Source organism: Macrotis lagotis, chromosome 6, assembly GCF_037893015.1.
Source record: "Macrotis lagotis isolate mMagLag1 chromosome 6, bilby.v1.9.chrom.fasta, whole genome shotgun sequence".
NCBI lineage: Eukaryota > Metazoa > Chordata > Mammalia > Peramelemorphia > Peramelidae > Macrotis > Macrotis lagotis.
The window spans coordinates 27,986,994-28,059,082 of record NC_133663.1 but is presented as its reverse complement, the minus strand read 5'-3'; the positions used below and the strand labels follow the sequence as shown (position 1 = coordinate 28,059,082).

The 72,089-nt window shown below is 35.9% G+C and overlaps 1 protein-coding gene and 1 pseudogene across 1 annotated transcript; one reads left to right on the top strand and one right to left on the bottom strand.

The window, feature by feature from the left end:
* The first annotated feature begins 36,697 nt into the window (after positions 1–36,697).
* LOC141492100 (peptidyl-prolyl cis-trans isomerase-like 4 pseudogene) lies at positions 36,698–41,177 on the top strand (annotated as a pseudogene).
* Positions 41,178–50,791: 9,614 nt separating this feature from the next.
* Positions 50,792–65,668, bottom strand: LOC141492099 (acidic leucine-rich nuclear phosphoprotein 32 family member B-like). The gene is made up of 5 exons (XM_074192725.1): positions 65,605–65,668; positions 65,067–65,185; positions 64,340–64,461; positions 62,091–62,288; positions 50,792–51,031 (listed from the first exon to the last, which is right to left on the bottom strand). The coding sequence occupies exons 1-5, from the start codon at positions 65,666–65,668 to the stop codon at positions 50,920–50,922; spliced, it is 615 nt and encodes a 204-aa protein (XP_074048826.1). The 3' UTR covers positions 50,792–50,919.
* Positions 65,669–72,089: the final 6,421 nt, after the last annotated feature.

Below are 72,089 nucleotides of genomic sequence, written 5' to 3'. Positions count from 1 at the left end.
AACAAAGGATTTCATTTCAGAGAGGTCACAAAAATGCCTCTTTTTTCTTGAGAATTAGAACATATGCAGCTGCCATTTCATTTCTCTTGCTTAAAGAATCTGGTCCTTTGGCAAGTCAGCGTTACTTCCTGGTGATATTAACTTCTTATGCTACCCTCAGAATGTTTAAGCAGGATGAGGTCAGGACAGGTCAGAACTTATGTGAATGAGATATCTCCAGGAAATATGGCAATGTCACAAGGTGGCATGGTGGAGAATTTCATATAAGGTGGTTTTTTCCTTCCTACTTTTATAAAATGTAGTATTGACTAAACTGTGATCCTTATGAGAAGAATTCACCAAAAAACCTTGCAAAGTTTTAACAAAGGGATTTATATTTGACATAAATTTATCAATAAATCAATAAGAATTTATTAGGTATCATTTGGGTACAAGACACCATGTTAGATATTAAGGAGGCAAAGGAAAAAAAAGTACAATAATCCCTGATCTCAAGAAGGCAACATCTTGTGGGGAAAACCATATACTGATATAGAAGTAAATGCAAAAATAAATAATTCTATGATATGCATTTATATGGAGAGTATGTGTGCATATAACGAATTACAGCACATAAGAGCTAAGTTCCAAGTAAATTCAGAATGGAACTAATAACTGGAGGATTAATTTATTTAAAATTTAATTGATTTTTGTGTTACTCCTCTCTATTCACATAGCTACAACCTTAGTTCAGTTCCACTTGCCTAGATTATTAAAAACTCTTTTAACTGGTCTTCCTACCTTAATTCTCTCCCTTCTCTAATGTATCCTACACCCAGCTGCCCAAGAAATTTTGCTTAAGCACAATCTGATTGTATTACTCCCTTACTCAACTTTCCTGTTGCTTCTAGTAGAAAAAAGAAATGTTGAAAGCTTTTAAGGGCTTTCATAACCTGCCCCAAACTTGGAAATATCTTCAGTCTCATTGTACAATGAGACCCTAGCTATGGACTTTAATTCAGTCAAACTGACCATTTCCTTATTTTTCACACATAGAGATCTCATTTCCTACCTCCTTGCCTTTGAGTTGGCTGTCCTCATGCTTGCAACACATTCTATCTTTCTTCCTTCAAGATATAGCCCAAGTTGATATCATATTCTGCATTAGGACTTTTTTGAACTTCCCCAGCTGCTAGTGCCCTCCATCCCTGAGGTCAATATTTAATTATCTAGCATTTCTTTGTATTTATTTTCTGTATTTTTATTCTGAAAATGCTGACATGTAAATTGATTATCTCTCGTGTGAGAATATAAGCTCCCTGAGAGTAGGGACCTCTTTATTCTTTGTATTTGCATACCCAATCCAATCCCAGTGCCTGAAAGTAGGTAGATAATAATTGCTTATTGGTTCTTTGAAGTCTCTGGGGAATGACTTTTAAACTTACTGTGTGAACTTGGCTTCATCCAGATAGGATGGCTTCTTTTCTGGAAGTCTTCAAGCAAAGGCTGGACAACCATATGTTGGGTGTTATAATGAGGATGCTTTATGTGTAGAGATCGGGCTAGATGGGCTGCTAAAATTTTTTCTAGTTTTTAAATTTTATGATTCTCTGATTCTATTAACAACAGTGACAACAGTAGCGAAATTAGCATTTATATAATGCCTTTTGGTTTGCAAAGTATTTTTCATATATTGTCTCAGTCTTCACAAAAAAACTCCTGAATTGTAGATGATATTATCCCCATTTTATAGATTAAAAAAGACTAAGGAAGAAAGAAGTGACTTATCCAATGTCACAGCACCATCTAGTTGTCGATAAATAACAATATCTAAATAGTTGATATTCTAAGTAGAAAACTGCATGTATGAAGATAAGCAATTGTGAAATACATACAATAAGAAATTTATAACTGGAAGGTTCCTCAAAGGCCACAGATCTCAACCTTCTTCATTTGACAGGTGAGGAAATTTGGACAGAGAGGTTATTATTTACCCAGGATCACATAGCTAGTAAGTGGATGAGGCCAAAATTTGAACCTGTCACTTTATCCAATCCCTCTTCCATTATACTACTCATATTGCAAATAAATACAAAATAAATCAAGAGCAATTCCAGAGAAGACTGAGGGTCTTGGAGAGAGCATTAACAATTTGGGGAGAGGAGTAAAATAAGAAATAAAGTGTCTTATAACAGGTGGTACTTGAGTTGAGCTTTGGTCAAGGAGTCATTTTGTACCTGCTGATAGGGTTAGGTTTGCCCTTGTCCAAGGTCCTTAACTTCCATAGGCATCACCATTTGCTTTTATAAAAGTATCAGGTATAAAAGTATAAAAAGTCTGCAGGACTGAAGAGCAGCTGTGATAGCACTGGATTCAAAGTTACTAGCATTTGATACTTGAAAGTCTTTCAGATGAGCTTACCCCTAACCTTAAGTCTGTGAAAAAACTTCTCAAATGAAGGACTGCTTTTACTGAGTGCCTGTCTTCAAGGACTTGCTTTTTGCCTGGAAAAGAATCCAAGTGTTATTTTAGTAAAAAAAAAAAAAAACACACAGGTGGGTTATTTCTTTCTAAGAATGAAGAGGTTTGTGATGTATCTTAGCTCCAGGACATGCTTGATGAAGCATGGGATTGTAGCAAAAGCTAGGATCATCTGGGCACACATCTTGGGCTATTAGTAGTGAAGTGGGAGGAGAGAGTAGAGGCTGGAAAGGAGTAACTAATGTTCTGTTGGGTTCAGCTTCATCTATAGAGCTCTCTGTTGTTTACAATCTAAAATGGAGACAAAGCTTTTAGCAAGATCTTGAAAATGAGTCCCCTTTGGAAGGTGAGGCAAGTCTTTTGATGGAGGCTAGAGTTCTTTTCATTTATAGCGCTGGAAGGGATTATAGAGAGCATCCAAGGCAATCCCTACATTTTACAGATGAATAAACTGAAACCCTTAAAAGGAAAATGATATAAATACCAAGGCCAAGCAATATGTAAGAATAAACAATGTAAGTTCTCTTATGGGAGAGGCTTCATTTTTGTCTTTGCATCACTAACGCTTAGCATGATCTCTTGTAAACCTTTATTATTGTTCAGTTGCTTTTCAGTTATCTCTGATCCTTTGTGACTCTGTTTAGGATTTTCTTGACAAAGATATGAGAATGATTTGTTCTTTCCTTCTCCAGATTATGTTACAGATAGGGAAAATGAGGTAAACAGGGTTCATTGACTTGCTTTGGGTCACAAAGCCAGCAATGTCAAAGGTCAGATTTGAACTCATGGAGATGAGTCTTTCTCCAACACTCTATCCACTGTGCCACCGAGCTATCCATCTTGTATACGGTTTCTGCTTAACAAATGTTTATTGTATTCAATTGACTTGGATCAGCATACTAAAGATCTGAATTCCGACATTCTGCCTCAGATTCATTGGTCCTGCCATGCTACCCTGAAAAGGCAGTTAGTATGTATGTAGTAAATGTTGCATGTATGCTATTCTAGTTATCTGAATCAGACAGCAATAGGATGTTTCAGTTGTAGAACTATTAGGAACCTTCAAGATTCATCAAGTTAGACTTCTCTGTTTTAGCCATAGGGAGAAATGATTCCATGGGAATACATTTAAAGTTAAAAGCTACTTCAAAGTTCCAAACCCATTTGTTTTATAGATGAGTGATGCCAAAGAGAGGGGGAGTGACTTTCCCAAGGTCATGCAGAGCCAAGATTCAAATATTTATGAGTGGAATTACTGCATAATTTCCAGATAGCCTATTCAGGTGATATCCTTACTTGACCTCTGTATAACAAGATTCTTTTTATAGTCCCAGGGGACCACAGCAGCATAAGCTGTTATTTCCAACCAGAAGTTACATTATCTTGCAAAGTTGTAGAAGATGGTAAGAAGGACATGGGCTGGCAGATCCTCTGCTTCCAAACGTAGAGCTCCTTCTGCTACACTGCATCTTTTATTGGGTCCCTGCTTTAGAGAATCATTTGTTGATGGAACCAGCTGCTTAATTGAACCAAAATGTAGAAAAAAGAAACCATTTGAGAATCATTATGGGTTGGAATCTCCCCTTCTAAAATCACTAGTCTTTGTTTCAAGAAAATGAGACCAGCATGCTGGGGTGGAAAGAACATTGGAATGGGGGGAAATTGTTTTGTCCTGTCATTCTTGACATCAACTAGCAGTATGACCTTGAGTAAGCTACTACCTAAAGTCCCTGGACTTCTATTTTCTCTCCTGAAAATTAGATAGCTGAACTTGGTAGTCCTTTTGAATTCTAAGGTGTTCTGATTCTATAACTCAACAATTCTGGACAGAGATAAAGTGTTATTTTATGATTTTGATTTGAAGGGATAAGATGGTGAATCCAAATGCATTCAAAGTGGTACAAAGAAAAGCTCTACAATCTAGTTTTGTAAATTCCTTTTAATTTTGATACAGAAAATATACATGCCACTCAGGTCCCCCGAGGTCATAATATTTCATGTCTGATGCTTTATCCAGACAAAGAATTTTCTCATCAAATAGGCAACCTAGGAGGTGGATCAGTGGTATAGTGGATAGAGTACAGACTCTGGAGTCAGAAGGACCTGAGTTCAAATCCAATTAATTACATAGTTGTGTGGCTTTGGGCAATTCACTGAACTCCACTGCTTGCAAAAACTAAAAGAAAATGTATAGCCCAATTATGAAACTCCCTACTAAATACATGCTTCTAGTACGATGAATGACTAGGGTGGGCACTTCACCTGAGCAGTTCTTCTATTGATCTAGGCAATCCTGGACTCAGGATCAGATTTCAGTTTGCTAGGGAGTATGACTTCTCCTAAAGGGGGTTGGTCTCCCTTATCTCCTGAGCTTTGGCTCATATGAATTTTACTCTAATGTCCTTGATGGAAGATAATACTTACAACTTAAATTGCTACTCGTGTCTAGGGTCTCCCAAAAAGAATAGAAAGCTTCTTTCTGATATAGCAAAGTTATTTATTTCCTATACATAAAAGAAGTGCTACTACAAAAGGACCAGCTCTGAATATTTAAATATATATATATGTATGTATACATATATATATATATATATATATTCTATCTGTGATTATTTTAGCCACATTTCTTACATAATTGCAAATGATTAGATAGAAGATTTGATCAGTTCACAACTCCACGAACAGAATACAGTTTGTCTTTCTATAGGTACTCAAACATTTTTTTTTGTGGTTGTTCAGTCATTTTTTCAATCATGTATGACTCTTCATGACTCCATTTGGACTTTTCTTGGTGAAGATACTAGAGTGGTTTGCCATGCCTTGTCCAGCTCATTTTACAGATGAGGAAACTGAGCTAGTAAGTGTCTAAGGCTAGATTTGAACTCAAGGAGTTGAGTCTTCTTGACTTTGGTCCTGGTACTCTATTCACTGTTCTACCCAGCAGCTCTTTGCTCAAACATTTACTGCTTGTTTTGGTCATCTTTGACATATTTCATGGACCAAGGTTCTACTTCATAGATGTTTTTAACTTTTATTTCTCTTGCTATTAATGATGTGAATCAGTTTCTTAAATGATTGATTAATTGTTGGTGGAGTTATGAACTGATCTAACCTTTCTGGAGAGCAATTTGGTATTATGCCCAAAGTATAATAAAAATGTGCAGACACTTTGACCCATCAATAACCCTACTGGGTTTGTATACTGAAGAGATTGTGAAAAAGAGTAAAGAGCTCACATGTGTAAAAATATTCATAAAACCTATTTTTGTAGTGGCAAAGAATTGGAAATTGAGGGAATGTCTGTCAATTGAGGAATGATTGAACAAATTGTGGTATATGTATACGACGGACCACTATTTATCTATGAGAAATCATGAAGAACAGGATTTCAGAAAAGCCTGGAACGACTTGCATGAATCAAAAAAATAAATAAAGAAAAAATGAATAAAGAAGACTTGCATGAATCAATGCTGAGTGAAATGAGCAGAACCAGAAGAACATCATATACCCTAACAGAAGCATGGACTTGCAAGGGAAAACACCATCTATATCCAGAGAAGGAACTGTGGAGTTTGAATGAAGACCAAAGCTTATTATCATCAATTTTTAAAAGTTGTCTTATGTATTATTTCTCTCTCTCTCTCTCTCTCTCTCTCTCTTTTTTCTTTCTTCCATTTGGATCTGATTCTTCTCTCACAACATGTTCAATATCAATCTATGCTTAATATGGTTATAAATATAAATAAGATTTTTGGGGCAGCTAGGTGTCATAGTGAATAGAACACTGGCTCTAGAGTCAGGAGTACTGAGATCAAATCCAGCCTCAGATATTTAATAGTTACCTAGCTGTGTGACCTTGGGTAAGTCACTTGATCCCACTGTCTTGCAAAAACAAAAAAAAAGAGATTGTTTTCTGTCAGGGGTAGGGGGGAGGGAAGGGAGGAATGGGGAAAATTTGAAAAACTCAAAACCTTATTCAAAAAAGATTGGTAAAAATTACCATTGTATGTAGTTGGAAAAACAAAATATTTATTACAAGTAAATAAAATGATTGCTTATTATTCATGATTATTTTAGCAATTATTTGTTCACCTGAAGCATTGATCTTTTTGAAAGTGGTTGCTATGTATTTTTTTGTTGATTAACTATATACTTCATATATCAAATTTTTATTGATATATTTGATATAAATATTTTCCCTGTTTTTAATATTACTTTTTAGTATGTATTTATTGAGTTCATTTGTGCAAATGTTTTAAAAATGTTTATCTTTTATGATCTCCTCTGTCCCATGTTTATTTAAAAATTCTCTAATACTTTATAATTTATAATCTAAGAGAATTCACGTTGATGGAATTTAATCTTCAAGTTGAGCAGAGTACAGAATTCACAGAACAATGACCCAAAACTTTAGGGGGACAAATAAGTTTATTTATGCTTAAGCAAGGTTATGTGGGCTAAATTCTAAAAACTAGCAAGGGAGTGGACATAGGAAAAAGCTTTTAAAGGGAAAGGCAAGGAAGGGAGTGTGAACTGTGAGGGATTAGGAAAGGCTGGGGGGATGAATGCTTTCTTTGCAAGGGTGATTTAGGGAATTCAAGTCAGAAATAGTCAAGGATAATTTGCTCATTATTTGGATAACTTTATTATCTCATCACTGCTTGTGTTCCTCAGGGAGCCAGATGGTTCTGGTCCACCTCTGGGGCATGACAACTTTGACACAATGTACAGGATAAAAACTTCAGGATATGGAGAAGGTTATGATCAGATAGATATAAGATAGTGAGATAGTCTATATCAACCCAGAGAAAGGCACAAAATAATTTTTTTTAGAGATGTTGGAAAAATATAGCATTAGGCAGCTAGGTGGTGAAGTGGATAGGGTACTAGTCCTGGAGTCAGGAGGACCTGAGTTCAAATCCACTCTCAGATACTTAATACTTAGATGTGTGACTTTGGGCAAGTCATTTATTCCATTGCTTTACAAAAACCAAGAAAAAAAAGAAAAGAGAAAAATATAACGTTACATAAAATGGACTTTATGGGGGAAAGTCAGACAAGTTAACTATTTGCTTTATTCCCAGTATTTCCACTTCATTGATATTACCACTAGATTCAAATATAAACCCCCCTCATTGACTTTTAATGTGTTTTGTAACTTAAACCCTTCCAAGTCTTTCCAGTCTTAATATGCTTTATTCCTTTCCATAAATTCAAATATCTAGTGACACATCCTCAGTAGAGAGATTTTCTATTCCAAAATTTACACAGAACAATAAATTTAATATGGACCAAAACAATAAGGTCAAATGAAAACTGATTTTTCTTTGGTATCAACCTAATTGTAAGAAGTTTTGACAAGGTACAAGGGTTGTACCAATCTGTTAATTATAAAAGATGATTCATTTGGTAACAAATTTCTCATGGGGCAACAAGTATCAAGCCCAGTATAGGTATTAAGTCTGATTGAATTAAATTCAGAAGATATTTGTTAAACACAAACCATAAAATACTTCACCTCCCAACCCATAGATTGATATGAGAATTCTGTACAGGCATATAAATGGACTTAGGAATTATCAACAGTTTTTCAAAGCTCTCTCCAAATGTTCTTTGGTTTGCTATTTGTCTACTCTTTCATCAGGGCTTAGCCTGAATTGAAACCTAGACTTTGCTCAATATCATGCTTCCTGTTTGTATTGTAGATTAATTCTGTGGTTATGACATCTTTTTTCTTATCTCCTGCTGTGTACTTTTTACTTCTGGAATTCCACAAATTTGTTTACCTCTCAAAAATAGAATTTTATCTCAGCTGGGCTACAGGCTAATGAATGAACTAAAGAGATAATGGTGACATTGATAGGGATGGGGGGCTATGAACCACAAAATAAAAGTAGATTTTTTAACTTAAAATAACCAATTTCCCTTCTCTAAAATGAAAACCCATGATAGATATTATGGTGCTGGGAATGGAAAGAAAAAAATATTAGGATGGTAGTATTCAATCTCCCAATAAATACTTTCATGATCTAAGATTCTCTTAGTTACTGAAAATTCTCTACCCAATATTCTGTAGCAAACATTCCCCATGGCAAATACACTGTCCTAGAAAATCCTTTAAAAGCAAGTCTTCTCTCTTCTTGCCATTCTGATGGTATTTGCTTTCTTCCCATCAAATCTGACACCAATCCACAAATCCATTTGTCTAAACAGGTTACCTCCATAAGGACTCAATCAAACAAACAGGATGTGTAAACAAGTTCCAGATGTTGCCTACCTGTAAAGACTATCTTTTTTATTTCTTGTAGTAGTTTATTTTCCCCCAGTTACATGTAAAAGCAATTTTCAATATTCATTTAAAAAATTTTGTGTTCCAAATTCTTCCCCCACCCCTCTACCCCTCCCCATTGAGAAGGCAATCAATTTGATATAGGTTATATATATATGTAGTGGAAAAACTATCTTTTTGAAGAATTTTTTTAAAAATGCAAACTGTTAGCCAAGGGTGTTTAAAATTTTTATTACCTCATTTTAATCGAGTGGAGAAATTAATTTTGGAAGGATAGCAGTGCAAAATAGCTTATAGTCACAGCTGTGAAATCCAAATATATTCAGCCTTAAAGAAATTGCTGTTTGTGGTGGAGGAGGTTAGGTCACAGAATCCTAAATTTAGTGCTCAAAAGTCACTCAATCTGCCTCCTTTAGTATACAGATGAGAAAACAAAAACTGAAGCAAAAAACACATTGTTCAACTTCATGGAGGAAGGAAGTTAAAAAAAGAGCTGTGTTGAACTCATGTCTTTTTATATTAAATAATATTTAGCATTTATGTATTTATAGAGAGCTTTAAGGTTTGCAAATCTCATCTTATCCTCAAGAAAACACTTGAAAAGAAATTTTATTATTATTACATTTTTTCCAGTTAAGGAAATTGAGGCACAGTGAGGCTAAATTGTGGGGGGTGGGGAGGAGTAGAATAATACCTACTATTCAGGCATTGGTCTAAATGCTTGGCAAATATTATTTCATTTGACCCTTTCAACAATCCTGAAAGTTAAGTGTTATTCTTATTCTCATTTAGCAGAGGAGGTTAAGTGATTTACTCAGGGTCACACAACTAGAACATATCTGAGACCAGGGTTGAACTTGGTTCTTCCTGACTCTAAGCCTGGCATTCTATCTGCTGAGCCTCGTTGTCTCATGGCCCTTTCCATTTTATAATATAGTGATAAACATAGAATATTAGTAAAAGTCAGATTGTAGCATGCTATCAGCGTAGTTGTTTTTTTAAGTTTCTTTGTGGAATTGGTGCTTTCATTCATTGGCTACATTGTCGCCCTGAAATTCTGTCAGTGTAGTGGAAATATTTCCAGTTTCTAAATTGTTCTGAATTATGATATATTCTTTACAGGGTTGTTGTAAACATTTAATGTGGCAACTAGTTGATGTAGGGGATAGAGCACTGGCCTTGAAGTCAGGAGGACAGGAGTTTGAATCCAGCCTCAGACACGTGACACTAACTGTGTGACTTTGGGCAAGTCACTTAAACATGATTGCCTCACATCTAGAACCATTTCCAGTCATCCCGATTCATATCTAGTCACTGGACCCAGATGGTTCTAGAGGAGAAAGTGAGACTGGTGACTTGACACAGTCCCCATCACTAAAATCCAATTCACATGCTTGTCATGGCATCACCTCCCCTGACATCATGATCTTGGAGAACAAAGGACAAATATCATGAATTTTCATAATGTGATGAATCCCATCTTGTGCAAACATTAAAATAATGTATAGGCATCAGTTGTTACTGTTAATGATATTAATTACATTTGTATAGTTGTAATTTATTTAGTTGTCTGTACATTGACTTCAGTTTCATAGAGTTGCCAAGCAACGGAATTAGCAAATATTAAAAATAATTGCAAAAAAAGCAAAAAACGACTTCATATTTTATGTTAATCTCATGTTAGTTTTACTGTGAATTTTTAATTGTATGTAACTAAGGTAAGCTAGTTTATTTTCAGTGAGTTTTTCACCAGATTTGGTAGATCTTTAAGAATGTTAAGCTCTTTATTATGCAGAGCCGTAACTAAGGCAGGGAGGCCAAGGTCTTGCCTTTGGGAACCAAAATTAAGCAGTACTTAGCTAACACTCTGAGCTATGTGGAGTCAACTATGCTCTGAGCTGATTTGTCCTAAATAAGTAGGTAAAAACAGGAGCTGGTAGTGGACTTGAACTTCTTTCCTCATGATGCCATGCAAGTTGACCCCTTCCTGGCTGGTACAGAGTGGCCTTACTTTGTATGTTATCTCTATCTCTTTATTCCAACTGAATTACTCTTGAATGGTTATTCAAATGCTTTTTCCTCCCTTCTCCCTTCTCCTTCCTTTCTCTTTCCTCCTTTCCTTACCTTCTTCCTTCTCCTTCCTCCCCTCCTTTCTCTTCTTTTCTTTCTCCTTTTCCTCTCCTTCCCCCTAATCCTTTTCATCTTCCTCCTCTTCTCCTCATCCTCCTCCTCCTTCTCTTTTCTTTCTCCTCTTTCTTTGTTCTTTTTGTTGTTCCTCATCTCCTCATTCTCCTCCTCCCTTTTCTCCTGTTGCTCTGTCCCTTCTTTTATTCTTCTACCTCCTCCCAGGTCTTTTATTAGAAAAATTCCCCCCCCCGATAAAAAATACTAATTATGGGTTTGTTATCAATAAATGTTTGTCCTTCATTTCCAAAGAAGACCACAACATCAGGGAAGTGATGCCATTTTCATGGCATTATCATGGTATGTGAATTGGATTTGAGTGAGGGGGTGCTGTGCTAAGTCACCGGGCTCACTTTCTCTTCCAGAATTGTCTGGGTCCAGTGGTCAGATATTAATCAGAGTGGTCAGATATTAATCAGAATGACTGAGATGTCCTTGGATGCAAGCAGTCAAGGTTAAATGATTTGTCCAAGGTCATAATGCTAGTAAGAGTCAAGTGGCTGAGACTGGATTCAAACTCCTGTCCTCCTGACTCTAAGACCAGTGCTCTAGCCACTGTGCTACCTAGCTGCCTTTTGTTACCAAGAAGTGGTATTAAAAGCTATAATGATCTTAACTTCTACTCTCTAGACATCTCAGTTATCTCTGGGAAATCTCTGGAACTATGGATAAAGATTTAATGTTCAATTCAGACAATAGGGGGACTCCCACTGCAGATTGTATCTAAACCATGTCTTCTTATTATGAGATTCTGATCTATATAATCCTATCCATCACACATCATTCTATAAATATGATTTCATGGAATTCATGACCATGACAACATAAAAAGTTTCATCCCATTAGATTCTTACCCATATTTTCCCATAAATCCCTCTCAACATAGTGCAGGCATCCTCTAAGGGGTTAAAATTATTTTTTTCTATAGGTACTAACACAAGACTCAGGCTACCCAGATAGCTAGAGAGCATAGTAGATAAATAAAGCGTGGCCCCTAAAGTATAAAAGGTATGAATTCACCTATCATCTCAGACCCAACTACTGAGTGACTGTGGGTAATTCACTTAGCCTCTGTCTGCTTCCTCACCTGTAAAGTGAGAATAATAACAACTTCCTCCTAGGATTTTTGTGAAAACAAAATGACAGATTTTTTAAAGTGCTTTATAAACCTTAAAGTATTATGAATACCAGTTATATTCTTACTACCCACCTTAACCTTTTCTTTTACAGCACTCATCTTTAATTGTCTGTGACTACTCATTTGTAGTCTTTGCATATATTGTTTTTCCTGTATTTTCCTTCACTTTATATCAGTTCTTTTAAGAATTACATTCTTAAAAGTTTGTTAAGCCATTCCCCAATTGATGGACTTCCCCTCAGTTTCCATTTCTTTGCCACTGCAAACAGAGCTGCTATGAACATTTTTGTGCAAGTCATGTTTTTACCCTTTTTCATGATCTCTTCAGGGTATAGACCCAGTAGTGGTATTGCTGCATCAAAGGGTATGCACATTTTTGTTGTCCTTTGGGCATAATTCCAAATTGTTCTCCAGAAAGGCTGGATGAATTCACAGCTCCACCAACAACATATCAGTGTCCCAGATTTCCCACATCCTTTCCAACATTGATCATTGTCCTTTCTGGTTATATTGGCTGATTTGAGAGGTGTGAGGTGGTACCTCAAAGATGTGATGGAATAATATTGTTCTATTAAAAACCAGGAGGGATGGGAATTCAAGGGAAGCCTGGAAGGATTTGCATGAACTGATGCTGAGTGAGATGAGCAGAACCAGAAGAACACTATACATCCTAACAGCAGCATGGTGGTGATGATCAACCTTAATGGACTTGCTTATACCAACAGGGCAGCAAGCAGGCATAATTCTGGGGTGTCTGTGATGGAGAATGCTTTCTGTATCTGGAGAAAGAATTGTGGAGTTTGAACAAAGACCAAGGACTATTACCTTTAATTTAAAAAAAATGTCTTATTATGTAATTCTGCTATATCTCATACTATATGTTTCTTCCTTAAGAATATTATTTTTCTCTCATCACATTCAATTTAGATCAATGCATACCATGGAAACAATGTAAAGACTAACAAACTGCCCTCTGTAGGGGTGGGGAGAGGGAAATGAGATTGGGGGAAAATTGTAAAACTCAAAATAAATAAAATCTTTCTAAAATAAAAAAAGAATTATATTCTTCTCTGTATGCATTATAGTTGTAATTTTATAGAATTTACTATTCTATATTTCAAATGTAATAGGATTCAAATGTAATATTCCATTAAATTTATGAATAACAATTTATTTAGGTTTCAATTGCTGGTCATCTCCTTAGTTTTCAGTTTTTGCTTCCTCCCAAAATCTTTATTTTTATATCAAACTGGTCAGAAATATCCATTTCTGATGAAATCCCCCTTTTCAAAAAAATAATATTTTCATCATTTTGTATATATCCATGTAAATTCATGCATGCTTGCATACATACATACATACATACATACATACATATATCTGTATCTTGTCTTGTAATGGGCATTTCAAATGAAAGAAGGGAGAAAGAAGTTCAACAAAACTAAGTTCATCCAACAGGTCTAACAGAGTAACAATACCCCAAACTCATCACCACCAACTTCTGTAGAGAAAGTAGAAAAATGCCATTTGTGATTTATTCATGGTCGAATATTTTAATGACAATTCCAAAGCACTCAGTCGTTGTGGTGGTAATGGTGCTTGTTGCTGCCATCATTGTCATTGTTATTGTTTGAGCTTTTATCTTCAACAAACACTAAGCAACCATTGTTTTCTAGATTCTGTCAGAGAAACAAAGATGAAGTGAGTAAGTATTTTTGCCCTTAGGAAGGTTATAACCTGTGAGAGAACTGTTACACATAAAAATAGCAATAATACAAAATGACCCATGGTACCAGAATAAAAGAGCTACAAACTAAGCACATTGCAAGATTAGAGGATGGAGAAACATTCTTATTGACCTGGGGCATCCTAGTAGACTCCAAGGAGGAAACAGAATTTGATCTATGCTTTAAAAAAATGACAAAGATTTCAAAAGGCATCATGGTAGGGCATGGAATTCTAAGTATAGGTCATGAAAGAAAGACCATGGGACATCTTCAAAGAGAGCTTGGAAGACCCCATGTGGGTATGTTCTAGTGCAATTCCTTTGTGTGGGGGGCTTGATTAAATTATCACTGAGCTCTTTTCTAACTCAAATTCGATGATTCTGTGAAAAGCACTCTCAAGGGGAAGAAGGCTGGTCAAAGGTGAATTACTGTTGTGAGTACACAGCTTGGTTCAATTAGTAGCTACACCCTGGGCAACATCAATAGCATTAGAAGTTGTTGCCCCAGAAACTAGATCTGGGCATAAAAGTCAGAATTGGAGCACGACAATTGTGAATTAGTTGGCATAGATGTGGAGACCAGTTTTATAAAAGTAAATAAGGAATGGCAATATGAACATGTATTAATTCCACCTATATGAGTGACTGTAAAGAGCTGGGAGTTTAGCTGTGTGGTGGGAAGAAGTCATTCAGGATAAGTTGCTCTTGTATATGAGAGAAGATTGAACATTGTAGAAAGCTCCAACATTTCAGAAGTTCCTTCCGTAGATGACTCGTTGGATGAATGTTGTCTGTATCCAACTACTTGTCTTGTTTCAGTTAAGGAACTTTTAAAGGAGACAAATGAGATCTTTAGGTACAAGAATTTTCCTGAAAGAATGTTGTTTATTGTTGTTGTGATATTTACTTTGAGTTTTTTAAATAATAACCTATAAAATTGATAGATGTGAGATGTCACAGTCCTTAAATACAGACAAGCAATAAGATAGCAATAAAATTGACAGACTATAGATATATTGAGATATGCTCCTATTGCAGTCATATACTCATTTCCTGGCCATGTCCTAGTCATAAAAAAATCATGGAATTTTAGAGTTATAAGGGAACCTTGAGAATCATCTGACTCAAGCTATTAATTTAACAGTGACACTGAAGTGCTAAGTGACTTGTCTAAGGTTACCTAGCTAGATAATGGTGGGTGATTAAAGAAGGATTCGGATCTTCTGAATTGCAGTAGAATATTTCTATTATATCATATATGTCATTTCTCCCATGAGATCTAGAAAATCTTGATAGTATGATTGCATTTGTAGATAGCATTTTAACATTCTCTCTGGGGTATTTTATGATGAAAAGTTTTGAGGTTGTAGAAAAGTCAAATCTTTTGAGATAGAGCTGGTTGATGAGGTATGAATTTATGGATCAAAGATAAATTGTGTCCCCCTAAGTTGAGTGTAAACTCCTCAAGAATAGCCACTTCTAGTTTTGTTTTCACATCTTTTAGTACCTTGCCCATCATTGGTACGTGATAAGTATTTGTTGGATTGTTTGAGATTGGAAAGAATTTAAACCATTGGATCCTAGCTCTGGGCTGAGGTTTGCAGGAAAGTTTTGTTCTTCAAATTTATAGAGGAAAAAATATGACCCTTGAGTCTTCTTAGAATTAATGAGAAGCAAAGCCCTAAAGTGAAATGAATCCCTGCTTCTTTAATTTCAATTTTTAAAAGTGCACTTATATTGGATTTGAATAATATAGTGAGTCTTTGGGAATAAATGTCCACCTAAGGGTGTTATATCTCCAATATAACAGTTTCATGTTAATAATAGAAAATGAATAAAAATATTTAAATGAATTTATTCTTTAAGGAGTCATATGTTCTGAAAAATGATTTCTTAGGACTTGTGGGAGAGTTAATCATTGTTATTGGTTCCAGTGTGATACTCATCAGTGAGGTAAATGTGTGGCCAAGTAAATGACTATTAAGTAAAAGTATTACTTTTAAAATGATATTGTTAAATTATCTCTGAGGATACTATTTGGTGGTACTTTTGGACTCTGCCTTAAGTCAATTGATAAAGGAGTTTTAAACTCATAATATTTTTTAATTGAATGTAGCATAGGAGAAAATGACTTTGTGTTAGAAATAGTGCAAAAAATAGCTTTTAAGAGAAAAGTTAGTGGAAATGGATATACAAATATGAGAAGATTCAAGAGAAAGCACCCCCTCAGAGGAGAAAGACTCACTAAAGACAAAGATAAGTGATGTCTTGTTTCCAAAAGCTAATTAACTGTGATTGTTTTGTTGCTTTTTGAGGTTAGTAGGTGGGAAATTCTGATTATTAGAACTTTTTGGTAACCATTGGAAAATTTAAATTTCTATATTTCTCAGTTTAAGTAGGCATGAAAAGGACCTGATTTGAGGCATTAGGAGCCAGAGATCAGAAATATGATCAAGAAACTGCCTACAGAAAAGAGATCAGAAAAACTGATCCCAGAAGATGAGGTATCAGAAGGAAAAATCTGAAACACTATTTGGAGGAAATCACTGTTCTTTGAAAGTACTAAATGGGGGGGAAAAAGTAAAATCGTCTGCTGTAGGTAAAAAAGCTGACTGAAGGAAAGATTCCTTTGCTCTCTAGTCATCTATAACACAAAAGAATGGAAACTCCTCAAAGGTTTTTCTTCTGTTGTCCTTTATTGCCCTCTTTGTCTCAAGAAGAAAAAGTCCTTCAAAGAATATAGAGAGCAATATCAGAGTAGTTTTGCAGATTTTAGGATTAAAGGGAGCTACTTTTTACTTGAAAGGCCGTTGCAATGCCTTAGAGCCAACCAAATGAATAGACCAAAGCAGTTCTGCATGTCCCAAGCTTTAGGCTTTCAGGGAGCGAGACCTTAATCCTACTTCAGAGTAAAAGTAGCAAAGAAATAGCTTTGTTCACCAAAGAGAGATCTTACCAAGCAGGTGATGAGAGATGAAGACTGTTCCTAAAGGGGCCACCAACATTGAAACACCACCTGCAATCCAGAGTCATGAGGTGTTTTTCTTTTCCCCACCATGGAAATGACTTTCCTTACATATGTACCTCATGCTAAGTTTCTGTAAATTTGTGCCCATTCACCCACCAATAAATACAATGTATGTCAGTGAGAGAATGTGACCCAGATTTCTGAATGGATTATTGTTTTTAGTATTCATGTTTTTAACTTTTCTTTAATAATAAGACTTAAGAGTTAGCAGTATCATTGTGACTAATTTGTGTAAATGGGAAATACACTGGTAGGGGCTTATAAACTATACTTGTGAGGTCCCCCCCCATCAAGTATTATCCTTAGGACTCAAAGATTTGATTTGAAGTAGTATGACAGCCTTAGTACCGCCCCCCCCAGTAACTCCTTATGAATTGTCAGTATAAATGCAGATTGAAGTAAGTCAGCCAGAAAGAGAGAATGGAATATGGGTGCCACATGGGGTGACACTGTACGTTATACATAGTCATCAAAAGACCTTTTTCCTTGCTCATGTAAATGATTTTTTTAGAGAATCATTCCAATGACTTTAATCTATGGATGGGCTTGACATCACTGAAATGCCAAATAGCCATCTCATGCTTTAATATAAAGAAACTAGCTAGAGATCTGACTGAGTTATTCCATTATGAGCTTTATAACCTTTTCTTGTTCTTGACATTTTAGAAAACTGAAGAAAATGCAATCTGATTTCTTAAAGTTCTGTAATTTTCCCCTTGCTATTTGACCCTTACTCCTTTGCTTCTTGTTTGATTCTGAATTTCACTGCTTTCTCTTCAAGATAGTTTTGTGACTCAGTACCATACAACCTAATCAGGAGAATTTTAGTATAAAAAAGAAGTTTTTCTTAAAGTTAGCAACTTGTGGTTATTAAATTACTTTAAAGACAATCAAACCTATTTTTTCACTCCAGTTCAGTTCTGAACCTGGCTCATTGAATATGCTCAATGTCTGTTCCACAGATAGCTTCATTAACCACCTCAACACACCATTCAACTACTTATCATCATCTAGGCAATAGGCATTCTTTCTATACCTGGTTTTACCAATAAGAAAAAAATCCTGGTTTTTTTTAGTGATCTCATTTAGAAGCTGGGACTTCCTGCAACTATCACAATATTATCCACAAAAGGGAAGAATCTGGAGGACTTCACTATCCTTCTCCAATTTCGACTCAGACTTTATAATAATATTTCTTTTTCTCTCATCTTTAAATGTTTATTCAAGTAGGAAAGATATTAACTGCTAAGCTATTTTATCTCTTTCTTTTTCATAGGACCCTAGTCATAGAACCTGTAATAATATGTAATAGGAATATATTCTAGACTAGGATACTTATGCTTTTTAAAATTTCTTCATCACATATTCAAAAATGTAGTAAATGGTTTCATTTTATATTTATATATATATATATATATATATATATATATAGGCATTATATATGTATGGATAATTGTATATGTTCACTATTTCTTTATGGATTCTAAGTTTACAATGCTACTGACCTGGTTTAGATGTATATAGTATGTATACTTTTGTTGTAGTTCAGTTCACTCCCCACTACCACTTGCTATGCTAATCCCCTCAATTTCCTCACTTTTCAAACCATGTTTGGATCATGACTTTATCCTATAAAGCCTCTGGCATGCCTATGAGTCAACAAGTCAAAGAACATTTTTAAAGCATTTATCTTGAATCAGTCACTGTGTTAAACACTGAGGATGTTGATGTAGAGAATTATGAATTAGCAGAAACCAAATCTGTTAAATGGTGGAGGTTCCTACTCTTGAGATTCTGCCTCCCTTGGACACTGTTGATTGTATCTTGTCCCTATTTTTCTTTCTACTTAACCTTGGCCAGGACACTGGCAGACAGGAAATGTTGAAAGGACAGGAAGGACCAATCCATACACTGCCATTTGAAGTTACCTGGCAATTTTGACATTTGCACTACAGATCCCACCAAGAAAAAGAGATGATTCAAAGAAGTTTTCAATTGTAGACATCATGGAGGATCTTCAGTGAAGGTCTGTCTCTTTGGGGGGAAAGGGGAAGTAAAGTCCAGGAGGTGGGAGAGCAGGGAAAGCCAACACGAGACTTTTAAGCACAGTGCAATACAGGTCTAGACAGCTTAATAAGAACAGCAATCCCAGCAGCTGGATAGCAAGTCAACAGGGAGGAACCTAACCCTAAACAAAGTCTTAACCCTGAAAACACCAGGGTAAAAGACTGGACTGGGTCAGGAACAATCCTCTCTTATGTCAGAACTTGGACATAAAGGAGGAAACAAGCTTCTGCAAAGGCAAGGCCTGGACTGCATAGGGACATCTTGGCTAACAAGCCAGCTATCAGACCCCAACCCCAGCACAATAAAAACTTGGATCTATACACCATATACCCCAGGAACAGAACTACAAAAACAAAAATGAACAAAAAAGCTAAAAGAGCACCTTCTATAGAAAGATACTTCACAGATAAAGATGACAGCAATGCCACATCTGAAGAAGAAAGCTGTGAAAAATCATTCACCAGAGAAGTATCAAAACAGTCTATAAATTGGACTCAAATACAAAAGTTCATTAAAGAGCTTAAAAAATAATTTAAAAACCAAAGAAGAGAGGAAGAAGAAAAATGGAAAAAGGAAATAAAAGTCATGCAGGAAAATTGTAACATATTGACCAAAGAAATCAATTCCATTAAAAGTACAAATAACCAATTAGAAAAGGAAACACAGAAAATAATTGAAGAAAATAAAATACTAAAAATTAGAATTGAAGTAGAAACTCATGAATCTACAAGACTACAAGATTCCATCAAACAAAATAAAAAGGCTGAAAAATATTGCAGAAAATGTAAAGTACCTTCTAGGGAAAATAAATGATCTGGAAAAACAGCCAGGAAAGACGATCTGTGAATCACTGGACTACTAGAAAGACTGGAGTAACAAAAGAACCTGGAAAACATCATGCAGGAAATTATAAAGGAAAACTTCCCAAAATCTACTACAACAAGATAACTATATAACCATTGAAAGCATCCACAGAACCCCTCCAAAAAGAGACCCCAGGATAAAAACTCCAAGGGCTGTAATAGCCAAATTCCAGAATCCTTGAACAAAAGAGAGAATATTGCAAGCAGCATAAAGAAAACAATTCAAATACAAAGGGAAAACAATCAGACTAGCACAGGACCTATCAGCTCAACACTGAAGGATTGGAAGAACTGGAATAACATATTTCAGAGAGCTAAGGGCCTGGAATTACAACCCAGAATGTACTACTCTGCAAAATTCAGAATATACTGTCAGGGAAAAAGATGGATGGTCATTGAAATACAGAACTTCCCAGAACTTCCTGACACAAAGACCAGAACTGAACAGAGAATTCAATCATCAATTACAGGACTGAAGAATTACATTAAAAAAAGGTAAGCAAAAAAAGGGGATTGAAAAACAAAATTGTTTTAAACAAATATTAGTCTTTAAAAGGGAAGAAATAACAGTTCTAATACTTTAGAATTTTACCTTTCTAAGGAAAATTAGAGGGTAGAATGGAAGAAAGAGAAAGGAAATGGAAGAAAGAGAAAGGAAATGGAAGAAAGAGAAAGGAAAAGGAAATTTTGTCTCTCAATTGAAGAGGTCCAAGATAACATCATTATGTTTGAGATGAAAAGCCTTGAAAAAAAAGCAGGAGTATTAACTTCAACTTAAGTGTCTCCTTATACGATGACTCACTTTAATCACAAGGTCTCTCTTCCTTACAATGTCTTACAATCATCTGTAAAGTTCTCAGTGAGACCTCCAGAGCCTCCCAATACTTAGAGTTCTTCAAAATACTTACAGTTAATTAGATCAGCATCTTGTGCTTCCATTAACAAGGGACAAAGCATCCTGGGGGGGGGGGCAAAGGGGGAGAGACAATGGCCTTGGTTCACTTAACAAGGTATTAAGTACCCCTGAGTGGGGGGTGGGGTAAAGTATGAAAGAAAATAGGCCTGGGGGAAGGGCACAAATAGTTCAAGAAGTGTTATGGCTTTGGATGATACTTTGGTTCATGAAGAAGATTGTGTGTACTTGCAAGATACTTGAAAAGGGAGTAAGGTAAAAAATGATTATAATTGCAATTTGACTCAATGCTGTTTATCAAACAATCAAGTAAACAATTTGTGGTAATATCCTGATAACAATAGGACCTTATCAAGCAATCAAATAATCAAACTGTGATTGTTGATACCTGAATAATAATATTAGTACACCAAGGGAAAAGGCACAAAGATTTATAATTTTAAAGAAAAGGGAGAATGTGAATGCTGAGTACATTCTATCCAATAGATTTATCCCAGTGAGGGAATAAGATACATTCCCACTTGCATTTAAAAATCTAACTTAATCTACAGGGAAGGGAGGGGCTGGGAAAAGGAAAGATAAGGGAAGAAGGAATGATAAAAGGGGAGGGAAGGTATAAGTAAAAATAAACTGAAAGTTAAATTCCTAAAAGAAAAGTCAAAGGGGAAAGGTAGTAAAATTTTGGTGAGGAGGAATAAGAGAAAAGGAAAGGAATAAATATAAATGGAGAAAGATAGCATGGAGGGAAAAACAGAATTAGTAATCTTAACTGTAAATGTGAATGGGATGACTTGTCCCATAAAATGGAAGCAGATAGCAGAACAGATTGAAAACCAGAATCCTATAATATGTTGTTTATAAGAAACACATTTGAATCAGAGAGAGAGAAAGAGATACACAGGGTAAAGGTCAAAGGTTGGAGCAAAATATATTATGCCTCAGCAGAAAAATAAATCTGGGGTAGCGACCCTAATCTCAGAAAAATTAAAAGCAAAAATCAATCTCATTAAAAAGGATAAGGAAGGAAACCACATCTTAAAAGGTGCCATTGATAATGAAGCTATAGCATTACTAAAACTGTATGCACCTAGTATAATATCCAGTTTCCTAGAGGAAAAGCTGAGTGAATTATAAGGAGAAATAGACTGCAAAACTTTAATAATGGGAGATCTCAATTTCCCCTCTCTCAGAAATACATAAATCTAACAACAAAACAAACAAGAAGGAAGTTAAGAAGGTAAATGAAATCTTAGAAAACTTGATATAATAGACCTCTGGAAAAAACTTAATGGGGATAGAAAAGAATATACATTTTTCTTGGCAGTACATGACACTATTTCCAAAATTGACCATGTACTAGGTCACAAAACCCTTTAAATCAATTGCAGAAAGACAGAAATAATACACACTTTTCAGACCATGATGCAATAAAAATTACATGTAATAAAGGGTAAGGGAAAGATAAACCAAGAACTAATGGAAAATTAAATAACTTTATCCTAAATATATGGGTGGATCAAATAGCAAATGATAGAAATAATCAATAATTATATCCAAGAAAATGATAATAATGAGATATCATACCAAAATTTATAGGATGTAGCAAAGGCAGTTTTAAGGAGAAACTTTATATCTCTAAATGACTATATGAAAAAAAAATAGAGAAAGTGGAGATTAATGAACTAGGTGTACAACTAAAAAAAAACTAAAAAAAAAAAGAACAAACAACTCCAATTAAATACCAAATTAGAAATTCTGGAAATCAAGGGAGAGATTAATAAAATTGAAAGCAAGACAACCATTGATCTCATGAATAAAACTAAGAGTTGGTTTTATGAAAAAGCTAATAAAGTAGACAAACCTTTGATTAATCTGACTAAAAAAAAGATAACCAAATTACCAGTATCAAAAATGAAAAGGGTGAACTAACTGCCATAGAGGAGTAAATTAAAGAGATAATTCAGAACTACTTTGCTGAACCATGTGCCAATAAATTGGACAACTTGAATGAAATGAATGAACAAAATGAATGAACAATGAACAAAAACACAAACTGCGCAGATTAACAAAAAAGGAAATAAATTACTTAAATAGCCCCATTTCAGAAAAAAGAAACTGAAGAAACCATCAATAAACCTTCTAAGAAAACATCTCCAGGTCCAGATGGATTTACAAGTGCATTCTATAAAACATTTAAGGAACAATTCATTCCTTTTCTACATAAACTATTTAAAAATAGGAGAGGAAGAAGTTCTGCCAAATTCCTTTTATGACACCAATATGGAGCTGACATCTAAACTGGGAAGAACCAAAACAGACAGAATTGTAGACCAATCTCCCTAATGAATATTGATGCAAAAATTTTAAATAAAATTTTAGCACTGAAGCACGTTGTTACCAGGACAATACAACTATGATCAAGTTGGATTTATACCAGGCAGGTAGGAATGGTTCAGCATTAGGAAAATACTCAACATAATTAAACATAATAGTAAAACCAACAGGAATCATATGATTATCTAAATAGATGCTGAAAAAGCCTTTGATAAAATACAACATGCATTCCTATCCAAAACACTAGAAAGTTTAGGGATAAATGGAGTTTTCCTTAAAATAATAAGTAGTATCTATCTATAGCCATCAACAATTATTATATTTAATGGGAATAAACTCAGAGCATTTCTAATAAATTCAGGTGTGAAACAAGGATGCCCATTATCACCATTACTATTCAATATAGTATTGGAAGTGAGGAGAAACTTTATAGCTAAATGAATAAAATAGAGAAAGTGGAGATCAATGAAATGGGTATGAAATGGGTAGCAGTAGCAGAAAGAGAAGAAAAAGAAATTGAAGGGATCAGAATTTGGCAATGAGGAACAAAACTTTCACTCTTCACAGATGATATGATGATACACCTAGAGAACCCAAGAAAATCATCTTCAAAATTTCTTAAAATAATTAACAAGTTCTGGGGTGGCTAGGTGGCACAGTGGATAAAGCACTGGCCCTGGAGTCAGGAGTTCAAATCTGGTCTCAGACAATAATTACCTAGCTGTGTGGCCTTGGGTAAGCCACTTAATCCCATTTGCCTTGCAAAAACCTAAAAAAAATTTAACAAGTTCATCAAAATAGTAGGATATAAAATAAACCCACCAGCTATATGAATAACAAAGCCTAAGAATAAGAGATAAAAAGAGAAATCCCATTTAAAATAACTGTAGACAACATTAAATACTTGGGAATCTATCTCCCAAGACAAACCTAGAAACTATATGAATACAATTATAAAGCATTTCTCACCCAAATAAAGTCAGATCTAAATAATTGGAAAAATGTCAAATGCTCATGGCTAAACCAAGCTAATATAATAAAAATGACAATTCTACCCAAATTAAATTACTTATTAGTGCCATACCAATCAAACTACCAAATAATTCATTTACTGAGCTAGAAAAAAAATAGTAATAATTCATCTGAAGCAACAAAATGGAAAGAATAGCAAGGGAACTGATGGGGAAAAAATGTAAAAGAAGGTGGACTAGCTCTACCAGATCCAAACTGTACTAAAAAGCAGTCACCAAAACTGCCTGGTACTGGTTAAGAAATAGAGTAATAGATTAGTAGATTAGGATAGGTTCAAAAGAAAATGCAGTAAATGACTTTGACAAATCCAAAGACATCAGCCTCTGGGATAAGAACTCATTATTTGACAAAAATTGTTGGGAAAACAGGAAAATAGGATGGCAAAAACTAGGCATAGGTCCACATCTCACACCCTATGCCAAAATAAGTTCAAAATGGGCACAGGATTTAGACATAAAGAGTGATACCCTAAATAAATTAATAGACCAAAAATACTCTATCAGATCTATTAAAGGGGATAAATCTATGACCAAACAAGAATTAGAGCAGATTATTAACTGCAAAATGAATGATTTTGACTATATTACATTAAAAAGGTTTTGCACTAATAGAATCAATGCTGCCAGAATTAAAAGAAAAGCAGAAAGTTGGAAAACAATTTTCACAACCAGGAGCTCTGATAAAGGTCTCATTTATAAAATATATAAAGAATTGCATCAAATTTATAAGGTCACGAGACATTCCCCAATTGATATATAGTCAATGGATATGAACAGGCAGTTTTCAAATGAAGAAATTAAAGCTATGTATAATCATATTAAAAAATGTTCCAAATCACTACTGAGTAGAGAAATGCAAATTAAAATACAATGAGGGATCATCTCATACCTATTAGATTAGCCCAGATGAGAAAAAGGGAAGATGATCAATGTTGGACAGGTTGTGGGAGGATTGGGACATTGATGCCTTGTTGATGGAGTTGTGAATGAATCCAACCTTTCTGGAGAGCAATATTGAACTATGCCCAAAGAACCATAAAACTGTTCATACCCTTTGACCTAGCAATTCCAATTCTAGGCCTAAAACCAAAAGAAATCATAAAAAAAATGGGAAAAGTCCTACATGTTCCAAAATATTCATAGCAGCTTTTTGTAGTGGCAAAGAATTGGAAATTGAGGGGATGCCCACCAATTGGGGAATGGCTAAACAATTTATAGTACAGGAATACTATGGGATATTATTGTTCTATAAGAAACCATGAATGATTGAACTCAAGGAAGCATGGAATGACCTATGGGATCTGATGCTGAGCGATGGAAATAATGTCCACATCAACAACATTATGAGATGAACAATCTTGATGGAAGCAGCTCCTCTCAACAGTCCAGAGGGCTAGGATTAGACTGGTGATGATCTATATTATCCCCAACCAAAGGAAAAACACAAAACAAAACACACAGAAAAAAATACCCCTACTGAATCTGATGAACACTTCATAAAAATTATCTCTTATGTATCTCTCCTTTAATCTTAATTCCTTGTACCAAAAATTACTAATTTGTAAACATGTTTAACAAAATATGTATGTAAAATGCTTTGTTGCTGAAGGAGAGGGGTGAGAAGGAAGGGTGGAGGGAAACTTGGAAATATACATGTACAAATGGATAAAAATAAAGTAAATATATAAAAAAAAAGTTACCTGGCTTTAAGGTGTAAGACCACTCCCCAAGCACCACCCTCTTTCCAGCCTACAATGGAGGGGTATTTACCAGGAAGCACTGCCCCTTCAAGTCTCTTGTTTCTTCCAGCCTCCCATCCAGAAGAATGAGGCTTTCTCTGGTTCTTCCTTAACTCATGTGGAGTATGTGGAGTACATTTGGCAATGATGTGTCCTTGGTTTGCCTTCTTCTACAGGGTCACTTTTTCATTTTTCTCATTAGCCATATTCTATGTATTTAGTATAGGCTGTTGGTTTCTTTTATTGAAATATTGGACTTTTGTCTCCTTTGAATTTCTGAGTGTGACTAATGTTTTTCTTTCAACATTTTGGCTACACTGTATGGAACATATTTTAGTGGATACATAAAGGCAGTGAGTTCCCTCCATCTTCATTTTCCATTGAAATACCGGTTGAGCATATTTTTCAGAACTTCAGATGTCTTGGTCAGTCCTGACTATTACCAATTTTCCAGAAGTTGAGGTTTAATATTGGAATAAAATGGAATCTAGCTATTCAACAGTAGACAAAAAAGACATTTATTTAGACTTAGCAGGAGAAAAATATTCAGCAAGAAAAGGAATTGAGGGCACCTTGATTCAGTTGAGAGAATCTTCCTTGCCTGAGTTACCCATTGTGATCCAATAGCCAAATATTGGAGCACCCTTAGATTTCTGCATGGCTGCTTTGTATTCAGGCAATAAGGAAGTGATATCTAAAGACTGAGCCTTTGTTCTCCTGAGTTAATGGAAGTTCAAGAAATGTCTCAATTTTTCTTAAGGAAAAACTAATATATATATAGTTTTCCAGTCTATCTTTATTTTAAGCCAAGGCACCAAAATTCAAATCTCATTTTCAGGCACCATTTATTTAATCAAATCTGTCCTTACCTTCTGAAATCATTGCATTTAAAAAACAACAGTGATGAATGACTCTATCCATTCCCTTAATGGCTTCAATTTCTTGCCCAAATCTTAGTAACTTTAAGCAAGTTTTTCTAGGCAATATTATTTGAGCTCTTGAGCAGAAATGGTTAGCTATCATTTGTTTTCTTAAGTCTTGATATAGTCTCTGTTACATCTTGGAGACATGCCCTCAAGAAGACAGTAGACCTCTTTATTGTTTATTACTTGACAAATAGCTAACTAATATTGCTCATGAGGAAATGCCAACCAGCTCCAGTAGTTCCTTCTTCTTTTGCACTTGGAAGCAGCTGTAGATCTACAATCATTCTTTGGAGAGGAAGCAGCTGCTTCAAAGAATACATACATACATATATATGTGTGTGTGTGTATGTATATTATATAAATATATATAATGTGCATGTGCACATACACATATATGCATGCAGAGGCAGACACATGTGTAAAGAACATGTGTGTAAACATACACACAATGATATAACCTGAATTCATATATGTGTGTGCATGCATGTGTATGTTTGGGTGTGCATGCACATGTATGTGTATATATGTCTGTGTTTGCTATTTCTTGATAAATTCTTAGTTTACAATGCTATTGACCTGGTTTTCCCATTTACAAATTCTGTTTCTTTTGGATAAATACATATATAAATTTCTGTTGTGCTTCAGTTCAGTTTACTGAGTTCCCACTACCACTTGCTATTCTATTCTAACCTCATCTTCTTCATCACATCTAATAACTTCATGCTTCCTTCATAGGTCCAAGATTTCATTTCCCCTTTTCATCTCTAAGTCCTCTCTGTAACATTTTTCCATCACCCAACTTCCTAACATTAAGTTAGGAATACACTCCCCCTTTCCAGATCCTTTTCTTTAGGAAAAAAAGGCAAGTAGGTGACTCAGAAGACAGAACACTGACCCTAAAATCAAGAAGACTTAGGTTCAAAATCAACCTAAAACAATAATTGTCTCTATAACTGCAGCAAGTTAATTTTTAATTTCCCCCAACTGTAAAATGAGGATCACATGCATAGCTCACAGGCTTGTTATAAGGATCAAATCATACCATAGTTGTAAAGTAGTACGGTGCCTGGAAAAGAGTAGGTGCTTATTAAATTTCCTCTTCAATAGTTTCATACTGGGACCCATTTTCTTTCTTTAAGTCTCACTTTATTGACCTTGATAATATTAAAATTAGATAGACTAGTAGCCAGTGCTTTGACTATATACACATGTACTCTATAGGCCATGTTGACATTTATTTCCTCATCTGGTAAGAGAGGTTATCAGCCTTGTGACAATGTCTTCAATTCTGGCTTTGCTCTTGTCATCTAATTAACACCTTGATAGCTATACCCAAATTATTTCCCCTTCACTTAGTAGCTCTTTCCATGTCTTATCAATTTATTTTTTTTACTTTGACTTACCAATTTATTCTTCTTAAACCTTTCTCCTATATTTCTTCCTCTCCTTCTTCCCTTTCCTTAGCTCTGACTTCTTTTCCTTCTCTTTGTTCTGTTCACCTTCTCCTTCTGTTTGAGTCCCTCAAGTCACACGCCTCCATCTGCCTCCCCTTTATGATCACATTCATTCTCTTCTCCAAAGCATTTGATGACTTCCAATGGTCCAGCTAACGATGTATACCTCCTGACATTTAAGTTAAAGTCCTTTTGCAATAAGTCACCAATGAACCAGATGAGCCTTTACTCATGCCATTGCCCTTCAGATATCCCTATATTTCAGCCAAAGGAAATTATTTTCCATTCCCTAGTTTTGTCCTTTAGTAAGTCATTTTCATTCTTTGGATAAAACTGCCCCCCATAGACTTTGTCCCAGTTCCATTTGTTGGAACCCCTGACCCTCTCCAAGAGCAATTTCAAGGGCTATCCTCCCCAAGAAGCATTCCTTGATCTTTCCCTTCTTTTCATCTTCAATTGAAAGTAACCTTTTGCTACTCAAATGTTTGAGAACATTCTACCTGTATCTCTCCTTCACATTCATTTCCTGTTTTCTTATATTAGTTATTGGTCTCCTTGTCTTCTCTCCTAAGATTCTAAGTCTCTACTAGAAAATAGGGATTATAACATGTTTCTCTTCGATTTCATAACATCTAGCATAGGTTCTTGTATAAGGTTCACAGATTCCAGGACCATCTAGTCCAATTTTTCTTTTTAATGATAATGAAACGGAGATCCAGAGCTAGTTAAGTGACTTGTCCAATGTGACACAAGCAGTTTTTGAATTAAGGGACTCTAATTCCAAAGCCCTTACTCTCTCTGCTATAATATGCCAAGTCCTTGAATAGAATGTTGATTATCAAGATTTTCAAAGGCCCAAAGGGTCTTCTATCAAAATGATATTTCCCCTGCTGCCCTGGCTTAGTGCCTAGAATTTCCATCATTATTTTTTGGAAGAAGAATAGTATCCAGAGAGACCTTTTCTTTTTACCTGAGCTACCCATTAACACTTTAATGCCCATCATGATTGTAACATAGGAATATAACATAGGCCAGAAGTATAATTGCCAAAACACCCTTTTATTGAGAACTCACACAGGGCAAGTATTCACAAGGGGTTCAAAAGAGGCAATACCATGACACCCTGAAGGTCTCACTGAAGGACTTTAGTATTGATTGTATAGCATAGCATGGGAGACACTGGCACAGGACTGTCCAGCATGGCATGCTCTCCTCAGTGAGGGGCTGTGCTCTATGATGAAGGCAGAATTGAAGCAGCTCAAAGAAAACATGGCATATGTAAGTTTAGAGTACCTAGCCCAGGTGTTCACATGGACTATTTGTGCCCAACCTGTGGTAGAGCATTCCAAGCTCATATTGATCTGATCCACCACAGTTGGACATGCTGTAATTAGTCTCAAACATAGTGATGTCATTTTAGTCTTCTTCAGTAAGAATGAGAACCAGCCAATCAGAGCAAACATAGGACAACAGGTCCAGTCTTTTCTTTGTCATCTTGAAGAACAGAAGCATGAGCCCTGAGAGAATGAGGCACAGGACAGAACTATCAGGGAGGACAGTCTGGGTGAGCATCATAATGTATTTACGTAAACATGGGGGAGGTTGGTGATGGTGGAAGTGAAGAAGATGCCTACAGGCATCAAGGAGTGGGGTCATTTGGAAAGCCCTGATCAAGTAGAGTAGAAATACAGGAGTGCCACCAACAGAGTTCCCCTAAGATCATTCTTTCCTTATGTTCCAATTTTGCCTAGAACAGTCTGTAGGAATTTTCTGTGCACCAGTATGATTGAAAGACCCACTGCAGAGCAAACATTCCTATCCACTCTGTGATCACTGGAATGAAATTAGCTGCTGTTCCTTCTGTGAGTGACCTAGAAACATCTTTCCTTTCTTGTCAGAAATACATAATCACAAGGGGAAGAAACCTTACTTCAAATCCTCTAAATACAATCTAGTTATGACAAATGAGCCTGAACTTGATGCAGCTGCTTAGGCACAGATTCTGCAGACTATGCCATTGCAAAGTTTTTTTTGTGCTGCCCATCTAATGAGAAACAAAACAGAAAGGGATTTGGAATACAGGAAAATACATTTCAGTACAGGGAAGCAAACTGGATCATCTAAACTCCCTTTTTTAGCTTTAATATTCAAGTCTCTGTCATCTCACAGACTAGCAATTATATTTATTTTGACAAAATACACAAGTACTGAAGGGAGAAGTCTATATATCAACAGCAAATTAATTGTATTCATACTACTAAATAAACATATGTAGGTCTGCTATTATTACAGAAAATCTGAAGGAAGAGACAAGTGCAAAAAACCAAAGTAATTCTCTTTCTGAGAGATTTCTCCCCCTTCATTCAGAATGGGACCGTGGAAGCCTTCATCTTGATACACAGTTCCCCATAGATTATACATGGGGCAGAGAGTATTTAAATGATAGGATCATCTAGAATTGGTGCTTCTTACATGAAAGTAAAACCTCTCCAGAATTCTAAGTTGTAACTTCAGATTTCCTAGCATGATCTTCTGGTAGCAATGAGGATCAGCCATCTGGTTCACTAAAGCTGAGAGACATGTGTGGAGTGATATGTCAGTGGTCATGGATATAGCCAATATCAGAAGGGAGATTAGCTCCTACCACTTTTTGACTCCAAGTCCTGCAATGTCCACTGCACCATAAAGTTCATAATGTATAAGGACACTTCCCTATATGACCATTTTTCCACCTTAAATATATTTTGTGTTCCCCCAAAATCCCCTGTGGCCCTCAACCACAGTTGTACACCCGAACTTTGACATGCAAATTGGCCAGCTCCTGAATGCCACTGAAATCAGAATTTGAGTAACTGACTTTCAGAAGACCACTTTGGAGCACATCGTCTCTCCTCAGGAGCATCTCACTCCTTTGGGAGCAAGGCTTTTTTGTCTTATGGACCCATATTCCATGCTCTCCAATGCAACACCACCCTTATGTGAACTTTACCTTAAATTAGTACATATATGTCTCACTTGTGTGTTAGTCCTTTTCTCCTCTTGCTCTTCTCCTCCCACTCTTCCTTATCATTTGACATTATTTGAACATTGAACTGGTCCCCATTTTCATGACGTCTAAACTCATAAAAGGGTTTGTTTTTCCCAATAGCTTTGTATGATCCATTAGCCTTTCTTTAAACTGAGACCCCCAGAAAAGGGCTTTGAAGTTGTATCTATGAGGGTGAGGGAAGTTGGTCAGTATACACCCAGTCCTAGAAAATATGGGGAAATAAGAGAACCTATGATTTCTCAAGAGGAATTGTCTTATGTCAAATCATTATCACCAAAGAGTCACCATGAAGATAATTTAGATTCAAAGATTAGCTAAAACTATCAGGGCTAGTATGAAGAATTGAGTAGGTTAAAAAAATCACAAGAAGGATCCAGTGAAATCAACAAATTAAATCAACATATATGTTAATATCAGTAAATTGGATGAGAAGTTTTTTCACAAAACTTAAAGAACAATATCATTGAAATCATGGTTCCAAATCAAAAAACTAAGAAGACCAAAGACCTGTAAACTCCATAGTGACAAGAATTTTATAATATGCTTTCTTTGTTCATATCCACATTCCTTCTTACAACTATGAGCCTTCTTTGCTTGCGCCTCTTTCTTTACACATTTCTGGATTTCTAGAGTGCCATTAGCTGCCATCTTTCCCTTCATCCTGATCTCTCATTTTATTCTGGCTCACTATCTTTGAGATGGGAAGGTAGAGGTTTGGATCATGAATAATAAACCAGCAAAAATGGGCTGGAAAAATCAATATTCTTGACGATTTAAAAAGTGATAAATTGTTACATTAACCTCCATGAAATGCATATAGAGATGCCATAATGATGCACTACTTATCGATCATGAATCATTTACGTTTTGCATGTTTATTGCATAAGAAATGAATCCCTATTTGATGTCTTCAGAGGAAATGTCCTGATTCCTTCATTTGTCAGCTCATTTCCTGAGTTCTTCATTTGATCATACTGGATATTACTCAAACAACGCAAACTATCCCATAGGCTAAGACATCCTCCTCCTCCTCCTCATCATCATTATCATTATTATTATTATTATTATTCTCCAGAGGTTTTCATTATGCTGGTTTTCTATGGTTGCCTAGAAAGCTAATGTGATTTTTAGATGCATTATGAGAAAAGGAGTACCCTGTTCTATAGAGAGGCCATGACCTCACTGAATTTTACCTTAATAGAACCATATATGGATTACTGAATTCAATTTGGGGTAGCACCATTTTTTAGGAAAGACACTGATAAGTGAGAGGGAACAGAGGAAAGGATGACTAGAATGGTGAAGTGTGTTGAGTTCCTAAAAAAAGTTGAATGAATTTTAATGTTTATTCTGGAAAAGAGAAGACCCGGGGAAGAGTCTATCTGTTGTGCCATGAAGCTGCCCCCCAGTGGGAAAAATTTCAGAGGGAAAACAATAGCAAAGGTGGAAGGGAGAATTGAGAAGGCCTCCTTTAGGAGGTAAAATTCGCTCTGAATCTTGAAGGAAGTCAGAGAATCCAATAGACCTCCTGAGGAGGCAGAGCATTCCAGACACGAGGGCTGCCTTGAGCAAAGACGTGGAGATGGGAAGTGGGGTGCTGTGTTGGAACTGCAGGTGGGTCAATAGGACTAGATTGTGGTATTTTAACACTCTATCTCTATCTCTATCTCTATCTCTATCTCTATCTCTATCTCTATCTCTATCTCTATCTCTATCTCTATCTCTATCTCTATCTCTATCTCTCTCATCTCTATCTCTATATTTATATCTATATCTAATCTATATCTCATCTATATATCTATATATCTATATCCATATCCATATCTATCTATATCATCTATCTATGCCAGAAAATAGGAACAGGTTGGGAAGGGCTTTAAAAGCTACTTGAGTATTTCACATCTGATCCTGATTGTAATAGGGAGCCACTGGAGGCTGTTGATCGGGGGGATGACATGACCACACCTGAGCTTAGGAAGATCACACTAGATGTCAGAGCGAACACTATCATGTCATTTTTGCCCAACGGGAGGCAAATTCTTAGAGAAATTCTCTCTCAACTTAAACAAAAATCATGTAACTCTAACTCACAGGCCAATAACAAAAGGACTCTGCAAGTCAGAACCACTTGTAAAGATGAATTTCAGCATGCTTTGTAAAGACAGTGTGTTGACATTCCTTGCAAAATCAGTCCTATTTCAAATATGACAATATAGTTGTTGTTTCTTTTACATTTTGAAATGTAAAAAGCAGTCACAAGTCAGCTGGCAGCCGCGTAGAATGAATTTTGGTTGGGGGGAAGGCATGAGTCTTTAAATAAATAAGGGGAAAAATCTTTGCTGGAAATGTCATCTTAGAAAGGCTGTTGATCATGCCCATCTTCTGGTTGATGACTTCTTATGAAATATGTATTAATCTCTTCAAACCCAGCCATACATACAGCCTCGTGGCATATTTATTTTCCTAGGATGGGCTATTCCATTTTAATTTCTGTGGCAGTTTTATTGAGGCTTCTTGGGTCTGCCTTGGAAATGATTCTGCTCTCTATTGCTCAGATCATTGCATGATACAATTCAATCTATTTTGCCAGAGGATTTAAAATGCTGGGACAGTTTTCAATTATGATCCAGAAGGTAAGACTTGGGCTTAGGGTGTTATGCTCACTGCAGGAGGAAGGTAGACTAATCCACAGCAAGTGCCCCAAACCTTTATATCCAGTTTGTACATGAATAATAGCCTTTGAGGTTGCACTCACTTGGACCAGAGATCAAGGAGCTAGCTGTCCTTCCATTTCACTGCAGAAGATGAGCTACAACTAGTCCTTGGAATCATTCAGCTCTGTGTGCAGGTTAATTAAAGTCAACCAGAATTCCCGAGTCTAAATAATCAACTCTGTTAAGAATCTGCCCAAAGTCACATAGATATTTTGTGTCAGAGTTTGGATCTGAGCCCAGATGGTTCTGGAGGAGAAAATGAGGCTGGTGACTTAGCACAGTCCCCCCACCCCCTCACTCAAATTCATTTCATGTCCTTGTCATGGCATTACCTCCCTGATGTCCTGGTCATCTTTGAGAATGAAGGAGAAACATCTTTACCAATATATATTGTTTATTAGCAGCATCAGCATCATCATTATCATCATCATCATGATAGTATACATAATATAATTATATAATACAATTTGATGATATAGTACAATATTATTAACAATAATAATGTGAGGATCCAATGAGATCATCTATGTAAAATATTGTGTAAATTTTAAATACTATACAAATGTGGAGAATTAGTTAATATTTAATTTCAACTCATTGAATTAAGTGCCATTATTGGACCCCCTTTAACAGATGAGGAATCAGATGAGACTTGCCCAGAGTCTCATTGTTCCTCTGATGCCTGAGGAGGGATTCAAACTCATGCCTTTCTGATTCTATATTCTGTACTCATTGAACTATGTTTCCCAACTTCTCAACAAGAGAGAGTATAGCTTTATTGGTTGATCGGTAATTGAATGTGTCTCTAGTTTTCTTATATTCCAATGGAGGAGATGGGAATACATTTTCTCAAATGTTGATTCTCCTTGTTTCTATGACTCTGGAGTCAGGAGAACAAAGAGTGATAGAGGAACTAGGTTCAATACAGTTCAGGTTCATCCAACAAACATATATTAAGGGTCTTCCATGTGCTGGTCACTATGCTAAATGACTTACTGTCTTATGATCTTAGGTAATTCACTTCATTTCTCTGGATCTCAGTTTCTTTATCTCCAAAATGAAGGCTTGAACTAGGTAGCCCTTCGATTCCCTTACAATTCTAATGAGATGCCTCTGTTATCTTTTTAGTCAAATATTATCAATGCTCTTGATTTCCATGGAACTATGGACAAGCAACTTCCTTTCTTTGGACAAGTCACCCCCAGGTCCCTCCTCTGTAAAAGGAGTGGGCTTACTGTTTCAGCTCTCTCTCCCACTTCACAAGGTTGTGGAGTTGTTGGGAGGCTGAGATGATGTCAGACACAAAAACATTTAGCTAACTCTAAATTCATAGCCAGGCACTCATTCAGGGTTATTTGATTTCTCATTGCTTTTCTGAATGCTAGAAATAACGAACAAGATCTGTCTTTGTCCAAATGGGCTATTTTTGGTACCATTTCCTTTAGTGGGTCCATCTATTGCTCTTCCAACCTTACAGTAATAAAGCTAGCTGACATGCTTATAGCATCATAATGTTTCTAAAGTGCTTTTTTGGATATCATTCCTTTTGAGTGCAATAGCAACTTTGAGGGAGGCATTGCCAGAATGGCTAGTTTTACAAATGGAGAAACTGAGACTCAAAGAATTAAAATGACTTGACCATATAACTAATTTCAAAGGTGGGATTTGAGCCCAGGTCTATCCAAGTCCACTATGCCCTACATCCTTTCCCCGTGCTTTTATGCTGTACCTGGCATCATGTAACCATCATGGAATTCTTCACTAGGCGCATGTTCCTCCAGAGAGTTAGTATAGTATAGTATAGTATAGTATAGTATAGTATAGTATAGTATAGTATAGTATAGTATAGTATGCCATGCCATACTATCTTTCCTCCAGAGAGTTACTATACACAAAGGTAAGAGACAATGAAAGAAAAACCATGGACTCAGCTACCAAGTTTGTTCCTGAATAAAATCTCTGATTATACTTAGAAGTCTTGAATTATGGAATTAGGATTAATTCCATAGGCATTATAGAATACTGGTTAACACCATCTTTTCTTTTTCCCCCCTTAAGCACATCTAGTTTATATTGAAAAGGCAGCATTCCCTGATGGTTAGAGAGTCAGCCTTGGTATCTGGAAAACCAAGGTTTAAATCTTCCTTTTTCCTCTCACTGACTTCGTGACAAGAGATAAATCACTTATCACATCCCAGGCTACTATCAAAGACTTAAAGTCTTAGCTTCTTGTCTTTATCGGGAAAAGACTTTCTGTACCAAGAATTTCTTAGAGATGAGATCATCGGTCTGGACCAAAAACAAAAGAGGCAAAAAATTTACAATTATTTATTCTGTGCTGCGATAATAACTGCGGCTTGAAAGAAATTAGACTAAAACTATAAGAAGTCAAACTTTGAAGGCAAAGGACAATAGAATAAAATTATGACCAACTATATTAGTTCCATGTTTTTTTTCATTAATGACATTATTAAGGGAGATGGGGAGAGGGTCACTAATAAAAACTTGGCAGGCTTTTGCCTTTTTTATGGGTCAAAGGATTTATTTTCCTCCTTTATTAATCATCATTTTCTCTTTGTTACTGTGCCACATTCACTGAGTGCTAACAATATTTCCAAGATTTCAGAGCTGGGTGGAACTTTAGAGGTTACCTAGTTTATCTCTCTTCATTTTATAGTCTTGTTTCCTTAAACAGAGGCTCATGAAGGGAAGTGATTCACTCAAGTCCATAATGGTAACTACACAGTAGCGACAGTCATAGAATTAAAGATCTGCAGCCAGAATGGAGAGTTGCCCGGCCAACTTCTTCATTTTACAAGGGAGGAATCTGAGACCTGGTGAGATTGATTGACTTTCCCATGTTCACAAAGCTAATAATCATCAGGGCTGGGATTTGAACCTGACTACAAAACTACAGTATAAACCCAAAGTCCAGTGACACTATGTTTTAATGAAAGATGTTGAGACTTACTTTCTCTCCCACCTATCCTTTCTTCTCTTTTTTTTCCTTTCTTCCTTCTCTCTCCACTCCCTTTCTTTTCTCTTTCCTTCTTTCTGTCATGTCTCCTCTTTTTTTAGAGGATGACATTTTAGATACATATCATAAAATCAAACTTTCAAAGGTAGATGAAACAGTTTATAAAAGTTTGTAAAATTTTTTATAAAACATAAAGTTTACAAAACATAGAGATCTAGCAAAAGATATCAATATAATGTGGGAATAGCATGAATGAATGAATGAAAATGCATTTATTAAGCCTCTACTGTTCTAAGCTTGATGCCAAGTGCTAGGGATACATAAAGAAAATGTTAGCTAGTTCTCATTTTCAAAAAACTAACTCTCATTAAGTAGGAGAACACACTGAAGAATGGTCAGCTTCTGGGAAGATGGAAAAGTCTTGGGGTCTTAAAGGGACGGCATCAGGAAGAATTATGAGGAAAATTGCCTTTAGGTTAGCACAATGGTTCAGATGATAATGCTGAAGGTCGATGAGTAGATAAGACATACATAATTCTTGTCATCCAGTTGGTTACTCAAGAAGTTGTTCTGTGGATGCTTTCACTGAGAATAGTATTTTTGTTCAAGCAAAAAAAAATAATTAATTTGTGTGATAGGCAACAGAAAATTAACGACAAAAAATAGCAGGACACAGATCTCTACAAGAACCATTTCTACCTGGCTTCTAATCAAAAAAGATGAGAATATGATAACAGGAATTTGCATTTGTATAGAACTTTAGCTCTACCAAAAGTTCAATAAATCTTTGAGGAAATTGTTATAAATAACATTATTCTCATTTTAAAGATGGGAAAACTGAGAGCCAGAGAAATGCAGTTCAGTCCAATGTAATCCAACTAGCATGTAAGAACCAACCACTTTGCTCAAGGCAATTACAAAAACAAATGAAAATTAAAAGAAACTTTGACCTTAGCAAGCAAATATTCTTCCTGGAGGAGAAGGGGATAAATGTGAGAGATATAATTTGAATCCTTGTAACGTCCCATTCATTGCTTGTTACAGTCATCCAAAGTAATTTCAACAAACTTTATGTTAAGTGCATTTCTCAATTTAGATAATTGCTATGCAGCTAGGTGCACAGTGGATAGAGCATTGGTTCTGAAGTCAGTAGCACCTGAGTTCATATCTGCTCTCAGATGCTTAATAATTGCCTAGCTATGTGACCTTGGGGGCAAGTTACTGAAACCCATTGCCTTAAATAAATAAAAATTTTAAAATTTTAGGTAATTGTTGGAGATCTTTTTTTTCCCTTGTTACTCATCACTGGCTTCATTTCTAGTCATTCCAATTGAAGAATATGTTGTGTCAACACTGAAAAAACTACTTTCTTGACCTCTACCGTCTTTCTACATTTTTGAGAGACTAAGTGTGGACTGCATTTTGTTCACCCTGGATAGTGGTAAGAAGAAATCAGAGTGGTACGGTATCCTCCAGCTGCTTTGTGCGTGTTATTTTTGCCCTGACGCCAGTCCAGATTTTCAAATCACTACCAAAGGAGATTTATGACTAAATTCAAACTTCTACATCAAACCAAAAAGCAAGTACATTTGCCTTCAATATTAAGGTAAAGGAAAGGTACTTGGTGCCCTTTGGCATCCCAGAGAAGAGGGCAGACAGTTATTTCCTCTCAACATATAACTACCAATTGCCGGTATACAGGAAATCATTGGTCTGATCGTTTTCCAGGACATCTATGTCCAATAATAGCTAGGCCAAAGAATTTTATGGTACTTTCCTAATATACCAGTATTAAAGATGTACATGAAGTGATTTCTATGTTCTAGGAACTGTGTTAAACATGAAGGATACAGCAGCAATCAAATATAATTGATCTGTCATCCAAATTTGAGGTGATTTTTTATGCTGCTTATCTCATATGTGTGTGATACACACACACACACATACACACACACACACACACAAACATATATGAGAGAGCTGATGCCTGCTTGGCTGACAGATTGTTGAACAGGATACTGTAGACACAGAGGAAAATCTCAAACCTGAATGTCAGAGAATATCCTCCATGTGCAGATAGATCAGTTATATCTGCTGGCTCTAACCAGTCTTCAGAGAGACACATAGAGACAGAACAATGAATATATGCACATAATCTTATATAATAATGCCAGTCCCTGCCTTCAAGGAGGCTACATTCCAAAAGGGGAGTTAAAGATGAAGAATGAGGGGTGGCTAGGTGGCATAGTAGATAAAGCACCGGCCCTGGAGACAGGAGTACCTGGGTTCAAATCTGGGCTCAGACACTTAATAATTACCTAGCTGTGTGGCCTTGGGCAAGCCACTTAACCACATTTGCCTTGCAAAAACCTTAAAAAAGAAAGATGACACATGAGCCAGGGAATGGGAAGATAGGAGTGAAGTCACATATCTTAGTCTGATGACTGGAAAATGCTTAGGAAACCAGAGACCACACTGGTTTAGGTGAAAACTCACTTATCAGAACCTAGGGCTGCAAGGGTAGGAGTCTGAGTTGAGATGGCAGAGAGATACAGATAGCAGCTAGCAGGGCTTGGAGAAGACCTGGGCGTGCATATTCATTCATTCACTCATTCATTCAATAAACTCATCTGCCAGTTTACACAAAGTAGGGAGTAATTCGCAGAGAAGATATAACTACACAAAAGAGTTTAGACATCAATGCTCTTGAGTTTTCTTGAATAAACCTACACAAGAAAGTTAAAGAAATTTTGTGAATGTAAATATTGGGACTTTTCCATATTTATTTTGTCTTGTTTTTTTCATTTTTGCAAGACAGTGGGGTTAAGTGGCTTGTCCAAGTCACACAGCTAAGGAAGTATTAAGCGTCTGAGGTCAAATTTGAACTCAGGTCCTCCTGACTCAAGAGCTGACATTCTATTCACTGCACCATCTAGCTGCCCCAGTTTTTCCACCTTTATTAATGTTCTTAGAAATCAGCATCATATTTCTTTTTCACAGAGGCAGCATGATATAATGACTACAGTCTTGGATTCCTGAAGATGTGGACTATCGGTAGGGTGAATTCTGTATTGAAGAACAAGTTCATTAAGCTAAAAAAAATCATAATTTATGTTCATATATTTTCTTTTCAATTTGTTCCTGTGTCATAAAGAAAGCAGAGAATAGGGGCAGTTAGGTGGCACCATGGAGAGAGCATTGATCCTGGAGTCAGGAGGACCTGAGTTTAAATTTGACCTGACTCTTAATACTTAACTGTATGACCTTGGGCAAGTCACTTAACCCCATTGCCTCACCAAAAAAAAGGAAATCAGGGAATGTAAAAGCTTCATCTCCCATATTTCTGGAGGAAGTTCACTAAGCTCAAAAAATCATAATTTCTGCACATATATTTTCTTTTAAATTTGTTCTGGTTTCAATAGGGTCCTTGGAGAAAGAATGTAGAACCCTCTTCCCCCAACATGGATCTTTATTTCTTATTACCATAGGAGAAAATTGAGATTGCCTTGATGGTGTGCCTACAGTATTTGGTGAAGTAACATTAGGAATGAATGTAATAAAGAAAATTAATGCCCCTTTTGATGACAAAGACTTTGACCTTATGAAGCTATTGGAATAAATCATACAGTGATTTTAGATGATCCATTTGTTAACCTAGCTGGATTTACTAATTCCTCATTGATCAACAGAAACAACCAAGTAACAACTTGATAGTGAAGTAGATAAAGAAATCAGTGATTTCAAAGGAAAAAATCAGCTGAAGAAATTGAATAGTGACCAAGAATGAGGCAAAAACTCAAGCTATTCTTTTAGAAATCACAGATTTTACCTGAGACAGATATCAAGTCCCCAGAAAATGTCCCATTTGGGTGCAAATTGAATCCAGTGATAGGTTGAAGATTTGGATATACACTGTTTTCAAGATTTGGGCTCATAGAAATGTGTGATGGCATTTGTGACTAGAAGACAGAAGAGTCCCTTTGAAATACATTTACTGAATTTAAAAAGGAAGAAGACTGTGGAAAAATCTTTTTCAAAGTGTATAATATGTTTGTAAATGACAGAAGAATAACCAAATATTTTAGGTAGTCTGGTGCAAAAGTTAAATGGAGAGGGAAAGAAGGGAAATAAATCAAGAATGATTTCAAGGAACATGAAAAGGACTGGGGAAAATTTGCTCTCAAATATAAAGGAAAACCCAAACAGGATGCAAAAATATGATTTTGTGCTGGAAGAAGAGACTGAAGACTTTAAATCAGGTCATTCAAATAGAATCAAAACATAATAAAACCCATCACTGCTCTGAGAAAGATTATACAACACTAAAAATTCTCAGGATTCCAACTGGGAGTGGCGTCATAAGAAATATGAAGATGGGTGTTGTAAAGGAGAAGCAAAAGAGTGGGAAAAAAAAGGGAAGACCTCAAAGCCACAGCTGCAGTCGCAGCTGCAGTCGATTTCAGGATAAAGATGTCTACTATAGTAACAGTAAGTCTAAACACTGAACAGAATTCTGTGAAAAGAGAAAGGGATAAAAAGAGAGAGACAAAAGCAAAAATCCAAAAAAAGATCTAAGTATAGATGAAGGGAGATACAGCAGAAAATGGCTTCTAAATTTTCTCTAGTGTGACATCATAATTATGGACTTCTAAAGACCAGAATTAAAACAGTCAAATACTATTCTTACCTTTGATTTGCTTAAATCTTTCACTGGAAGAATATAGACATTTTCATTTAATGAAAAGTATAAAAGAAGAAAACATTTAAAATTTAAAAACAAAACTAAACAAAAAAATGACCCATTAATAAATTAATACCTTGTCTCTGGACCTCATTTGTGAAATGAAATTATTAGGGTGGAATGGTTATTAAGATATCTGCCAACTGGAACTCTATGATCCTTTGATGTAAGTCAAGTGGTCTTCTGACAACCTAAGACTCAGACTCAATATATTTGTTAACTGACTAGCAAGTTGGAAATTTCCATAGATGTGTGTATGTGTGTATATATATATATATATATATATATATATATATGTATATATACATATATATATATATACAGAAATCCATTAACTTAGCATTGAAATTCAGTATATTTCAAGATGATGGTGATGATGATGATGATGATGATGATGATGATGATGGTCTGTTGTTCTTGAAGAAGACCATGGCATCAGGGAGAGAGATGATGCCATGCCAAGCACCTGAACTGGATTTGAGTGAGGAGGTGCTGTGCTAAGTCACCAACCTCACTTTTTCCTCCAGAGCCATGTGGATCCAGTGACTGAATATGAATCAGGATGACTGGAGATGGCTCTGGATGCGAGGCAGTTAGGGTTAAGTGACTTGCTCAAGGTCACACAGCCAATAAATATCAAGTGACTGAGGCTGGATTTGAACTCCCATCCTCCTAACTCCAAGGTCAGTACTCTCTTCACTGTGCCATTCAACTGTCCATGTTTCAAGATAGGAATGGAGGAGGTGAAACAGCTGAGTACAAACTAGCCTATGGCATGTGCAAAGCCAGACCAAGACTATGCTCTCCCAAGAAGACAGCCCTTCTAGCCCTTTAGTCCAACCAGCATCATTCCTGCTGTCCACCTTCAATGTTACTCCTTCATTGTTCATCAGATTTTCCTCCTTTGAACCTCCCTGACAAAAACTAGATGAAGCAGGCTTATAAGAAGGTGGAATTTCTGGGATTGATGTAATATCACCGTGTCCAAAATATGCAGAGATGATCAACTGGCATTACCTAAGAACTTCCAGCAAAGGGATTTCCTTCTCATTTGCCCAGAAGCCTTTTTGTTTACATATAATAATAGAAACCCCAAAACACGTCTGCAACACCAAGCCCTGTGCTGTATAGTTTTAAGTTCTGGGAATACCCATTTAATCAATAAACAGATGTGTAGGCATTTGACAAGAGAATCCAGGGAAATACTGTGAACCTAATTATCACCCAAATCAGTCCACATTCTAAAGAATAATAGCCCTAATTTTCAACAGGTCTTTAAAAGTAGGAATCAATTTAAATTTCTTTAGTAATAAATTTTCATATAAGGTTCTGTGAGTAGAATACTGAACCTGGCATCAGAATTGGTTGGAGTTCAAATCCTACCTTACACAATTAATCAGCTGCATGATTCTGGTCAAATCATCAGATCATCTGTCATGCTTGATATCTTTATCTGAAATGTGAAGGCAATGATGGAACTTTATTTTAGGAATCTTGTTGTGAAGAGGAGATTAGATATTTGCAAAATGCTTTGTAGATTTTCTAGTACTATTTAAATATTGGCATCCTCCTTATCCTCATCCTCAAAGAAACTTAGATACTGTTTATGCCAATTCCCTCATTTTATAGGTAGCAGCAATTTAGAGATATTAGATGACTTACCCCAATGTGACTTAGTTAATTATTGAGATAGGATAATGAGCTCCATATGAATAGAGATTGACCCATTGACTATATTTGTACTCATTGCCTAGCTCAGTGACTGGTATATAGTTAATTCTTTTTTTATTAATTTTTGCAAGGCAATGGGGTTAAGTGGCTTGCCCAAGGCCTCACAACTAGGTAATTATTAAATGTCTGAGGTCAGATTTGAACTTAGGTCCTCCTGACTCCCAGAGCTGGTGCTCTATCCACTGCACCACCTAGCCGCCCCTATAGTTGATCCTACAAAGATTTCAAGGTATAAGGGAACTCAATCGAACACTTTTATTTAACAAATAAGAAACTCAAACCCAAGTGCTAAAATGACTTTTCCAAGAGTGCAAAGGTGGTGAGTGATAGAGATGGGATCTGAACCAGGTTTTTCTGACTTGGGTTAATCTTCTTTAGTTTGCAGTGATTCCTCTGTCAGTCACAACTTCCTGTTTCTAATTTCATGCAGATACACTCCCCCAACTTGTCCCTTTGCATCTTTCCTCCCCTCCAATGTAATTTCTTCATGTAGTTTTCTAAATATTTCACGTGTAAGCTGGTCCCACTAATAATATAGTACTGCGTTGATATATGTTTCATGTGAGATATCCAAATAACTTTTGGATCCTGCCTAGATGTACGTTATCCATCATATTTTGTGGGTAACATTGTTAGGGTTCTACTTTTAGTCAAGTGCTCTTTGCAGAAATTTATCTAAAGAATTTTGTGGTTTTCATTTTATTTTTAGAAGGGCAAGCAGAGACCATCACATCTCTGGATAATTCCAAATAATTAGCAGTTTGATGTAAGAATGCTGAGAGAACTGGAGGCAAGCAAAAATTAAACCACAGTAACATCAACAGTACTGAATTCACAATATGGCCTTCTGGGTTTTTTTTGGTCTGGCAAGAGTAGTAACTCCTCCTACAATATGTTACCCATTAAGCCTGGAAAAGGGACAGAAAGAATCCTGTATCTGAATTCAGGGGATCTAAGTTCAAATTTTTCTCTTAAAACCTATATGACTTTGCACAAGTCATTTCACTTTTATTAACTTTTCTCATCCATAATATGAGGGGATTGAATTTGGCTAACCTTAGAGAGCCCTTTGAGGTTCAAATCTTTGATCTGATGAATAATAGATTTTCCCTTCCTGAAGCTAAAGTACCACTATTTCCAATCTCCTTCCTTCCAAGAACTTACCCTATCATATTCCATTTCTGGTGACCCCAAACCCCGAGAGTCTTAATTTTTCTGCCATCAGAGATTGGCATGCCTTAGCGAAAGAAATAACTTCGACCTCCTGCTTCTTCAACATCGTGGTCTTTATCTCTGATCTACCTCAACTATGCCTGAAATCACCAAAGTTGAATCCCTCTCCCCCACAAAAGTTTTGTACCAAACATTAATCCCTGTCCTCTCTGTCCTTTCAGTTCCAATTAATTCTCCTTGCTACTGGGAATTGCTGACTGCAGTTTTGAATCAAGGACACGTCATCTTCAATTCTACTCCAGTTGTCCATACAATTGTACAATGAATTTTATGGTTGCCCTTTGAAAAATTCCAAAGTGAACAGCTGGAACATTTTACATCCAATGAAAAGGAATACAGATAAGTCCATGTACACCTGTATACGTCAAATCCTAATGCGTTTGGCCCTGAAGTTAATTAGAAACTTTGCTTCCTGATGACAATTAGCCTTTGAAAATATCTGGGCACACTGAGCCTGTTTAGACCTGTAATGACAGGCAATTAGTTATAATTGTCCTGCTTGGAGAAGAAGAAGTAATAATAGGAAAGAGATGACTGCTAGAAGAATTGAAATAAGTTTATGTTAATTAAAAAACATAGCAAAGGATATTTATTTTAGGAATCTTCAAACTTGCCAATTTCTCTGTGTAGGAAAAGCAAATCTTACTTGCTAAGCATAGGTATTACTGGAAAGTCATTATTTGAGAGCTGGAAAGGACATGAGAGATCATCTAATACAATCCTCAGATTTTATAGTCAAAGATACTGAGTTTCAAAGAAATAATGTGATATATTTTGTTAAGGAAGCAAAGATGAGATTTGGGATCCAATCCACTGACTTAGGCTATTACTATTTCCATGGCATTATGGAGAAGAAGACATGGTGATCTAGGGAACTAAGGGAAACTGAATGTAAAGGGCTAGTGTAGACATAATTCATGTTATGCATGCCCTATGTCAACCTTGTCTTAGTGAAAAGATTGTTTAAAGAAGATATATAAAAAGACTAAGGATTCAATGTTGTTTTTAACAGAATTATGTGGGTCAAAAGATCATAGAGTAAGAAAGAACCACAAAGGTCATTAAGTTCAATCATGTCATTTTATTTTTAGATCATGAAAATGTAGTCAAGTACATGGTGAGCCAATCAGGACTTGACCAAAAGTCTTCCTAACTCCAAATCCAGTGATCAAGTTCATTTTAGATAGATGTTGTCAAATAAAATAGCTGTCAAAATAGAAAATTCAGACAGCATCCTTATCAATGACAGGAAGTAAAATGGATAATTTTGATTGCCTGAAAAAGGTTTGGCAAAATAAAACCAGTGCACCCCAAATTAGAAGGAAAGTAAGAAATGGGAGGGGAAATCACAGCAAATTTCTCTGATAAAGTCTCATTTCTCAAATACATGAGTACCTGAGTCAAATTTAGAAAAATAAAAAAGAGAACCATTCTCTAAGCGATAAATAGTCAAAGTATATGAACTTTAAAAAAAAAAGTTTTCAAAAGAAAAATCAAAGTTATCAATGGTCACATAAAAATGCTTTGAATCACTATTAGTTAGATAAATACAAATTAAAACAACTCTGAAGGGTCACTTCACAGCTATCAGAATGCCTAACATGACAGGAAAACAAAAAATGGTAAATTTTGGAGGAGATGCAAATAAATAAGTACACTCACTGTTGGCAGAGTTGTGACCTAGCCTAACCATTGTAGACTGCAATTTGGAACTATATGATCCAAAGATACTACTACTGGATCTGTCTTCCAAAAGAGATTGAAGAAAAGTGAAAAGGACTTCTGGGTACCAAAAATATTCATGGCAGCTCTTTTTGTGGTGGTAAAGACTTAGAAATTCAGAGTATGCCCATTAATAGGGGAGTGACTGTGGAATATGATTGTAATGGAATACTATTGTACTATAAGAAATGAAGAAAATGGTTTCAGAAAAACCTAGGCAGACTTATTTGAACTAATGCAAATGAGCAGAACCAGGAGAACATTGTACATAATAACAATATTATAAGAATGAGCACTTGTGAAAGGTGTAACTATTCTAATCAAGACAATGATCCAAGGCAATTCCACAAATGATGAAAAAATACAAGTCTTCTCCACATAAAGAACTGATAAATTCTGAGAACAGAATGAAGTATACTTTTTCACTTTCTTTATATTTCTCTTTTTTTTGCTTATTTTTTTACAACATGGCTGTTATGAAAAAAAGAAAAGATCCCTCTCTTCTATGTTCTTAACTTTTCGATTTAGAGATCTCATGGCCCAATAAGAACCCTGGTCGACCTTTACTATACAATTTTCAATACAGTTCAACAGAAACTTGGGCATATAGTTGTCATTTTGGGTAGATGCTGATTTGAAGTCAAGAAAATGACTACATATCCAACTTCAGATGGGCTTACTAGCTATGGGCTTCTGGGGAATTCTCAGTAAATTCTCAGGGCTTCATTTTCTTCTTCTAGAAAATGGGGATAACAAAAATACTTATGTCCCAGATTTTTGTAAAGATAAAATATGACGATATTCATAATGTGCTTTATAAACCTTAAAGAATCATCAGTGCTAGCTAAGAATATTTAGTGAACTCCTATTATGTGCAAAGTACTCTGGACTGACTAGTGTGGAAAATGTGCAGAAACAAATATAGATCCTGTATTGTATTCTGGTTCTAGGGAAAATCTGACAAATAATAATGCATTTATTATCCAACCAACATTTAGTAATCTCCTACTGTAGCCCAGGATCTATGCTAGAATCATGGTGAAACAAAGACAAAAATTAAACAGTCATGACCTTGAGTTTATATTACACTGAAAATATCAACTTTTTGATTTTACTGGGGGAAAATAATGTCATTGAATCAAAGAACATTTTGTGAGAGACCTATTTAAGAAAGTGTGCTGGTATCTTGATCTTTCTTAAATAGGTCTCTCCTTGTAGAATAAGGATTGAATGAACTTGTGCTTCTTGGGGTTAGGGAACTTTCTGGTGAGGAAAGTCCCTCATCCAATGTATCTCTCCAGCTTTTACTTTAAAGAGAGTAACTCCCTTAAGTACTGATACCTTAATGACTCCCCCAGAACCAAACAGCCAGTATGTAAAAATACTTGAAATTAAGTAATAATGATAAATGTAATAGCTAGCATTTACTATATCAGGCACTGGGATGAGCACTTTACAAATATGATCTCATTAATTTTTATTATTATCTCCATTTTATAGTGGAGGACACAGGCAAATAGAGGTCAAGTGACTTGCCTTGGATCATATAGCTAGTAAGTTCTGGAGCTGGGATTTCCATTCAGATCTTTGTGACCCCAGACCTGGCTTTCTATTGATTGTGTGTCATCTGGTTTCATGAACAACTGTTATTCATTTTACCACCTTCATCATAAACCTGGTTTAATAGCCATATTGTGCATGAACTTATGTTTAATCTCAGTAAACTGACCAGTCTCTATCTATCATCCATGTATGTATGTATGTATGTATCTATCTATCTATCTATCATCTATCTTCTACTTTGCCTGAATACATGTTTGTATAAATCTTAATATATATTATAATTTAACATGGCCTAAACTATGATTTTCTTTTTTTTCTAGTATCCATCTATTCTTTTCCCTTTATATAAGATTCTTGTCTTATTCAACACATCCCTATGCCTCCACAAGAGTTTGGTAACTGGTTTAGGCTTTTTTTGGGGGGACAAGAACTGTCTCCTCTAGTCTCAAAGAGAGGAGATGAATGGAATACCTTTTAGACCAAATTCTTTCCCATTATCCTTATCTGAAATGTCAAGATTTCTAATTGCTATACTTCTCTTTCAATGTTATTGAGAAAAATCTGGAAATCATGGGGTCTTAGCCTTTGGCATATCATGGACTCCCTTGGCCATTGGTGAAGTATATGATTCCCTTGTTAGCATGTCTTTAAAAACACAAAATAAAATGTATTTGGATTACAAAGGAAACAAGTTATTTGTTATATATTAAGGCAAATGGGGTTAAGTGGCTTGCCCAAGGCCACACAGCTAGGTAATTATTAAGTGTCTGAGGTCAGATTTGAACCCAGGTACTCCTGACTCCAGGGCCGGTGCTTTATCCACTGTGCCACCTAGCTGCCCCTGAAACAAGTTATTTGGAAATATTCTTATCCAAGTTTTAAAAAATAAAAAAAACCTCATGGACCACAGATGAAGAACTCCTACTGCAAAAGTCAACCAACACATTGATCAGCAAGCATGTTTAGACTGTGCTTGATATTGGCTGTGCAAAGATAAACTATTCTTGGCCTCAAAAAGCTAAGATTCTATTAAAGAAGACAACACATACATCTAAATGAGTAAATATACAATAAATGCAAAAATAAGAAATATAAAACAAACCTAAAGCAGTTAATTGCAAGGTGATTAGAAAGGAGAGAGCTAACATTTGGCATAGGATAAGGGAAAGCAGGTTGTGTTTTACCTGCCTCAATGTGTCTTTTCTGGAAAAAAAAAAGAGAGACCAGTTGTCTGGAAAGTTGAGAAGGTGAATAATATAGAATGATCCTGGAAAGATTGGTTAGGGACAAGAGTGAAAGGCTTTAAAAGCCAAAAAGTAATTCATATTTTCTCCTAGAGGCAATAAAAGGTTCCTGGAGTTTATTGAATAAGGAGTGATGTAGTCAGTGACTAATGCTCCAAGAGGCAGGAACTGGATTGCATTGAAGAGAGACTTAGGATCCAGATTTAGTGGAAAACATGAGTATCTTGGGAAAAAATCACTTAGCACTGCCAGTCCTTGGGCTACTGGTCAAAGGGCAGATCAAAGAGTTGGATGACCTTTGTAAAGTCTGTATCCTTGATATCAGAAATTCTCTAAGTCCTGAACTGGGCCAAGGAACCAGATTGTAATGGAAGAGTCTCCATTTTCAGAGAAGCTTAAGTTTGTCTATATGACCAACAAATGAATTACATCAGAAAAAGGCATTATTGGCATGCCAGCAGTTACTGGGGAGGTGAATTCAATCAACGATCCAAAAGAAGCCAAGGAAGCCAATAATATTGGCTGACCTGCTGCAGTATATCAAGGATTCTCTAATCTATTTTCTTATCTGTTGATAGAAAGACAGTAAAGTCATCATTCTCTTTAAATTCTCTAGGGAAGGACACCACAAAGTCATACATAGAAATTTGGTTGTTTGGAGGAAATGGGACACGTCGTCAAATCCCTTCAATCTTGTCCACTTGGTCTTTGTCATTTGCATGGATCATGATTGTCATCTTGGGGGAAGAAATGTTTAGACCAAAAAAACCTTCAAAGGCTACAAGAAAAGCAATTCAAAAACATGGTTTTTAAAACAGAATTCTTGGTTTTTCAGGTCAGGAGCCTTATGAACTCAGTGACAAGACTGCCTCTCAGCTGAATAGTAACAGATGCCCCTACCAGTTAGCCACATAACACCTGTCACCAAGAACACAGGTGTGCCCCTCCAAGTGTTTTCCCTGGTCACATGGACCCTCTTCTTCAGAGATGTCAGATTCGTATGTAAATATGCAAGGTCCCAGAAGGTATTTAATGGAATTAAATTTTAATTGGTACATGTTTAACAAAATAAAAAATATAATACAATACAGATAATGCTAATGCGTAGTTTTCTAAGTCAACTTGCAACTAATAGTTTCTTACTAATTAAGTCTGCGACTATGCTCTACTCTACCAGTAGAATGGACTCCATAAGACAGTGAGTCCCTGAGCATACACAGGACAATAGTCTTATTTATTGTACTACTACATTTGATTAGATGACATTTGCTTTGTATCATTTGATGGCTGAAAGAAAAGTGAACATAGACTTTGGAGCTTTGGTTTTGAAGTGTTTTGATAGTTTTGATACTAATAACCTATATTTGATAGCCATTTGATAACCCACAAAGTGGTTTAAACCTGAGCTAGCTAGGAGAAGGTACTTGGTACAATATGTTTACTATATCTATGATATTCATAAATAAAGGATTATGAAACAAAGCTTTCTTCTGTATTTGAAAAATTATCCTTTCCCCTCATCACATTCCCTAACATGTTAAATTTAACAGAGGATTCAGAAGCTTCAACAGTCACAGCATTTAATGTGTTGAATCTAATTCTGTATAATTCAGATAGATGATATAGTCACCAAGAAATATGAGACATTTCTAATATTCCCTTTTCCTCATTGATCAACTTAGATTTTGAAATAAAGGCATTTTGAATCATAAACAGAACCACTCAATCATTTATATGCCCTATTCATTAGCATAAACAATGCTGGCAATTCCTTTCTTCCTCTCCCAAACATATCAGGATATGATACACATTTTGGAAAAAAGGCTCATTTCTGGCAGTGAATGGTCTTCTGGAAGCTTTGGGACTCCATCCAATATTTTTAAGTTTGGCAAACTGGAAAACACTCTGAAACAGAAGAGACATCAAAGTAATTAAGTTGACCTACTGAAGACCAGGAGCATTCTATTTCAGTTATAGTCTCAATAAATAAGCTCGTTTTTATGTTTCCCATCATTATAAGAAAGATTACGGCATTGCATCATCAGTGAACCTGACCCTAGAATGTTTCTCTAGCTTCCACGTGGAGGTGATAGGATTATAGAATCGTAGATTTAGAACTTGAAAGGACTTTGGAGGCCAGCATGATCCCTGATCACATTTCACCTGGGTGGACATTACTGACCTACCTGGTTCTCAATGTGGAATTTAACACGTCTTTGACAGACTGTGACTTTTGATCATAGATGTTGAATGCTGCATAATTTGTTTTTATAACTGAAATAAATTTCAATTGTTACAGATTGCTCTAGGAAAAATCAAACAGGGATTAAACTGAGTGATGCTATTACAGGAAGATGATGATGGTCTATATGAACATGCTGTAAAGTTTTAAAAAAGGAATACATCTTAAATAAGAAGTAGTAAGAATGAAATAAGAATTCTGGGAGAGAAGTAATGAAAGAAAGAGATTCAGGGAGGGAGATGGAGCTGTTATTCAATATTGACTGAAGGCATCTTCCTTTTTTGTTTGTTTTTGCAAGGCAATGGGGTTAAGTGACTTGCCCAAGGCCACACAGCTAGGTAATTATTAAGTGTCTGGGACCGGATTTGAACCCAGATACTCCTGACTCCAGGGCCAGTGTTTTATCCACTGTGCCACCTAGCCGCCCCTTGAAGGTATCTTTCTGAAGTTTACATTTCCCATTTGCAAATCAGATGCTGAATAGAGGGACAGATCATTCTCAACATGCCAAACAAAAAATTGCCACTGATATTCACTACAGGATTTCTCCCCTCCAATGTCTGTACTTCATTGTATGTAGCCCTTGGAAAGAAATCCAGTATCTCTCTGTCTAGGTTGACAGAAATGGAAACTTCTCCAAGTGTAATCTTAAGAATTGACTTACTGAGGAATAAACCATCATTATGGAAGTTATAATATGATTTCTTCTCCTATAATAACATCACAAATTTTGAATGGAATTAGTCTTTAAGGTTCACCTAACACAACCCCTTCATTTTAAGGACGAGGAAACTAAAGTGCAGAGAATGAAGCAATTTCCCCAAGATCATGAAGGTAATAAATCTCAGATTTGGAATTTGATTCAAAATCCAGTGCCATCTTCCCTTTATGACATTGCACTTTTCTGCCTTGGAGAATATCTGATTGGGAGAGAAGAGAGGGCAGGAAAGGGCTGGAGCTTTCCCCGTGAAAGCCCAGAAACAAGCTGCTGCTGCTGGGAGTCTGGGACTGTTCCAGTCCCCCCACAAATATATTTTATAATGTTGGAATATTTCTCACTAACTTATCAACAAATGATGGTACCTCGTGCTGTTGAGTTATTCACTTGTTTTCAATGACCTTATCTATTGTCCATGAACAAAACTTGGAGATATTAAGTTCTCTCTATGTTGGACTGATGTCTTCTGATTGGAAGATATTAAACAGAGGAGAAAGACAAGAGAACCTTTGTGACAATTCCAAGTGATCATGAATAAGAGAAGCATATCATTGTTTTATTCTTTCAAGGATGGTTTTAAAGGGGTCGTTGTCTCAGTGTAACATGATGACTTACTGTTACTGATGCTGAATGAAGATTTTATAGCACTCATAACTCACAGCTCAAGGTCATTCAAAAATCTACAAATGACTTCTTTAGCTACATCACTGAGATAAATCCTGGATTATTATCTCATTTTATCAATGAGCAAACTCTGTCTTGGAGAAGGGAAGTGATTTGGGGAATGAAACAGTGGCAGAATCATGAAAAGTTATTTGATGCTAAAAGAAAACTGGCAATTGTTTTCATATTGTAGATACTGATGGATCAACCCCCACAAAGCCAGAAATTTCAATAGCTTTGGAAAAAAAGCAGAGAAATATGAGTTGGAATTTGATGACAATTGTTACCCTTCTTACTCTGATTTGGATTTTAAGATGGATTGCATCTTTCTCGCTGCCTTTAATAGATTGTTTCTAGGGATCAAAATGGTGATTTCATTAGTAGAAGGATAAAATTTGCTCTAAACTTGCTCAGCCAATGCAGGTCTGCACCTTATAGACTTAGAGAATTGCTTAGACAAAAAGAGATTGAATGACTTAGATGGTATAATCTCCCTCAGTCTCAGTTTATTCATCTGCAAAATGAAGACACTAATAGCACCTGCAACAATATTGTTGTGAAGATCAAATTAGATCATTTACATAAAGTGTTTTATAAACATTAAAAGCACTGAGCTGCAAAAATAAAAAAACAATAAAGGAAACTGAGATAGATTTCTAAGCACAATCGATCCCTTAGGGAAACAGTGGTACTAAGCAATTGGATCCAAGATCTTCCTTGCACTCAAGGCTCCTTCTATTCATTGAGTTACTTTAATAGACCTTGGGAGATCATACAAATAGAATGAGATATTATAATTCATGACTGATGGTTGTCGGAAGTCAGAGAACTCCTTTGATTGGCCAAGGGAGATATCCACCATCAACCACTAGTGTTTTATCAGCAAAGTTGTAGAGCTTCCCTCAGGCTGTAAGAACAATTATGACAAGGGAACAGGGAAACTGGTTTTTCAAGCACAGTTCTAAGAATGGTGGGGTGAGTAGTGCTAATATAGCAATTTCCTAGCACAAGTTAATGTAAGTCCTTATAGCAAGCACAACCCATAAAGAATAAATATATCCCATAAATCAAGTGGGAGTAATATTCTCATCAATGCATGGTGGGTTATTGATTAATTGCACATGACTTTTATTCTTACAGCATTAATGAAGTGAAACAATTCTATTCTACTTAACTTACTAATACAACCATTGATACTCATTAAATTATAATGAACAGAGCTATTACTGATTAAACTGAGTAGGGTTAGCAAAATTATTTCCACAGCACTGTATAAATATGGACTTAATGTGGGGCCACCCTTATAGAAATCATTTTTTTCTTGAATTCAAAACTACTAAATTTCTATCCACTATATCAATAGGTATTGCTAAATAAACAAATTCAGTTATTCTTCAGCATTAAATTAAGGACTAAGATATGCTCTTTTTGAACTCCAAACAGCAGTAATAATTAATGATGGTGATGATAATAGAATACTTGAATGTTTACAATGCACTAGGCAAATGTTATCTTATTTGATCCTTATTACAACTCCATAAGGTGGGTACTATTATTACCCTCTTTTAGTAGATTAGGAAACTGAAGCACAAAAGTTTAAGTGACTTGAATACAGTTGGTAAATTAAAAAAAAAATTCAATATTATTTTAACCTTCTTTTGTTTTTAAAATTTTGAAATCTAGATTTTCTCTCACTCTTTTCTTAACTACTGAGAAGGCAAGCAAATGGTAATAATTATCCCTATGAAATCATGCAAAACATATTTTTCTATTAGCTGTATAATGAAAACAAAAGCACAAAAGAAATAAAGTGAGAAAATTTCGCTTCAATTTGCACTCTGAGTTCATTAGTCCTCTCTTTGGAGGTAGATCTTTTTTCATTATGAGTCCTTTAGATTTGTCTTAGATCAGTATATTGAACAGAGCAGCCAAATTTTTCACAGTTCATCATCATTATAACCATTGTTGTTACTATACAAAATGATCTCCTGTTTCTTCTCATTTTACTTTGTGTCAGGTCATAAAGATCTTATCTGAAATCACCCCCCTCATCATTTCTTTTATCACAGTAGTACTCCATCACTATTATAAGGCACAATTGGTTCACCCATTCTCCAATGGGTAAGCATCCTGACAATTTCCAATTCTTTATCACAACAAAAAGAGCTGCTATAAATATTTCTGTACCATAGATCCTTTCCCTCTTGTTTTAGATTGCACTAGTATAAGATCTAGTAGTGGTATTTTTGAATCAAAGCTATGCATGGTTTTATAGCCTTTTGGGCATAGTTCCAAATTATTCTTCAGAAGGTTTAGACCAGTTCATGACTTCAGTCATTTATTAGTGTTCCTATTTTCCTTCATCCCTTCAGCATTTGTCATTTCTGAAAGGTGTGAGATGGTACCTCAGAGTTGCTTTAATTTGCATTTCTATAATCCATAGTTATTTAGAACATTTTTCATATGACTATAAATATTTTTGATTTCTACTTTTGAAAACTGCCTGTTCATATTTTTGATCATTTATCAATTGGGGAATGAATTGTATTTTTTAATAAATATGGCTCAGTTCTCTATATATTTGAGCAATGAGACCTTTCTTAGAAAAATCTGATGTAAACATTTTTTGAAAATGCTTCATTGCCTAAGGTACTTTTTAGGAAAATGTAGTTTCTCTGGATTATCTCTTTCAATTAGGTCTCTGTTCTTGCTTTATCTGAGATCATGATTGCTGCTCTTGCCTTCTTAAATTCAATTCAAGAATGATAGATTCGGTTAAGCCTCCCCCCCATTTTATTTTATTTTGGGGGGTTGTTTGCCAGGCAATGGGGTTAAATGACTTCCCAAGGTCATACAGTGAGTATTAATTATCTGAGGCTGGATTTGAACTCAGGCACTCCTAACACCAGGGCTGGTGCTCTATCTACTATGCCACCAAGCTGCCCTACTCAAGGTCATTTTTTTGCAAGGCAATAGGGTTAAGTTACTTTCTCAAGGTCACACAGCTAGGCAATTTTAAGTGTCTGAGGTAGGATTTGAACTCAGATCCCCCTGACTCCAAGACTGGTGCTCTATCTACCTAGCTGCCCCTAGCTCCCCCTTTTAAAACTTATTGAGTGTGTTTTTCCTCTTTCAAGTGTTTCTCATAACATATTGCTTGATTCTAATTTCTAATCTATTCTGCTATCTGATTCTACTCTTTTAGTGAGCTCTTCCCTTTCATAATCACAATTGCCATGTGTTTTCCTCTATTTAATTTTTTGTTTGTTTTCTCTCTTTTATTCTACCTTTCCTCAGTCTGTTTTGCTTCAGAATTACAATTCTCCCTTTCTCTTCCTTCCCTTCCTATTTCTCTATTGAGTAAGATAGATTTCTATATCCAACAGAGGGTGTGTATATATTATATAAATATATAATATATAATAAACATATATATATATATATATAATGCTTCCTTTTAAGCCATATTCTAGAGAGTGAGGTTTAAGTACTCCTCTCCCACTCCTCCTTTTTTCCTTCACTGTAAAAGTTTTTGCTTGTGAGTCTTCTTCATGTGAGAAAATTTCTCCATTCACCTCTCCCTTCCCCCTTTTCCCAGTACATCCCTTTCTCACCCCGTCATTCTTCTGAGATCATCCATACATAAACCAACCTCTATTTATGTTCTCTGCCTATGTAGACTTCTTTTAAATGCCCTAATAAAGTTCTTAGAAGTAAGATGTGCTTCCCATATGGGAATTAAACAGTTTAATTTTAGTGAGTTTCTCATTATTTTGTTCATATTTTACTTAGCTCCTTTGCCTTCTGTAAAATCAAATTAAATGCCCTCTGCTCCTTTATGTGGAAACTGCTAACCCTTGTATGATTCTCATTGTGACTCCACAATTTTTAATTATTTCTTTCTGACTGCTTTAAATATTTTCTCCTTGACCAGGGAGCTCTAGAACTGGCTATATTACTCCTGGAAGTTTTCATTTTGGGGATCTCTTTCAGGAGATGATTGATGAATTCTTTAAATTTCAATTTAACCCTCTGGGCCTAAGATATCAGGGAAGTTTTCCTTGAAATATGATGTCTAGCCTCTTTTAAAAAAATAATGGTTTTCAGGATGTCCAGTAATTGTTAAATTACCCCTCCTCAATCGATTTTCCAGGTCATTTATTTTCCAATGAAATATTTCACATTTTCTTCTCGGTTTTTTATTCTTTTGATTTTGTTTTATTTTTTTCTTGTTTTCTCTTGTAGTCATTAGCTTCCAGTTGCCCAATTCTAATTTTTAAGAAATTATTTCCTTCATTGAGATTTTGTACCTCTTTTTCCATTTGACCAATTCTATTTTTAAGGAGTTCTTTTCTTCAGTAAATTTTGAACTCAGGTCCTCTTGATTCCAGGGTGGGGTGCTCTATCAACTGTGCTACCTAGCTGCCCAATTTTTTTGTGGGGCATTGGGGTTAATTGATTTGTCTGAGGCCACATAGCCTGTTAGTATCAAGCATCCAAGGGATTTGAACTCAGTCTTCAATGAATTTTTGTGCCTCTTTTACCATCAGACAAATTCTGGCTTTTAAGATGTAATTTTCTTGTTCTTGTGCACAATATAAGTTTTGTTTTTCATAATTTTTTGCATTGTTCTAATTTCTTTCCCCTATTTTTCCTTTATCACTTTTATTTTTCTTCACCTCTTTCAGGAATTCTTGTTGGACTTATGTCCAATTAGCATTTTTTGAGGCTTTTTGCCTATAGCCATTTTGACATTTCTATCTTCCCTGACATTGTAGTAGCTTTTTATGGTGTAGTTTTTTGCTGTTTGCAACTTTTTTCCCATCTATTTCTTGACTTTGTATTTTATAAAATTACCATCTGTTCACTTGGAGTTGGGGAGGCACAGTCCCAAGCTTCAGGTTTTATATACTGCTGTTTCCAGAGTTAGTTTTGGAATATGCAGATTTTAGTGCTTCCAAGGTGGAATGATGCAAAGAAGAGATGTAATTATTGCTCTTTTTGTTCAATGCTCTGGTCTTTATCCTGGTTCCCTGCAGTATCTTGTGCTAGTGCTTCTCTTGGACATGGGAATGTGACAATTCTGTGCTCCCTTGTGACTGATAAAAAGGACTCCTCTCAACCCTGGAACTGTGACCAGAGCTCTGGATCTTTATAGGCAATAGTTACCAATCAACACCAGCAACACATAATGTTTCAATAATCTTTTTATAAACATTTGTCCAACCTTCATTGCTATTGAGAACTCCCAAATCCCCTGTCACTGCTCTTGCCACTATTATAGCAGCCTCCAAGGTCTACCCCACTTGTTGCCACTATTCTCTTGGCTGCTCTTATCATGATATCATGGAGCTCTCCTAATGACTTTTTAAATTGTCTTAGACTTGAAAAAAAGGACTCACTCTGAGCTCTTGTTGACCCTGTCACTCCAAAATTCAACCGGGGGAGTTATTTTATAAGTTGCTCGATAAGAACATTGGGAAAGTTCAGCTGATCTGCTGCCATCTTAGATTCACTTCAACTAATAAATGTTGAAGCAGAATTCAAACTCAGGTCTTCCTGACTCCATTTCTAGCTAGCTATCCACTGTGCCACCTATACAGCTAATACTATTAATCAAATGACAATTAAATTCTCATTAGTGAGAATAATGATTCTCATAAAGAGACTATAGTATTTGAAACTGAGTTGCATATTTCATTGAGATGGAACCAAATTTATATATTTAAAACTTTCAACAGCATGAATTAAAATATATATGACCATGGGATTTATTATTTCCACTAATCAGCACTCAACTAGACTTCACCATAACAATGCTTCTCGAGGCAGCTAGGTGGCCCAGTGGATAGAGCACTGGCCCTGGAGTCATGAGTACCTGGGTTCAAATCTGGTCTCAGACACTTAATAATTACCTAGCTGTGTGGCCTTGGGCAAGCCACTGAACCCCATTTGCCTTGCAAAAAGATACAAAAAATGCTTCTCATAGAGCAGTTCTATTAAATCACAATTAGTTCACCTTAGTTTAATTCCCCATTTTCAGTTTCCATCAATAGGTGGGAAGCACAGGATGGGCAGGGATAGAGGGGTTGCTACACTGAAAAAAATCACATATCTAGTGTGAGCATCAGAATATTTGAGAATTTTAAAATATCTTTCACTAAAATCTTTTCCCACTGCCTCAGTGTTACATAGAGGTGACTTGGAGTTTACAGAGACTGTGGCAGTGGCATTTCCCAATAAGTTCTAGAAAGGCACAGCTATGGCACAGTTATGGCCTAACTGACTCTGTCACATGAAGAGAGCCTCATCCTTTACATTTGACTATTAGGCAACAGCTTGATTTTGGACCAGAGTAACTCATGAAGCCATCTACTTCCAGGGTTTGGAAGGCAATTGAAATCTTCATGTGCTAGGGAGGGTGAGATCATCTACCCCAAGGAAAGAATTTGAGTAAGTTAATTAAAGCTTGATTTGAAGGAAAACAAATGGCTGACTTGGGGCCAGCAATTTAACAAAAAAATGGTGGCTCATAAATGAACAAAAATGATGCCTAGGAGCCGAAGAGGATGCCTAAGGCTGTGAATTTTTATTACTGATGAACCCACTGTCTGGTAGTGGGAGATTTGCTTTCAGTTCGTCACCTCAACACAATTAGTAATGCTATTGAAATAACTGCAGCACCCACTCTCCTGGAGAAGATGGGAAGAGTTTGTTCTTAGATTATGGTAATGGGGCAGTTCACTGAAGTTGCAGAATCTACACTCTCCTCAGTAGAATATAAGATGCCTGTAGGTAGAGATTGTTTTTTCTTTTGATTTTGTATTCCCAGGGTCTACTGTGTTACCTAAGAAATACTAATTGGATTGACTAGAACTAGGCCAGGTCACATTATAATTCTATCTTATTTATTCTGCATCCTTGAGGAAAAATGACCTTCATCTATCCTAATGTAAAGATGTTGAATTGTGTAGCTAAGGATAGGGACTGGACCTATGATTTTATGGGTATGAGGAAATTTCTGGTAATGACATTTCCTTTACTAATGTAGGGTGGCACCATAAGTTCCTAGAGAATTGTTCAGCAATGAGAAATTAGGAGACTTGCCCAAAGTCATATAACCAGTACAGATTAGTTGTAGGTCTTCTTGGCTTCAAGTTTATAGCTCTCTTTCACTTTGTTACAAAATCTCTCTTTAATCAAGAAGCAATTTTATTTTTGTGAGTTTTCATTATGAATCAGGGGTGTGGAGACTTATGAGAATCAGAGTGATATAGTGAATAAAGAGTTGCTCATATAATAAACAACTGGGTGACCCTTTATGTAGTTTCCTTATATTTGTTTTCCTGTTGTCTCTACCATTAGATTGCAAACTCCTTGAGGGCAAAGACTGTTTTTTTTTTGCTCCTTTTCGTCTCTCCAGGGCTTAGCCCATAATAGAAACTTAGTTGTTTATTGATTGATGTATTAAAGTCTCACCATACATTGGCTCAGAATTCCTCAAGCAACTCTCTGAGACATTAAGTCCAGAGAACTAACCCCAACTGCCTAAGTAGAGGGAATTTCCTCACCAGGGATTTTACTATTAAAAATGTAGTAGGGATGAAGACACATTGGAATGGAATTTTAAAGCTAGATACTAACTTGGAGCCCATTGAAAGAATTAACTCTTGGTGTCAGTATCTGGGATCAATTCCTTCTTTGGATAGAAGTTCACCTGTGTGATTAAGGGAAGAAACTTCTGCAAGTGATATGATCTAGGTCCTCTGACTCCAAATTTTATTTCAGTTTTTCATATAAAACCAAAAAAAGGTAGATTAGATAGCTTCAAATATCCCTTCCATCTCCAAATTGATGTAGATTTTGGAATCAGGAGAACTAAAGCCTAGGTTTGAATTCAATCTCTGCCCCTTCCTGGATGATCTTGGCAAGTCAAGAAATCTCTATAAACCTTAGGTTCCTTATCTATTCAATGAAAAGTTTGGGATTAGATGACTTTTGAAGTTCCCTCTAGTTGGCTCAGTGGATAGAGTTCTGGGTCTGGAGACAGGATGAACTGACTTCAAATTCAGGCTCAGAAATTTATTAATTATATCATCCTAGGCAAGTCTTTTAATATCTGCTTGCCTCAGTTTCCTTAACGGTAAAATGGAGATCCTGAATGGCAAACCACTCCAGTGTCTTTGCCAAGTATACCCCAAATGGGATCATAAAAAGTCAGATATGACCAAAAATGACAATAACTATGAGGGTCTCTCAAATCTAGTTTTGCTCCTCTCATTTTTAAGAAATGAAGAAACCAAGGCCCAGATAAGAGACCTAAATTGTCCAATATAATATTAGAAGTTAGCTACAAATCCAGAATGAGTGTATAGTTCTCTATGTTCCCATTTCTGCTCTACCTTTCTGATTTACAATAACTGATAACATTGAGAAGGGGTCCAGAAGCAACCAGACATTAGTCTCCACAGCATCTTTCCTAGGCTGCTTGAACTCTCTTGTAACTCCTGGGCCTGTTCCCAGTAATGAAGAAGGGAAAAACTCACTCATTCTTGGCAGGTATATTACCTCTTTCAGACCACTGTGGTATATTTAATAAATTATCTCCTTCTGTTCACTCAGTGGAATACTGAAAGCCAAAAGGAATGAAAATCCAACCAAAGGAAAGGCATTTTGGAAAGATGTTGCTTTATATCTAATCTAGGCTAGATTCATATTCAGCAAAGGAACAGAAATGTCATCCATTAAATAATGGAGATAAAAATGTATCCAGGCAGAATTTAATATTACTCAGAGTATTTCAGATGATATGTCACACATACATGAAAAGTTATTTTGTTGCTTATACCTAAAACTGACAAATGTCAATGTTTTTCAAATTTAAAAGGGGAAAAAATAGGCTAAAGATAATGGAAGACAGAAAGGATATAAGGCTGAAAAAGATGGTGTCTCTAAATCAGATAAGATTCATGAAGTAATAGTAAAAGGGAAAGAACATAATTGGTTAAAGAGAATTTCATCTGGCCAAATATTTTAGAAGTTACTCCTTTAGAAGTTAGCAAAGCTGAATATGAAGTAAGAAAAATCTTTGTTTATTTGGTGATGTCATATTTTAGAGTACTGGGCTTGGAGCCAAAAAGACTTGAGTTCAAAGGTAGCCTCAAATGCTTTCTAGCTTTGTGAATTTAGACAAGTCATTTTATCTTCTGTCTGCCAGTTTTCTCATTTATAAAATGCGGGTGATGATAGCCTGTCGTGAGTACCAAATGAGATAGTATTTGTGAAATATGTGGCACCTAGTGGGCTTAATAAATTATTATTCCCCTCCTTTGAGGACTTACTGTTTTCGATAGTTTTGGTGAAATTCACAGGGATTCCTCTTGAGCATGAGAGATTCTAATGGAGTGGATTGCAAATTGGAGAGTCCACTTAGTGTCGTGATCTGGTTTTCGGCCAAGGATAAATGCTGTATTTCAGGTATCTTTGGCAATTGTTTGAAAGACGTAAAGCAGTTTTTGCTTACGTTTAATTCTTTGCATCTGGGTACAAGGAAAAAAAATCATACAATAGCTTCTCAAGATGACAAAAATCCATTTACTTTTCTAGTGGGATTATATGTGTTAGATATAGTTTTTAAATTCAAAAAGAATAGTCACCATTTAAAAAATGATTAAAATAACATAAAACATTCTAGTGAATACATTTCTTTTCCTGATGAATCATTGTCCTCAGCATGTGAATTTAACGCCATAATTTGATGAGGTTGAGCTTACATTGCTAAAAATAAGTCACATCATTATAATTTTCACATTGTCCTACAGATGGTGATGTAAGAGTCCTTTGTTATTTAGCTCCTGGTGAAAAACAGTGACACTTTAAGTCATGTCACTGGGTTATCTGCCTGTCAAGGACCAGGAGACTCTTTTGCCAAGAACAAGTGATCAAGACAATGACTAATTATCAAAACAAAACTAACAAAAACTAATCTGTACTATATGAATAATAGATAAAAATCACATTTCTAGATCATCTTCCCAAAATGAGGATAAGGACATGTAAGTTGGGGAAATATATAGGGATGGGGATTGTTAGCTGGTGCTGGAAAGGATAGTCAAGGATTGTCCTTCAATTTTGAACTTATTTCCTGGTTTATTCCTTTTTGCTTTGTAAATGTTGTTCATTCATGAAATTCTTGTCCTATCTTACTTCTTACTAGTTCAATTTCTTCCCTTTCCTCCAAACATATTTTTAAAAATCAACTAACCCAAAAATGTTGTCTGCATCTGTTTACACATCTTATTTATGCTGCTCACAGAGAACACAGAAAGAAAGAAAGGAAGAATGAAATAGAACCAACAAAAGAAAGAACAAACAGAAAAAAATGAGAGAACAAAGAAAGAAATAATATAGAAAGAAGGAAAGAATAGATGAAGAAAGAAAAAATGGAAAGAATGAACATAGCTCAAAAGAATGGAGAAAGAATGGAGAAAGAGAAAATAGATCATAAAAAGAAAGAACCAATAAAGAAAAAACAGAAAGTATAAAAGAGAACATAGAAAAAATATGAAAAGAAAGAATGTAGAAAAGAAAGAACACAGAAAAAGTGAATGAATGAATGAAAGATTGATGACTGATGAAGACAATTGAAGATGGTGAGGAACAGAGAGAAACAGAGAGAAAAACAAAGACATAAATATAGACAGAGTGAGAGACTGAAACAGAGACAGAGAAGGAGAATGAATGTCTCCCTAGTGATTTTGAAAGCCAAGATCATCTCTTCTCATTCCTTTGTTTTCCTTCATGGTGACCGACTCATTGAGTTTCTCATACACAATGCTCAATGAATAGTGTTGACTGACGACACCTGACTCAGAAATAGACTGTACGTGGCTCTGTAATCAACACTGTTGTTTTCTGTTCAACAAAAAAAGAACAGACTTTTCTACTCATGTAACTATCTGAGTTTAAATTATTCTTTTATGACTTTAGTGTAATTAATGCTTAAAATGAATAAATTGATCTGAAAATTAGTCCACTTTTTCTATTTGCAAATAAATCTATTTTTATGTGTTTCATCATCTGTAAGAGAAAAATCTCTTAATATTTACTATGCCTATAAAATAAGATTTAAAATATATGTATTTTTGAAATGCACCTTTACTTGACAAGAAATTCTTTGAAAGAAGAATTCGATCATTACTGATACTGATGGGAGATATGTAGTTGGGATATATGTATAAATATTTCCTGGATCAGTGATTTCATTGAGTTTAAGAAGCTATACCAGTTACCTCCTGCTAATCAATACAGATCAGCAACTCTTCCTCAATTATAAACTGAGTAAATTACTTAAGACACTAAGATGTTAAGTGACTCATCCAGGTTCATGTGGTCAGCACAAGACAAAGGCAGACCTAGGTATCTGGCTCCACGGCAGCTTTCTATCTCTCATGTATGATTAGCGTAGATGACTTAATTCTCTACTGATACAGTATGTCCTAGACCTTTCCAAATGTTCTTTTCTTGCCGTGCTTAGAGATTAAGACCATAAACTGTCTACTGGATTGGTAATTGGACATGGCGTAAGTACCTGGGCAGTCTTATGGCACTTAGATCTGTCAAAGAATTGTCCACCAGCCAAAGGGTTTGTACTCGAATTAGTCTCCGGAGAATCCTATTCAAATTGTCTGCTTGATAAGGGTCTCCCAAAGCCTGAAATGAAAGGTTCAAATTCTGGAGGGGGGCAAGAAGGTGAAAAGCAATTTCTTTTTTGTGACTTTTTTCAAAAACTATATTTTTAAAAGACTTGATGATCTCATACAGAACCGCATAACGACCTATTTCCCCTGAAACCCACACTGAATGACAATTCAGAAACCTATGAATATCATGAGAAAAGGCAACATCAGTGCTTTATTTTTTTAAAAAAAATAACTGTGTATTTGTGCCTAAAAATAACTGTAAAATAATTTTGAAAGTTGGCTGATTTTCATAACCAATAACCATATCCGCCTTCTTTATTTCAAAGGATTAAAGTAATTTCTGCTCTAGGCTTTATAAGCTTAGAGTCTTAGTATCTATAAAAATCACATTATCACATTTTTAAGTGAAGTTTCTCTATGATCACTATTAATTTCTGGAAATAAAAATGTAGAATAAGAAGAAATGCCAATACATTATGCTTTTTCTCAAGTAAAATGACTTCCTTTTTTAAAGGACCTTCAAAACTCTAACAGCTGGGAAAATTATTTCTACAGAATTTCTGTGTTTTTGCTATAGCACATGTTTGGGTCCTGAACCTTTTGAAAAACTCTTACCGTACATTCTTCCCAGTTTTCTTGTTGCCACTTTTCCCATTCGTCTTCTACAAGTACCTTTTTCTTTGGAAGCAAAAGATATTCTTCATGCCTAAAAAACAGGTCTTCTTCAGAAGGCCCTAAACAAACAAATCATAACACAATAGGCTATCTTTAAGATGCTGACTTTGGAGAAGAAGCAAGCAACCTACTCTGGTAGGTTGAGGCAGTCAGGGTTTGTTCTTGGGAATCAAAATTTAAAGGGAGGTTGGCAGTGCTATAAGCTCCTCTGCAGGAAGAAGCAGGTGAGCTAAGCAGAGTTATCATGGATAATTAACTGACACAGGAAAGAAAAGCTGTGCATTCCTTCTTGCAAGGAAAGAGCTTTTCCACTTGTTCTTTTTACCTTCCCTCATTCCAGCCCATAACAACTTTCCAAGGTGTCCTAGAGTATATGCTCTCTCTGTCTCAAGTGAATGAGAATGTACTTTAAATCACTTGCCCTGGCTATAAAATTGCTAGTTACAGCTCTGGAAACATGACCAATAACTATTTTTACAAGCAACCTGTGTAATTTGGGACCCTTGATGTACATTATTGTCAGATTTCAGGAGCTCGGACATGACAGATTTATATCCAAACACTCCAAGTACCGACCAAACATGTTATAACAAAATTCTGCTTATCTGGTGACTTGTTAGGCTAAGCAAAGGGAAAATTTCTCCATATTGCTATCTTCCTAATCATTGCGAATCATTTTTTTTCATCCTTTGCCTTGTGTGAAATGAAATACGACAAATGCCTTGCTTCTCGTAGGCCTTCGGAAGAAAATAAACTATACTTACTAATACTTAAACTCTATATTTTCACACTAGATTTAAATATTAACAAATGGTTATTTAGGATGTTGACATGCAACTGAGTGACTAATTTAGATCTTTGTTTCCCATTTGATGGCAGCTTGTTTTTTAACCCCTACTTTCCAACCCACAGGTGAGCTTAGAAAAAGAGAGCAAGTAAAGCTTCAATGAATAAATGGTAGCAACCATATGGCACAGTGGATAAAGTAGTGGGGTTGGAGTAAGAAAAATCTGAGTTTGATTCTTGCCTCAGACACTTCTTATGGATATGTTATTTAACTTCTATCAACTTCAGTTTCTTCAGTTGGCAAACAGGAATAATTAACATCATCTATCTCCCAAAGTTGCTGTGAGGATTAAATGAGAAAAAATATATATAGAATACATCAGAAATTTTACACCTATATGTCAGATGGTTATTACTTTTTTATTTAGTGATTCTGCTAAAGACTATGCTAAATTTGGTTTTATTACTTATGAATCTTTTTGATCAATAGGATCCACTTTCTATCTATAATCTTGAGTTGGTATCCCTCAGAATTTCATCAACCTTCATTTTTAAAAAAATCAACTGACAGGGGGCAGAGCCAAGATGGCAGCTGGAAGGCACCATTTCCCAGAAACTCCTTCCCCAAAAAACTCCATAAGTTGTCAATTATGACTCTAGCCAAAATTTAGAGGGGCAGAACCCATGGAAAAACTGAGTGATACAATTTCCCAGTCCAAGATAACTTAGAAGTTCTGTGAGAAATATATGTTTCACTGGGACTGTGGGCTGGAAAAAAGCCTCAGCCTCAGCTTAGCACAGCCCAGGGATCACCAGAAACAGCTTGAAGGTGCAGTGAGAGAACTCTGCTGCACCAGAATGAGTGTGGAGTGAGGAATGCAAGTCTCAGAGCAACACTGTGGTGAGAACCTGTAGTGGGAATTGGGAAAACCAATATGCATCTCTCTAGAGCACAGTCCACACAGATGATGAGGGAGGGGGTCAAGGGAGACTGTAGAAATCTCTCTGCTCTCCCTGGGGAAGGACTGTGCTGTTTGCTGCCCACAATCAGATCCAGTTGCAGTTTGACCTTGCATACTATGATAGCAGGGATCCTCCTTACAGCTCCAGTGCAGAGGGGAGTGCCTGTGGTCATCTACATGTCAAAGCACAGGCAAGAGAGCATAAGATCTTGGAGGAATAAAGGTCCAAGTGGGGTGTACCCCCCAAAACCTCAAAGCCTTGGAAGTGCTGTAAATTAGTCTTGGGCTGAGGAAATGAGCAAACAAAAAAAAAAAAAAAGAATCTGACCATAGAAAATTACTTTGGTCCCATGGAAGATCAAAACCTACTCAGATGTTGACAAAATGGCAGCTTCTGTATCCAAAACCTCCAAGAGAAATAGAAAATGGGCTCAGGCTATGGATGAGCTCAAAAATAGACTTTTAAAAGCAATTAAGGGAGGTAGAGGAAAAAAAAGGGAAGAGAAATGAGCACGATGCAGATAAATCATGAAAACCAAATCAGCAGCTTGGTGAAAGAAATACAAAAATACTGAAGAAAATAACATGTTAAAAACCAATTTAGGCCAGATGGAAAAAAGCAAAACAAAAGGCAAATGAGGAGAAGAATGCCTTAAAAAGCAGAACTGGCCAGCTGGAAAAGGAGATAAAAAAGTTCTCTGAAGAAAATAACTTCTTAAAATGCAGAATGGAACAGAGGAAGCTGATGACTTTCTGAGAAATCAGGAAGAAATAAAACTCTTCCAAAAAAGCCAAAAATTAGAAGAAAATGTGAAATAGCTCATTGGAAAAACAACCGACCTCAGAAACAGATCCAGAAGAAATAATTTAAAACTTATTGGACTATCTGAAAGCCACAACCAGGAGAAGAGCCTAGATTTTTCAAGAAATGATACAGCAAAATTGCCCTGAGATCCTAGAAGCTGAGGGTAAAATAGAAATTGAGGGAATTCACCAGTCACCTCTTGAAAGAGAACCCAAATGAAAAACTTCCATGAATATTATAGTCAAATTCCAAAACTCCCAAGTCAAAGAGAAAATAACCAAAAGCTGCTAGAAACAAACAATTCAACTACTTTGGCTCTATAGTCAGGATTACACAGGATCTGGCAGCATCTGCATTAAGGGCTCGTAGAACTTGCAAGTCAAAAGATTTTGATTTACAACCTAGAATCACCTACCCAGCAAAACTGAACATTCTCTTTCAGGGGGAAAGATGGACTTTCAGTGAAACAGGTGACTTTCAACCTTCCTATGGAAACAACTAGAGCTGAACAGAAAGTTTGATCTCCAAGTTCAGGACTCTGGTGTACCTTAGAGAGGGTGGACAAGAAGGACTAACTATGAGGAACTTGATGATGTTGAACTGTTTGTATTCCTGCATGGGAAGAAGATACTGATAACTCATATGAACTTTCTCATTTATAAGAGCTGTTAGAAGGAGCATATATAGACAAAGCACAGGAAAGAGCTGAATATAATGATATAGTAAAAAGATGGAGTCAATGGATGATAAAGGAAAGTACCAGGAGGAAGAGAAAGAAGGAGCTAAGATATTTCACATAAGAGTCTATAAAAAGCTCTTTCATTGGAGTGGAACAGGCAAATGAGTGAGCCTTCATTCTTATCAGAAGTGGCTCAGAGAGGAAATAGCATACACACTTGATAGGGTGAGGAAATCTATCTTACCCTAGAGAAAAATGAGAAGAAAGGGATGGGATAAGGGAGATGGGGGGGGAGGAGGGAATAGGTGATAGAAGAGAGGGAAGATTGTGAGAGAGGTTATTCAAATACAACACACTTTTGGACAAGGACAGGATCAAAGGAGAGAGAGAATAGAATAAATGAGAGTGGACAAGAATAGAGTTGAAGGGAAATACAGCTAGGAATAGCAACTGTGGGAAAAATATTGAAGCAATATCTCTGGTGGACTTATGGTAAAGAAGGCAACTCACCTCAGAGACAGAGCCATTGGAATCTGAACACAGACTGAAGTATATTTTTTTCTCTCACTATTCATGAGATTTCTCATCTTCTTGGGGGGAGGGGAGTTTATGTTTACTCTAATACAAGATTATTATAATAATATAAAATAATTAAACCAAAAAAAGGAAAGGAAAGAAACCAAGAGGGATGGGAATTCAGAGAAGCCTAGAAGGATTCAATGGAACTGATGCTTGGTGAGCGAGATGAACAGAACTTTGTACACCTTAATAGCAACATGGGGTTGATGATCTTAATGGACTTGCTCATTGCATCAGTGTAACAATCAAGGACAATTTTAAGGTATTCAAAGAAAGGACTGTGGAATTTAAACAAAAACCAAAGACTATTACCTTTAATTTTTTTCAATTATCTTAGTGTGTAATTTTGCTATTCTTTATATTTTATTTTTTCACTTAGGATATGATTTTTCTCTCAAAACGTTCAATTTTGATCCATGTATTGCACGGAAACAATTGCATGTAATTTTTTTATACTCCCTTTACACTAATCTTTACATTGCCTTCTATGGGGGGTTGGGGGGAGGGAAGCAAGATTAAGGGAAAATTGTAAAATTCAATAAAAATAAAAAATAAAAAGATAAAAAAATCAACTGACTATTGTGTTAGGAATTAAACTGACCACCAAAGACATCAAATCAGTATTCTTCAATATTGATATACTACAAAGTAGCCTTAAACTATGTAGGGAACTTGAGGCTAAGGGGTTGCTTTGTTGTGGCTTTATATCATTGTTGTTCTTCAGTCATTTTTCAGTCATATCTTATTCTTCATGATCCCTTTTGGAATTTTCTTGGCAGAGATACTGGAATGGTTTGCCATTTCCAACTCCAGGTCATTTTTTCAAATGAAAAACTGAGGCAGAGTCAAGTGACTTACTCAGGGTCATACAACTAGAAAGTATCTAAAGGCAGATTTGAACTCATGAAGAGAGGTTTCCTGAGCCCAGGGTCAGCATGGTAACCACTGTGCCACCTAGTTCCCCCCATTTGCCATAAAGGTTGATCAATGAAGTTGAAGTCTCAATTGACTGGATATTTAAAATATTTCCCATAAAGGTAAGGAGAAGATAAAATGACTCACTGGTTTGAATTATTCTTTAATTTACTATTTGAATTATCTGACATAGATGAATTTCTAGCCCTGCAAAATGACCAAAGTCACAAGAAAAGGCAACTTGAGTTATACAAGTATGTTTCTTTCACTAGTACGAGTCATATGTCTTCTCCCTCTCCATGCCTTCTCCCATCCCAAATATCATGATCTTCACCAATGAAAATAATCTCTCCAGATCATAACTGCTTTTGCAGCTATTTTCCTAGGAATCATGGAAGTAGTGACTGTGTGCCTAGCTGTCAGAATAACATGAGAAATTGTTTGACACCTTAAAGTATTGGACCTGTCATCCTCCAAGGCCATTTCAAAACTAAATGCCCAACGATTTTGAGCATGTACTCTTGGTTCATTATGCTTAACTCAAAGAATCATAGGGATGAAAAAAATTGAATAATCAGTTAATTACTTGGGGGGGGGGAGAGTTTCTGTACCACATTGAAGTGAGAGAAAAAAAAGTTTGGGACACATTTTTATATGGCTCATGTCCCAGAATTACTCAATTCTCCTTCCTTTGTTGTTGTTTGACTTCTATTGATCTTTTGCTCCCTTAATTATTTCTCTTTAAAGGGACTTTCAAAGATTTTTTTGAAGTTGGAGGCCAAAAGTCACCTCAATGCTGAGAAGGTGTATTAAATTGGATTGCCTTTTTTTAGCTCAGTCTTGGATGGTAATTGAAGCTATATCTCAATAGCAGAGAGCTGCAGTCTTTACTATCTGACAGCTGAGAGATGGTGGCATGAACCTCATACCTCAGAGCTTATTCTTTCATTCTTGCCAGACTTGCAACCCCTAATAAGCAGTCACTGAATAACTTCCTGAGACATTTTCAAACACAACAAAAAAAAAATCCATTTGTTTCCCCTCCTGTTTGCTTTTTTTGTTTGACTTCTAAATGGAGGAGATTAATTTTAGCATTATCTGATCATCTGAGTCTCAGGAACTATCATTTCCCAGATAACTTTTCTTTTCTTAGAAACTCTTTCTCTAGATATCTGGAATTTGGAACAGCTGTACTATTTTTGATGACGACTTCAGGATTTAATCTTAAGGGAGAAGGCAATTCTTATTAGAGGATATTCATTTAAAAAAAGTTTTCCCTGGTATCCAAAGTGAACCTTTTATTGTAGGGGGCAAGAAACCTTTATTTCAGAGAATCATAGAAATTTAGAATTGAGAGGGATATTTTAGATAGCAATTAGGTGGGTATCATTCAATCAGACTACTAAACCATGCAGGATCCCTTCTACAATATTCATGACTCGTTGTCATCATACCTTTTCTTGAACATGTCCATCAACAGCATTATTTATGTTTATTATTTATGTTATATATAATATATATGTTATATAATATATAATATGTTATATATGTTTATTATTTATGTTATATTTCTAGATGTCTCAGTATTCAGCCTATATATTGATCAGAAATCTGTCTCACTCTAATTTCCATCTTTTCATCCATGTCTTAAAGCCTGGAACTAGACCTTCTAAGTCTATCTTGTTTCAGATGATTGCCTTTCAGTTGTGATATGTTCCTCAAGTTAGTCATGCCCTATTCCTGATGATCCTTTGTTGTATCGTAGTGTTTTGAATCCTTTCACCTTAACCACTGTCCTCTGGATATACTCTGGTTCCTCAATGATCTTTTGTGGCACCTGGAAATGGGCATAACTGTTCAGTCATGGCATAATGAGTCCAGAGTATAATGGAACTATTGTGTTTATGATCTAATATAGCCTACAACTGAGGTTTTTTTTTGAAGTAATTTTACATCATTGACTTACATTGGATTTCCAGATGCATTTTTCTGATCTACCAGTCAAATGACCCTATCAGAAAGGAAAATATTATTAGTTTGTCTTGAATTTTTCCTTAATGAATCCATGTTGATCCCTAGTGAATGCTTCTTCCTTTCAAAAGTGCTGAAACAACCTATGTAATAATATCTTTTATAGTTTTTCTGAGGTTCAACATCAAGCCTATTAGTCTATAGTTTCCAGAATCCATATTTTTGCAACTTAAAACAATCAGGATGTTTACCTGCCACCAATCTTT

Excerpts from the sequence above, each read along its gene's own strand:
- LOC141492099 (XM_074192725.1), bottom strand. The coding sequence starts at position 65,668 with ATGTCCGAGCTCCTGAAATCTGACAATAATGTACATCAAGGGTCCCAA. Across the intron at positions 62,289-64,339 it reads AGTGCCATAAGACTGCCCAG|ATGCAAAGAATTAAACGTAA; the intron begins GTACTTACGCCA and ends CCTTGTACCCAG. Across the intron at positions 51,032-62,090 it reads CACCAAAACTATCGAAAACA|AGTGTTTTCCAGTTTGCCAA; the intron begins GTAAGTCCTCAA and ends CTTCTGTTTCAG.